Source organism: Lacerta agilis, chromosome 14 (assembly GCF_009819535.1).
Source record: "Lacerta agilis isolate rLacAgi1 chromosome 14, rLacAgi1.pri, whole genome shotgun sequence".
Taxonomy (NCBI): Eukaryota; Metazoa; Chordata; class Lepidosauria; order Squamata; family Lacertidae; genus Lacerta; species Lacerta agilis.
This window is the reverse complement of record NC_046325.1, coordinates 22,850,411-22,920,348: the sequence shown is the minus strand read 5'-3', so window position 1 is coordinate 22,920,348 and position 69,938 is coordinate 22,850,411. Positions and strand designations below refer to the sequence as shown.

The 69,938-nt window shown below is 40.0% G+C and overlaps 11 protein-coding genes across 11 annotated transcripts; 10 read left to right on the top strand and 1 right to left on the bottom strand.

Moving 5' to 3' along the window:
• Positions 1 to 994: 994 nt before the first annotated feature.
• Positions 995 to 1,945, bottom strand: LOC117057752 (olfactory receptor 4D9-like). The gene has a single exon (XM_033168592.1). The coding sequence runs from the start codon at positions 1,943 to 1,945 to the stop codon at positions 995 to 997; it is 951 nt and encodes a 316-aa protein (XP_033024483.1).
• A 5,130-nt stretch (positions 1,946 to 7,075) lies between these two features.
• Positions 7,076 to 8,014, top strand: LOC117058729 (olfactory receptor 6M1-like). The gene has a single exon (XM_033170075.1). It carries the CDS (start codon positions 7,076 to 7,078, stop codon positions 8,012 to 8,014), a length of 939 nt encoding a protein of 312 aa, XP_033025966.1.
• Positions 8,015 to 13,059: 5,045 nt separating this feature from the next.
• LOC117057751 (olfactory receptor 49-like) lies at positions 13,060 to 14,016 on the top strand. Its single transcript, XM_033168591.1, has one exon. It carries the CDS (start codon positions 13,060 to 13,062, stop codon positions 14,014 to 14,016), a length of 957 nt encoding a protein of 318 aa, XP_033024482.1.
• Positions 14,017 to 16,716: 2,700 nt separating this feature from the next.
• Positions 16,717 to 17,709, top strand: LOC117057750 (olfactory receptor 14I1-like). The gene has a single exon (XM_033168590.1). It carries the CDS (start codon positions 16,717 to 16,719, stop codon positions 17,707 to 17,709), a length of 993 nt encoding a protein of 330 aa, XP_033024481.1.
• Positions 17,710 to 20,825: 3,116 nt separating this feature from the next.
• Positions 20,826 to 21,761, top strand: LOC117057749 (olfactory receptor 14A16-like). Its single transcript, XM_033168589.1, has one exon. It carries the CDS (start codon positions 20,826 to 20,828, stop codon positions 21,759 to 21,761), a length of 936 nt encoding a protein of 311 aa, XP_033024480.1.
• Positions 21,762 to 27,481: 5,720 nt separating this feature from the next.
• On the top strand, positions 27,482 to 28,417 carry LOC117057748 (olfactory receptor 14A16-like). The gene has a single exon (XM_033168588.1). It carries the CDS (start codon positions 27,482 to 27,484, stop codon positions 28,415 to 28,417), a length of 936 nt encoding a protein of 311 aa, XP_033024479.1.
• Positions 28,418 to 33,203: 4,786 nt separating this feature from the next.
• LOC117057747 (olfactory receptor 14A16-like) lies at positions 33,204 to 37,085 on the top strand. Its single transcript, XM_033168587.1, has 2 exons — positions 33,204 to 33,214; positions 36,143 to 37,085. Exons 1-2 carry the CDS (start codon positions 33,204 to 33,206, stop codon positions 37,083 to 37,085), a joined length of 954 nt encoding a protein of 317 aa, XP_033024478.1.
• Positions 37,086 to 45,024: 7,939 nt separating this feature from the next.
• On the top strand, positions 45,025 to 45,960 carry LOC117057746 (olfactory receptor 14A16-like). The gene has a single exon (XM_033168586.1). The coding sequence runs from the start codon at positions 45,025 to 45,027 to the stop codon at positions 45,958 to 45,960; it is 936 nt and encodes a 311-aa protein (XP_033024477.1).
• Positions 45,961 to 54,533: 8,573 nt separating this feature from the next.
• Positions 54,534 to 55,469, top strand: LOC117057745 (olfactory receptor 14A16-like). The gene has a single exon (XM_033168584.1). It carries the CDS (start codon positions 54,534 to 54,536, stop codon positions 55,467 to 55,469), a length of 936 nt encoding a protein of 311 aa, XP_033024475.1.
• A 6,860-nt stretch (positions 55,470 to 62,329) lies between these two features.
• On the top strand, positions 62,330 to 63,277 carry LOC117057744 (olfactory receptor 14A16-like). The gene has a single exon (XM_033168583.1). It carries the CDS (start codon positions 62,342 to 62,344, stop codon positions 63,275 to 63,277), a length of 936 nt encoding a protein of 311 aa, XP_033024474.1. The 5' UTR covers positions 62,330 to 62,341.
• Positions 63,278 to 68,714: 5,437 nt separating this feature from the next.
• Positions 68,715 to 69,650, top strand: LOC117057743 (olfactory receptor 14A16-like). Its single transcript, XM_033168582.1, has one exon. The coding sequence runs from the start codon at positions 68,715 to 68,717 to the stop codon at positions 69,648 to 69,650; it is 936 nt and encodes a 311-aa protein (XP_033024473.1).
• Positions 69,651 to 69,938: the final 288 nt, after the last annotated feature.

Here is a 69,938-nt window from a genome sequence, read left to right as displayed (position 1 = left end):
TGAGGCTCTTCACACACAGGCTTACAGCTGAGTAGCCTTTTGAAGAAGGCCCACGTGACCAGGTGGCAAACTGCCTCTTTCATGGGGACAAATGTATGTACCACTTGGTTGTAAAAAGCAGTTTATGAAGACAATAAAACAAAACAAAAAAAATCAACACTAACACTGCTATAGTGACAGAGGGCAGATCAGTACTTTAGATGAGTACCTATGCATTAATTCTTGTATAGAACACAGTGAGTCTTTCGTGTTTTATTGCTCTCTACCCTGAAGCTGCACTTTCAAGCATTGCTAATTTCATTTTTGTTATTAGAACTACTCATTCAACTATTTTTAACTTCCTGAAATGGCCTACATTATGTTTTAATGTATTATATACTCTGATGTTAGCCACCCTGAGCCCGGTCCTAGCCAGGGAGGGTGGGACATAAAGAAACTATTATTATTATTACATAAGTCCAACTCATCATGTCCTTACCTGTAAATATAGTTTATAGCCTGACTATACACTGGCAGCCCATTTGTTTCCATGCCAAATTTGAGGTGTTTAGATATTAAAAGCCTTATGTGGCCCAGGACTCACTTTCCCTATATAAAACTACTGGGACTGTGACATCATCACAAGAAACATCTCTTTGTGCCACCGTTGAGGGAGCTCCAGAGGGTGGTGACAAGAGAACAGGCCCTTTTTGTAGTCTTATCTCATTTTTTTTTTAAATGCTTTCCCCAGAAAACCCCACTTCTTATCATTTCAGTGCCAGGTAAATGCAGTTCTCTTTTCCTGGGCATTTAGGCAGAGATAATATAATATAATATAATATAATATAATATAATATAATATAATATAATATAATATAATATAATATAATATAATATAATATAATATAATATAATATAATCTATTTCTTTATTTTTTGGTAATTTCATCACTAAATAAGTTTAAAGCAATATACAAGGATGTTTAAATAAGTACCAATATACGTATAAATGACATTTACAGTTTTGAATCATTCTGATAAAACCTCAGCACTTTCCCCATTAGCCTTCTTATAGCATTTTTCATCTCTGTATTTCTTAATGTGTAAATGATAGGATTCAGCACTGGGCTGATAACTGTGTAGAGGATGGAGACCACCTTATCTGCTGTAAATTTCTTGAAGGGCTGGTCATAAATATAGATACATGGGATGAAGTGTAAACTCACAACTGTGATCTGGGCTGCACATGTTGAAAGAGCTTTATGCTTCCCTTCTGAGACATGATTTCTTATCTTGAACAAGATGATGCTGTATGAAATGAGCAAAGCAATGAAGGTTCCTGTCACAACAAGTCCATTGTTGGAGACCATAAGTAGTTCAACAGTATAGATGTCTGTGCAGGCCAATTTGACCACCTGTGGAACATCACAGTAGAAATTATCCAATATGTTGGGACCACAGAATGGTAACTGCAGGATCAGTGCTACCTGGACCATGGAGTGAACGGAGCCACCTAGCCATGCACACAAAATTATCCCAAAACAAGTTTTCTTGTTCATGATGATCACGTATTGCAATGGCTTGTGGATAGCTAGATATCGATCAACTGCCATCATTGTAAGAGAGAAAACAACAGTACCTCCAATGAAGTGAAAAAAGAAAATCTGTGTCAAACATCCATGGAAGGAGATGGTTTTGTTCTGGGAAAAGAGCACTTGCAGCAATTTAGGTGCAGTTACTGTAGATTCACTAACATCCAGAAAAGCCAAGTTGGCCAGCAAAAAATATAAGGGCATGTGGAGATGGTGGTCTGATATTACAGTGATTATAATGGTGACATTCCCTAACCAAGTAGCTATATAAACTATCAGGAACAGAAAAAATAAAAACTGTTCAAATTCTGAATTTTGTGACATTCCTACAAATACAAATTCTGTAACTCTGCTTGTGAAGTTATCCACCGCCATTCTGTAGACTTGTGACAAATATCTGGAAGGAGGAAATAATATTTTTTTTTCATTTCATTTTCTCCACATTTTCATTTAGTTATCAGTTTATTTCTTTGCAATGTTCAAAGCGCATGGGTGATTCTATTTTTGGTCACTTTACTTCGTGAAAAATTTCAGGAATTTAAATTTGGTCTTAAAAAATCTTATCTATGTCCTGCTTTTGGACTTCCTATAGGAATCTGCTTGACTGCTGTGACTGGAAAGCAGAATACTGGGCTGGATTGTGTCCATTAAAATGTGACTATTTAGAACAACAACAAAGAATTCAACAAAGAAGCAATTATAAGTAGGCCAATGCCTTTTAAAGAAGGATATTTACCTTCTTTGGAAGGCAATTATGCAGCAGATAAGCCTAGTTTCCCCCAAAACAAAATAAAATATATTCAACACATATGAAAATTTGCTGTTCATCCTATATGTTATGTCCCCCAATGTATTTAGCAGTACAATGCATCTGTACATAGATGTTTCAATTGGTATGTTGACCTGTCCTCATTGTTTGTCCAATCATTTTTAATGAACTATTGAATCTAAAAGTCATTTCCAGATCTCATAGGACTTTCTGTAGCATTCACACTAAATGTGTTTAAGTAGACACAATAGATAGATAGATAGATAGATAGATGATAGATAGATGATGATGATAGATAGATGATGATGATAGATAGATGATAGATAGATAGATAGATAGATAGATAGATAGATAGATGATATATAGATATGGATAGATGATATATGATAGATAGATAGATAGATAGATAGATATAGATAATCTAGTCTGAAAGAAGCAAATTAAAGTCCCATAATGTCAATGGGAGAATCTGAAATAAAAATAAAATAAAAAGGGATGTAAGATGCTTCACTTTAGTTGTCATACCATTGTGTGAGAAGCAAGCCTGAAACTCTTGAATTGATACATGTTTAAAATAAAATAAAATAAGTGCACCATAAATACCTGATGTGTCCAAGAGCTGAGATTCTATTTCACCAAGACCTTAAAAAATCTAATGTACCTACAGCATTGATGTGATCCCTGGTACTGTAATAAGTAGGAGAGAAAATTAGCCTACCTCTGTGAGAAAATGCAGTCAACTCTGGCTTCCCCATGTGGTCTCTGAAGCTGTTGCTTAAATTTATTTTAGCAAGAGACTGTAACATCTCTTGGGTCTTCAACTGCTACTGCTTAAACTCTTTCTAGAAAGGCTTTGGAGGTATCATTATGTACGGAAAGCTACATCAATGGACCAGTTACATGATTGCTTCTCCAAATTTGATTCTCATTTCATTCTTTTCCTGCTGAAAGTGTAGCTAGGTGTGCATTGTGTTTGTGCTAGCTGGCCACATACAGTGTTAGGTAGCTTGCAACAAGGGTGTGTGGTGACCTTTGAGGAGTTTGATGCTGCTTCTCTGTTTAGAAATCTGCCAGCTCCTGCAAAAGTGATTTGAAGGAAAAAGAAGAAAGTAAATGTTTTGGCTGCCTGGAGGCCATCAGAAATCCACCTGCTTTATTATGCACTAGCTGCAGCTTCTAGACTATCAATGGTCTTCACTATCAGAGACTATATGCCTCTGGCTGGGAATCATAGACCAGGGAGTGCTCTGTGCTCAGTTTCTGCTTGCAAACTTCCCATGGGCATCTGCTTGGCCACTGGGAGAACAGAATGCTAGATTAGATCGGACTTTGGCCTTATCCAGCACATGCTTCATATACTCTTAAGTTTAAAGGCAGTTTTGTGTATAATGCAACTGCTGTAATCTAGCCTAGGGCTTATCAGAGCACAGAGCACTGAAGTCAGTCTATGTCCATCCAGAAAGCACTCCACAAAACAGGTGCCATTTGTGCATCTAAGGACAGTAATTGATCCAAGTGTACCTGTAAGGAGCACAACTACAACTTCAGGTGGACGGTGACCCCATACAGAAAAGGATGTACCCTACTAAAACAAACTGAGGAACCACCTCCCAACGGTGTCTCCTTCTTTGCCTTGAGCTTCAAATTCTTGGCCTTCATTAACTCAATATTATTATTATTATTTTGCCTTTCCCTCATTTTTTTTGGCCTTTCCCTAAGTTAAAAAAGGCTTAATATTGTTTCTGAAATTCTGTATAATTTGGAAGAAATGGCAGTGGGGCTGCATCAGCAAAGAATAAGAGCCCCCATAAAGGGCCCGAGCCATGTACTAAACTCAGGTTAAAGCCTCTGCCAGTCTGGAATCTCTTCCCCTAGTAGCCCAGTGATACCCTGGTAGCTTGGCTTGCACCATCCCAGTGGTCAACACAGGGCAATACCACAGAGGGGTGTTGGGTGCTTCCCCAACCCCAATGGAGTGTCATTGTACCAGTAGGGGGTGAGTGGAATAAAGAAACAAACCTTGTCTTTAAACTACACTATTCCACCACTACAGTGTAGGCTGTGTAATCTCTCTTCAGAAAACCACATTAGTTGTCAGAGGTTCCAGGTTGCCCGCAAGATTTAGGGGGCCTAGCATATACCACATGTATGGGACATCACACATGTTGTGCATCACATACGTGTGATGTCACACAAGCGGCGTGCAGGACATTGCAACAACTGGAGGAGGTTGAGTGTTCTGGAAACTGTGACACAATGTGCAACACATGTGACATCATGTATGTGCAATGTGTCTGTTCCCCTCAACATTGAGGGGGCCTAGCCCCTTTCCAATAAAGATTGAGGGAGCTGGAGACACACTGTCCCCCTAGAGTTGGCACATCTGTTAGTCGTAATGAAATACATTGAGCTTTTCTCAAAGTTCCTCAGATGTTTCACCTGAGGAGAAGAGACATCCAAATTCCACAAAAGGTGTCATGTTGGAGGTTACCCAGCAAATGGGCAGCACCCAATACTAGCCAGTAATGCATGCCACATGACAATAGGCTTGTGGACAGGTTGTCTCTACACCACATTGTGTTTAAGAGTGTGCCCTTGTTGATTTATATGGCTCAACAATTTTCTACACATAAGAACAGGCTCTACACTGAATAAACATTGCATGAGAATAACAGAACAAATGAACAACTCAAACTTATGTTCACCGGCACACAGATTCTACACACATTGAATGTAATGTGAGATCAGCCCTATTTTAAGTGATGGGAGGAACTTTATACTTCATGTTAGGACATTGAATCTCAGGACAGAGAACTCTGAGTTTTAAAGTTCTGATATATGTGCTTTGGAATTGACTCAGGAAAGTGATTTGAAAATAAAAATAAAAATAAAAATTCCTTCTTCCTTCCAGTAGCACCTTAGAGACCAACTAAGTTTGTTCTTGGTATGAGCTTTCATGTGCATGCACACTTTTTCAGATACACCGAAACAGAAGTCAGGAAAGTGTTGTCATAGTTTGATCCTTAGGGATACACACATACTGATTGATGAACATCCCCCCCCCCATATATTCTGTAGGGAACAGAGTTGTACTAGTTCAGTCTCTATCATTAAGAAAAGAAGAGTGGGGCATGACACAGGTTGGTGGCTGCTTAATTCTTATAATATTTAAACTGCAGCTTTTTGAAAATTAAAAGGGTATTAAGTATTATCCTCCTCCAACTGCTTCAGACATTATAATGATTCAATGGCCCACAAAACTAACAGTATGAAGTTATAAAAGAAACTTGAAAACAGCAATATGACCCTGAATGAACAAATTGCTTACTGCTGTCAAACTGGAAATATGAGTGTGAGGAGTGCGTCTCCAGTATGAATCTCTATAGCTTTCTGGATGAGGCAAGATATCTCAATGAGACCATCCATGGTAATGTGATTTAATTTTTACTTTAACAAACAAATCAAGGAAGATAAGAGGGAGCAAAGAATAAGGATGGGAAATTTAGGGTTCCATGAGACACTATGGGTGCAGATTATATTTGCAAAGAGAGAGGGTGGCAGAATGTTTCTCTTTTCTCTCCTACTTCTCTTGCTCGTTCTACTAATGTGCCATACACTTTCTGGTGCACATTTTATTTTTCAGTTTTGCTTAAAAGGTATTGCAGCAATACTACTACTGCCAAAAGAAGTTTTAAAAAAATCTCAAGCTGGGGAAGGGAGCCTGTTCCATAACAATATATATAAATATAGTGTTTTGAGTAATGCTTCATGTAGGGAGTTCCATTTGAACAACTGAACTTTTATTTCTGTCTTATCTTTGTACTCTTTAAATCTGCTACAACAGGTCTTCCTTCTCTCTGGAGCAGATATTGAGGATGCAGGAGAGACTACAGAGGAGAGGAGGAGAAGGTTCTGTGGCATTAGTGGAAGTCTGCAGTGCTGCCAAAGCAGCAGCATCATATATGGTTCATTATTTATTTAAATATTTCAACAGGAACAATTTCAAACAGTTAAATTAAACATTAAGCTTGAAGGTAAGAACTTGTTTGTACTACTTGTTTCAAACTTATTTAGGAGGTTGCTTATGCTTCCCCCTTTTGAAATTTGTAGGAGATAAACATTTTTATTGTCCAAAACGTTTTTTAAAAGTTTTTTAAATGAAACTTTTCTTTATTGCCTCATTTATTTAGTTTAGTACGAGAAAGGGCTTAGTTTTCTATTTATAAAAAATAGGATATCAGTCCTAATATCTTGTATTTTTTCCAGTTTCTCATGGTCTATTTCTTCCCTTGATTTAAAGAAAAAAACAGCTGATGTTTCTAATGCATAGCTCCATTCATTTTCTCACAGAAACAGGCATGTGGGATGTCGCTGGCTCATGAAGAGTTTGGATTTGATATCCCGCTTTTCACTACCCGAAGGAGTCTCAAAGCGGCTAACATTCTCCTTTCCCTTCCTCCCCCACAACAAACACTCTGTGAGGTGAGTGGGGCTGAGAGACTTCAGAGAAGTGTGACTAGCCCAAGGTCACCCAGCAGCTGCATGTGGAGGAGTGGAGACGCGAACCCGGTTCCCCAGATAACGAGTCCACTGCTCTTAACCACTACACCACACTGGCTCTCATGGTTTCTATACCATTCTTATATCATCCAGAATTATCAGAGCAGAAGAAGAATTGGTTTGACCAATACCTGTATGTCCATTATCCCAAGTGACTCTTTCAGCTGCACATTACAATGAGGAACCAGACAAGGAATGTGACTGAATTCATCCTATTAGGATTCATTGGAACTAAAAGGGTTGAACTTATACTCTTCACTTTATTCTTCATCAGCTATGTTCTTGCTTTGGTAGGCAACTTTATCATTATTGCCTTGGTGTGGTGTGAGAGGACTCTTCACAGTCCAATGTACATTTTTATTGCTAACCTGTCATTTTTAGAGACTCTGTACACCACCGCGGTTATCCCCAAAATGCTATTCAACTTCATGAGTCAGAGAAAATCTATCGCCTTCCATAGTTGCATCCTGCAGGGTTACATATATTTCTCAACAGGTTCCAGTGAGTTCTTCCTTCTGGCTGTCATGTCATTCGACCGCTATCTTGCCATTTGCAACCCTCTGAGATATACAGCGATCATGACCTTGAGACTTTGCCTCCTGCTTATAGCTGCCTCCTGGATGTGGGGCTTCTTTGCAGTACTACCACCTACAATCCTGGTAAGCCAGCTGCCATTTTGTGGACCAAATTCTATCAACCATTTCTTTTGTGATGTTGTCCCAATTCTCAAGCTGGCCTGCTCTGATGTAAGGAAAATTGAAATTATTAATTTTGTCAATTCAGCTTTGCTCCTCCTAGGCTCATTACTGGTGACAAGTGTGTCCTATATATCCATTATTGGAACAGTGCTTAGGATACCCTCAGCAAAAGGACGACAGAAAGCATTCTCTACGTGTGCCTCTCACCTAATTGTGGTGACACTGTTCTATGGGAGTTCTATTTTCATTTATGTTCAACCAGAAAAAAACCACTCATTGGATCTCAACAAGGTAGCCAGCATACTGAACACAGTGATAACTCCATTACTGAATCCTTTCATTTATAGTCTGAGAAACAAGAAAGTGAAAGAGGCCCTGGGACATTTAACTAGAAGAAAGATTTTTCTCTTTAATTAACTTCAGAGTCCTGGAAACAGTGAAAAGTTTCCCTACACTGTGTGGTATTAAATAACAATAGAAGTAAATGAGGACTATTGGTAAAAAATAAATCTTTATTACAACTTTAAAACTCTTAGTAGTGGGGTGGGATTGAGTCTGTAGTTTTTACTGAGAAGACCAGAGTTAACATTCTCACCCAGGGTCACACATTCTCACAATTTTGTGGTTTCTTGAGCTCCTTTGGAAAGCAGCAGAGAACCAATATCATTGTTATTAATGATATATATTACGACAAACCTGAAAAGGAACTGAAAATTATTCTGTGAGTGTCAGATGTGGAAAATTAATCCTTAAAGAAACTGTTTCACTTGGCTAATTACAATTATGTAGTTGCATTTCTGAGTTTAGTTTAATGTTTCAACTGGTACTTTATATTTGAATTTATAAATCTCCAGCAGCAATATATTCCACAAATATTTTCTGGGTGTTTTGCATAGTCAACTTGTACTCTGTTGTAGAGAGACAGCCATTAAATAGAATCTGCAGCGAAATATTTCGGTGTGGAATGTTCCTTTTTTAAAACTGATTTTTATTGCATAATTTTGATTTACAAAAGAAGAAGAAAAAATAAAAAATAAATGTCTTAATCCAACCATTAGCCAATACATTTACAAAGATATATAAAGTTACATACAATAATATTTTGGTTGTTTGTGTTTTGATTTCACAATTCTGCATAAATAACATTAACTAATACACAAACTAAATTAATAAATAAAAAGAAAAAAGGAAAGAAAGAAAGAAAGAATGTTCTGTTTATTCTTCATACACTTTACTTCTAATTCCTCCAATCTGACTTCCTGTCAAATCCCTTTGCTTCGACTAATATTAGTTTGAATGTTTACAACGCAGCAGACTCTCATATACAATGTACATACTCTCCAGTACATTCTTAAAAAAAATTATAACTCCACATTCTTTCCTCCATCTTATTTCCTTTCCCTTTATCCCTCAAATGCTGGCATGGAGACAAAACTTTTTATTGTATTTTAACATCCCATTTTCCAACGAATTTTTGCTTTGTATTTCCTCTTAAATTGTTTGTTAGTTAGTGTTCCTGTTTAAGGTGCCAGCCAGCCAGTCGGACATATCCCATTCCAGGGTACTCCATTACATCCCATCTAGTTTTGTGGTTTCCAACCTCAACTCCCACCCCAGGATTGACCCAACTTTTGAGCAGTCAATCTGGTGTTGATGTGCCATGCTTCACAATAAGCTTTCTTTTAGGAAAGTCTCACCCAGAACCTGAAATATTGCCCTTTCCCCTCCACAGCTATTGATCCTGGGGTGGGTGAGTGAGGAAAGCCAATTTCAGAGTGTCATCTGGATCCTGCAAGATTACAGCTATTACGCAGAGTGAGCAATCCTTGGCGGGGTGTGTGTGGGCTCCACAAGTGTCCTTCCTGTCCTAGATCCACCTATTGAGGGGAGGGGCAATTTGGGGAGTGAGGCTCCATAACCAGCTTTTCCAAAGGAGCACTCTGCAGGACTTCAGCTGGTACATAGCTCTGTACAAGCTTTCAGGCTTGCAAATGGATTCCAAACTTGGAAACATGTTCCCCCCCCCTTCTTCTTCCTTGAAGCAAATAATATGGAAAGAAGCACTGAAGTTGTTCTCTTTTCCACTAGATTTCTAGAAGTGGCTTTTACATCATGTGAAAGCTTGAATATAATGCACAAATTAACAGGGAAACATCCAGAAAATTAAATAAACTGCTGTGTGAACGCCGCCCAGGTGCCAGGTGTGCAGCAAAGGAGCAAAGGGTAAAACCTCCGTACTCAACATAGCAGTCTGAGCCAGATCAGAGAGCATCCCACTTAAAAAAAAAAGGACTCATGTAATTGCTAAGTGTGTGCCCAATGTTGTTTTTAGTTTGGCCAGATAAACCAATACTGTAAAACATGTGATGTACAGTGTATGTTTGTGATAGGAATCATTGATAACCCTTGATACTGGAAGTGGAGTCTTATCACTGCACATTATCACATTAAAAGTGATTATTCAATAAGTACACAGTCTTCATCCCATAAACAGGATAATCAGTACATAAACCGAGAGAATGCCCCCTAAAATGGCAGCAAGAAACAGCACTATGTCCATGTCAGCACCCAAAGGCCTCAGAGAACAAAAACGACTGCTTGGTGCTGATCAGATATCAGTGTTAGCACTAGGCAAGGTTGCCTGGGAAGAGCATTCTGTGGGGCGTTGTCCTGACGTCTGCGCCGTGCGTCGTGACGTCACAACGCACATGTCAGGACGAACGGCGCATGTGCTGCGGAGGCAAGGAGCGGGCCAGCAAGGAGGGGGGTCATGCCAGCCACAAGCGTGACGCCTCACTGGCCTGCCCCTTGCCTCCGCCCAGGGCCGAAAAAAACCATTAAAAAAAAACAACGAAAGGGAAGCAGCCGCTGGCCGAGCGAGCAAGCAGCTGCTTTCCTTTCCTTTTTTTTTTCTTTTTAAAGAGCTTTTTTTAAAGCGCTCGGCTGCCATGGCATGGAGCCAAGGAGCGGGCCAGCGAGGAGGGGCATTGCGTGACAACCCTCCTCGCTGGCCCACCCCTCAGCTCCGCACCGCGGTAGCTGAGCGCTAAAAAATGCCTTTTTAAAAAAGGGGGGAAGCAGGCACCGGTTGCCGGTCAAGCAAGCAAGCCAGCCACCGCCGCTTGCCAAGCAATGTTTAGGCTCAGTTCGGCTTTGCTTTGCGCCAATTTCAGGGGTGGGGCCGCACCACGAGTGTCTCTCCCCAGGGCGGTACCTGGGGCAGCCCGCTCCCTGCCCCCTTGCTCCGCCCCTGCAAATAGGTATGTATAACTGATATGGATTAGGCTTATTTTTCCACCCCTAGCACAAAATGCATGAAGAGTCAAGGCATGAGGAACGTATAATACAATATCCCTGAGATATTCTGCATCCATTGGTCACAACAGTTAACTTCTCAAATAAGTGTTGGGTGTGGTAGAATGGACTCTAAAATTTAGAATTGTGTGCTCTGTGCACAATTGCTTCCCAAGAAGTCTGTTAGTAACTTTTGCCATCACAGTTCGGCACGCCACATTTATTGGCCTGGAAAAAATAACTTAAGAGTTTTAAAACTTGTTAAATTTGTTAAATGCTTTTCCACACTAGAATATTGTAACTTCTACGTGCACTATCCTCAGAAAGGGGTGTAGCCTATTAAATTCTACTGAGAGTAGACCTATTGGAATTAATGAACATATGTTAGTCATGTTCATTGATTTTAATAGGTCATTAATTTTAATATTCTATGAATAACATTAGATCTGGAGGCTGCAGTTAGCGCAGAATGCTGCAGCACAATTGCTGACAGGAGTGAGGACCATGTGCTCAGAGATCTGCACTGGTTGACAATTTGCTATTGGTCCAAGTTCAAGCTGTTACTAGTTCACACATTACACTGAACCAAAGCACAAGTTGTCTCCCTACAGTGGTTTTTTTTTGTAAATATGTATATACACTCAACACTCATTAAACATTACATATGAATAATTGTACAGGTGTACAGCTCACCTGTTATATACACAGATTCTAAACTCATTGAATTCAGTGTGTGAATACACCTATTGTAGCAATGGAAAAATAAGTGATCAGAGAAACAAAATATTTCATTATTCATTCTGTATTTTAAATTTCTGCAAATAAGTGCTTTGGAACTGGTTCAAGGATATATTGGTAGGCCTGATATAATTTGTTCCTTAGGGATACATACTTACCCTTTGATGAATAACTTTTTCCACATAAACTGTAGTAAACAACACTGTGTTCATTTAGTCTCTATCATGAAGAAAGGGATAAAGGACCATAATGTTCTAGGCTGTTGCTTTCTTCATTCACCTAATATTTACACTGAAACTTTAAAAACAGTATTAAGTGCTCTCTCTCTCTCTGACACACACCTATGTTCAACCAGTTCCCTCCTGTGGAGGTGGGAATAATCCAAGACAATGAAAACCTGAAAGAAGCTTGAAAATGCATTAATACGGCCGAAGATGGATCCATTGCTCACTTTTGACAATTTGGAAATATATGTTTGTTTTGGGTTTTATCCCTGCAGCTTTCTGAAAGAGCCAAGGCAGGGAAAAAAATGTAGCTTGATTAGACTATCCTTTATGAATTACCTTTTATTTTGACAAACAGATCAATGAAAATAAGAAGGGGAAACCAATAATGAAGATTGGGGCTTCATTGGCACCCTATGGGTGCAAGTTACATCTGTAGAGAAAAAGAGATGAAGGCTTATTGCTGAAGATCTGAGAGAGGTGGGAATGGTTCTCTTTTCTCTTCTGCTTCTCTTGCCATCACTGCTCATGTGCCATCCACATTTTTTCTCTCCTTGCTCATTCTCTTTGTTCTGTCCTAAAATTAATGCCAGCAGTGTCACTACTGATAGAAGAAGTAAAACATACTGAGATAACAATATGCATATTTATTTTATTAAAATATTCAAACAGTAAGAATTTAAAACAGAAGCTGAGGGCATGTTGGATGAACTAAATAATAAGTGTCAGATTATCAATGAGTGCTTTTCAGTACCATTGATTTTAAACCGGAACATTTAGGAAATCACTCACATGTCTTGCATTTGAAATTAATGGGTGATAAACATGCTTAACCCTCTCTAAAGTGTTTTATTTTATTTATTTATGTTTAAAAATGAAATGTTGGCCTTATTGCACAATTCTCTTGTGAAATTTAACAAAGGGCAAATGTTTTGTATTCATGAAAAATACTGTAGTATTCCAGTCTTGGTTCTTGCAATACTTCTCTCTTCCCTTCTTTTCCTTGGTTTAAGCAAGCATAATTGATGTTTCTTCATGCATGGTCTGACAGGGAATGCCATATGGAATCTTCCATGCTTCTCTAACTTCTCTAACAGTTTTCATGCCTGTCTTATCTAAAAATTTCAGAGTGGAAAAAGAATTTGTCTGCCCACCTGCTACCCATCTCTCCATTTTCTCAAGTGAGTGCATCAGCAGCCCACCACAATGAGGAACCAGACAAGGATTGTAACCGAATTCATCCTCTTGGGTTTCTCTGAGACTAAGGGGGATGAACCAGTGCTCTTCACTTTATTCTTCATCACCTACACTGTTGCGATGGTAGGGAATTTTATCATTATTACCTTGGTGTGCTGTGAGAACAGCCTTCACAGCCCAATGTACATGTTTATTGCCAACTTGTCTATTTTGGAGGCTCTCTACACCACCACAGTTATCCCCAAAATGCTAGTCAACTTCATGAGTCAGAGAAAATCCATCTCCTTCCATAGTTGTATCTTGCAAGCCTACATTTTCTTCTCAGCAGGTTCCAGTGAGTTCTTCCTTCTGGCTGTCATGTCGTTTGACCGCTATCTGGCCATTTGCAACCCACTGAGATATGCAGCCATCATGACCATGCGCCTTTGCCTCCAGCTTATTGCTGCCTCCTGGATGTGGGGCTTCTTTGCTGTCCTACCACCTACAATCCTGGTAGGCCAGCTGCCATTTTGTGGACCCAATGTCATTAAACATTTCTTTTGTGATGTTGACCCCATACTCAAGCTGGCTTGCTTTGATGTAAGGAAAATTGAAATGATTAATTTTGTAAGTGCAGCTTTGCTCCTTCTGGGCTCATTACTGGTGACAAGTTTGTCCTATATCTTCATCATTGGAACAGTGATTAGGATCCCTGCAGCCAAAGGACGACAGAAAGCATTCTCTACGTGTACTTCTCATCTAATTGTGGTGACACTCTACTATGGGAGTTGCATTTTCATGTATGTTCAGCCACAAAAAAATCACTCTTTGGACCTGAACAAGGTAGTCAGCATACTGAACACAGTGATAACTCCATTGCTGAACCCTTTCATTTATAGTCTGAGAAACAAGAAAGTCAAGGAGGCCCTGAAACATCTTGCCAGGAGAAAGAATTTCCCCTTAATTAAGCTCAGATTTCTGAAATAGGAAAATGGGCCTATGCACTGTATAGTATTAAATAATGAAAGTTGATAAAGGTCGGGAGGTTGGTGGGAAGGTGTACACACATCTACAAGACTGAAAAAAATGGTTCGGCTGAATGTTCTAGATGTGTAGATCCTTTTCCTGGGGAACATCTAATCTTTGTTACTGTTCAAAATCTCTAACAAATGTGGTATAGTGGAGCTTCTGGCTTTCAGTGGGGTGATATTCATTAAAAAATTACTCAGTGATGCATCTCACAGGGCAGTCTTTGAACAGCTACTGTCTTACAGCTCAGCTACCTCAGAGAGTTGGTTTGAAAACAGTAACACTATAATCCACTTTTTGACTTTCTGAGTTTCTGTGAAAGGGGGCAGATAGCTGTTAGTAATAATTTTGATAATGATAAGGCTGAGAATGACCTGAAAACTCTATTGTGTGAGTCTCAGATGAAGAAAATGAAACCTCAGTATAAAATGTTTTACTTCGTTAATGACAATTATGCAATTGCATTTCTGAGAGACATCAATTTCAAGATTTAAATTTGTTTGTTAACTATAATTTTGCAACAAACATTTTTATCACACTGTATCCAGCTGTGAATTTCCTGAAACTATTTGTGATAAACTTTAATTGTTATGTTTGAAAACCTAAGCAACAATTCAGTTTTAGGTGGTTCCACAATTCTCTGTTGTAGAGAGATTACCACCAAATAAATGGGATTCACACGTGTGTGTGTGTGTGTGTGTGTGTGTGTGTGTGTAATGCTTCTACTTAGGGTTCCAGCAAGTCATACCCTTGCCCTATTCAAGGATATCCATTCCATCCCTTCCAGTGTTCTGGTTTTCCACTCTTCCTCCAACAGTCAGGCAGCATTTGATACCAATTTCTCTCCCTCCCTGTCTCTTTTACAAAATCACACTCACACACACACACTACAAACCCAAGGATGCAGATATCTCCCTACTGTGCCTGGTTGGTACTATTTGGGCTATGTAAGTTTTCACACAACTGGAGAATGTCACGTACAGTGGTACCTTGGGTTACAGACGCTTCAGGTTACAGACTCCGCTAACCCAAAAATAGTACCTCGGGTTAAGAACTTTGCTTCAGGATGAGAACAGAAATCGAGCGGTGGCACTGGCAGGAGGCCCCATTAGCTAAAGTGGTACCTCGGGTTAAGAACAGACCTCCAGAACGAATTAGGTTCTTAACCCGAGGTACCACTGTATCATTATGATATGGCTGTTTCATCGCACCTTTTTTTGAAGTAGAACTGGGGTCATATAGCGAGGGCATGCTGACATCCTGATGCTGGGGGTTGTGATGTTGTAGTATTTTGCACAGTATGCACATGTATTAATAGAAGTAAATATACAGGCAAGTAAATGAGACAAATTAATTTCCAAAATTCTGACTTCACAACCTGAATCTGCATTACCTATTACTTTCAAGTTTCTGATCCTTTTGAAACACACACAATATTTCACATATTCCCTCCTGATGAGCTTTAAAGACTACCTGAGAGCCTCCAGTTCTACTGAGAATCAGTTCGGTAGTCTCTTTCCCAATGTCTTGTGCACTCTTGGGACCACAGATACAATGTATGATGTCATGTGTAAACTGCAATGTATTTATGAAAAGGCTCTGTTGGAGGAGAAGTGAGCTTCTGAGTATTTCAGTAGGGCAAATTGAACACATGGCATTTCATTAGGGTTAACCTGAATGTTCAGTACCTATTCATATTTTGCAACTTCAAGTCATCCAACTGAAAGGTAAAAATTAAGCAGTTAATAATTCTTGCCTTCCTTGTTCCTGCCTGCACTTAACCAATGAGTGCCTTTCGCTCTCACAATCAAAATAGTTAATGTATTTTCCTTGACATTTATTTATTTCCACTTCTATTAAAATAGAGGGATGGGGGGGATGGAGTACATATTTTTTTTGCATGTGAGGACTGTGAGTACAGGATGAAGGTTGCCATTTGATTCAGACAGTTCCTAGACCCCTGCTTCCTACTCCAAATATGTGATCAGAATTGATAGCAAAGGTAAACGGCGTTTCTGTGCACTGCTCTGGTTCACCAGAAGTGGCTTAGTCATGCTGGCCACATGACCCAGAAGCTGTCTGCAGACAAATGACGGCTCCCTCGGCCAATAAAGCGAGATGAGCGTCGCAACCCCAGAGTCGTTTGCGACTGGACCTAATGGTCAGGGGTCCCTTTACCTTTACTTTTTTTATCTGCCTCTGAGGAAGGAAAAGTAGGACCTTCTAATCTAATGCGTCCATCCCCAATCCATACTACCACAGTGTGATAAACTGCTCTTCACTGAGCACTATGTATGTGCCATGAGATTCAAAGAATTTAAATTCTATTGTAGTTCTAACAATTTGAGAGATGGGCATATTAGATAAGTTTGGTATGGGGAGAGAGGGGCAGCACTATGCTGTTCTCTGGTGTTAAGAGATAGTGAACCTTTTCTCTCCCAACCCCCTTAAAACTTTAAATCCACACAGTTAACGTTAATGGGGAGGAAATAGGGGGTTATGGGGCAGTACCCATGCCAAAATTATGACATTTTATTTTCCCCATATCAAAAGTAGCCTTTTAAAGGGGGGCATATGAGAAAGAAAAAGATAATTCCGCCTTACTAACTTTGGTTATGCTGCCTGTTTTTCTGTAGGGCAAAATGTATTAAGGACAAAATGTCCAATGAAAGCACCATTACGGAATTCCTCCTCTTGGGTTTCTCTGAAGTTCGGGAGATACAGCTTGTATATTTTGTGATCTTTCTACTGATCTATATGGCAGCATTGCTGGGGAACATCCTCATCCTCGTGGCTGTGGTCACAGATCCCCATCTTCACAATCCCATGTACTTCTTCCTGGCAAATTTGTCTGTTATGGACCTTGGGTACATCTCAGTCACAATACTAAAAGCCATGGCTAACTGTCTCATGAACACCAGGTTGATATCGTATTCTGAGTGCATTGCTCAAGTCTTCTTTCTCTTTTTCTTCATGGCATCAGACTTTTTCCTACTCACAGTCATGGCGTATGACCGGTATGTTGCCATTTGTGACCCATTGCATTATGAGACAGTAGTCAATAAGGAAGCCTGCATCCAAATGGTGACTAGTACATGGATCAGTGGTCTCCTTTATGCAACACTACACACTGGCGCCACCTTCGCTGTTCCTTTCTGTTCCAACATCATCAATCAGTTCTTCTGTGAGATACCTCAACTACTCAAGCTCTCCTGTTCTGACTTGTACCTTATTGAAGCTGTGGCTCTCGGCTTAAGTGCATGTCTAGGACTCGGCTGCTTCAGTTTCATACTTGTGTCCTATGTGGAGATCTTCAAAACAGTGTTCAGAATTCCTTCTGCACAGAGTAGAGACAAAGCCTTCTCTACTTGCATTCCTCATCTCTGCGTTGTCTCCTTATTTCTTTTCACTGGCATCTTCGCCAACTTAAAACCAACTTCCAACTTTCTGGCAGGTCTGGACAGTTCAGTTGCCATGGCTTACTGTGTTCTTCCCCCACTCATGAATCCAATCATTTATAGCATGAGAAACAAGGAGATCAAAGCAGTGTTGTGGAAAATCTATGGTAGATCCTGGAAAAAGCATACCAAAAGAAAATGTGGCTGTATAGGTCTGTGGGATAACATGCAAACAGGAACGTCTACTCCCTGAGTCAGATATGGAAGTTTTTGACTGGCACATAATACACAATATGATTTGAAGCAGGGGCGCCAAATATAGGGAACAGAAGGGGCTTCGGCCCCCTCAATATTGGTGGGCAGGGGGCTGAGCCCTGCAATATTGAGGGGGCAACCATCCTCCGTCACCACCGGGTGCCCTCCGTGTGCCCCCGCCCTCACCCGGGAGCTAGACAGGGGCTGAGACGAACAAAGGGCAAAGATCACCCTCCATGCATCCTGCCTCTGCCCAGTGCCATCATGTGACACATCACATGAGCGGGCTCCCTCAATGTGGGGGGGGGAGCAAGTCGGCACCCCTGATTTGAAGTGTACCTGCCCATGTTCTTATGTCTTCATCTATGATCCTGTTCTGTGTCCCATTGCTATATTATTATTTTTTAAATAAAGTGGGCAGACACATACGATTGTGTAATGGTGACAAACCTAGACTAGATCATGGTGTTACTGGTAGGTTCTTTTGGCTTCATCTCTGCTTGTCTTTAGATGTAAGGCTAAGATAATGCCATTTAAGCATGCATATGAAATGGATACCACAGGGATGATCTGGGTTCTTTTTTATGCTTTTTCCTGGTTATTGCTGCTGAGGCTGTGTGTGGTGTATGAAAAGAGATAAAGAGATACAATTTCTATTGACTTGTTCCTAGTACAGATTTTTTTACCTTTCTTTCATTATATTTACTATAAATTCAGTTGTCTTGAAGGTTATGACTGTGGATAGAAAGTCAGAATTATTCTTATTTTATTAAAAAAATTGTAGTGCAAATAAAAGCTTTTGGTAACTAATTTTTGATGACTATTCTGATTCATTCATCAGAGTCATTGTTACTTGAATTCATTGACCATTACTATGTTGGGATAGTAACAGCAAGTGAATGGGTTGCACTTCCAATTCCAGCAACAAAAGTCAAAGTATAGTTTTCCACGCCAGACATTAATGCTTCAAATGTAAAAGAGACTCCTTAGTGGTTGGTGAATGAAATAAAAGCTGATGTGAAATGCTCTTTTCAAATCTCCTATGCTGTTTGTGGGTGCTTATTGGTAACATAAATAACCTGTGATGGGAGGGAGAGAAGGGGCTGAAATTATCCAACACGCTTCTCAGAAAAATAGCATATGTGAAATTTCTGCTCACTTAATGTTGAATAAAATTGCTGTGTTGGTAGTTCACATCCAAAGATCATGGAAGCAATCGACAAAGTAGTGAGGACTGGAAAAAGTAGGGACAAGCCCATTGATAACTTCAACAACATGACTCAATATCTAACACCGATCCACGATTGTGTCCAACACTGGCATTTGCAATGAGGTTTCCAAGTGCAAGAAGTGCTTGGAAAATGGACATACAAAATGGACATTTAATATGAAAATTAACTGTAAAGATCTGAAAATATAAAGAATCGTAAAGAATTGAAAATTTGTATTTTACAGGAGAATTGTGTTCAGAAAGTGTAAAAAATGAATGCAGTTTAAATGCAGAGATTGGTCATTGTGTGAAAATGAACAGGGCTTGAGTTTCCTTTGGAAGGAGGTACAGCAGAGGCTATTCCAGGAATGAAAATCATTGCTTAGATTTTAACACTTGCCAGATCCAGGGATTAGAAAGGGGGGGGGGGTCTAGGAATACAGATGAAGCCCATAGCAGTATTGTTTCTCAAACCAGCTTCACTCCAGCTAGAGTCCTTCAGGCTTTCCTAATTGATCTCCAGCCAAGGTGTGAACACCTAACACACCCACATCCTATTTCATATCATAACATTTTGCTTTGGATCCTTCCAAAGTTTCTTTAAGACTGAAGTTAAGGGCCGGTGGTTTAAAGATAGAGGGGAAATAACGGTAGGGAATATGGACAATTGCATCACTTGTTTTGTAAATTAGGATTTGCAAATCCTCATGGTGATGTTCTCCAAGGAGTGACTCTGTGAAATACTACAAAAAGCAGGGAGGCTAACTTGATTCCTCTCTGTCACAAACTATAAATCACCTACTAAATACCACACTTCAACATTTTGGCACTTTCTTCATCCAGACAAAGACAGAGGTGAGTAGAATCCTATTAGTTCATCCTCAGTGCAGACTAGGGCTTGAAAGGTGCTCATATTTCAATTATGAAAAGACCTCAAAATGTTTAATACAGCAGTAAGGTTAATGCAAACAAGATTTTTCTATGATAAAAATTGATTACATTTATAGGTAAGAGAAGATAGTAATGTGGTGTTTAAAAATTCTGGCAATTGGGCTAAAAAGCCTCATGATTTTTCATTAATGCTAGGAGGTGTGTGATTTGCATTTTTAAAAAGAAAGTCAAAGCATTATGGTTACCAAAAATACCAAAACATCATAGTAAAATTCCCTTATGCAACCATACTCCAAGGAGGATTTTTAAAATTTATTTACATCTAGTGCTCATATTTCAGTTCTGAAAAGACCTCAAAAGGTTTAATACAGCAGTAGGATTAATGAAGAAATGGCTATTCTATAAAAAATAGGTTTTATTTATAGGTAAGAGAAGATAGTACAGTGGTGTTTCAAAATTCTGGAGATTGGTCTTAAACTCTGAACGCTCATCAAAGCCAAATGAAATTTCATTAATGCTAGGTGGTGTGTGATTTGCTTTTTTAAAATAAAGTAGAAGCATTATGGTTCGCAAAACACACACAAAAACACCATAGTTAAGATACTTTTTGCAACCAAACCAATGAGAATTTGCTTTTTTACATTTAATAGCAAGGTTGTTCTTATGAGCTATATTTAGGATTTGATTCTGCTTTCTCATTCTTGATTCAACATGAAACCAAGATGGGTCTTTGCTGAGATGCTCCCCATGCTCACTTCGAACTGTAAAATTCTATGAGTACTGGGGAGAATCAATGGTGTCAGTTGAATGTCTACTGCTGGCACCACCCATTACATTATATTGACTGAGGGGGCAAACCCCACATACAATTGCCTGCATGTTTCCTCATCCAACAGACTTTCATTAAATCCTTTCTCATTTTAGGTGTTGCAAACCCCTCTGCTGGTGCTGCTAAAACACAGTAACAGAGGTATTCGTCAAGAAATTGTTTCATGAAATACTAAAGAATTAAGATGGCCAACCAGTCTACAGTGACAGAATTTCTTCTGATGGGGTTTTCCAGTGACCGAGAAGAACAATTGTTTTACTTTGTGATATTTCTTTCCATTTATTTAATAGCCTTAGCGGGGAATTTCCTCATCACCATTGCTGTTGCCCTGAACCACAAACTGCACACTCCTATGTACTTCTTTCTGGTCAACCTATCATTGTCAGACATTTGCTACATCTCAACCACTATCCCCAAATCCATAGCTGCTTCTTTGTCAGATGATAAAAGGATTTCTTTTGCTGGCTGTGTCACACAGGTTTTCTTAGTTTTGACTTTTGTAGGTTCTGAGCTTGCCTTGCTCACTATCATGGCTTATGATCGCTATGTTGCAATCTGCCATCCTCTGCAATATGAGCTAATCATGAACTGGGATGTCTGCATCCTAATGGCAGCTGCTTCCTGGATAATCAGCCCAATCCATTCATCATTACATACCATTATGACTTTCAGGCTAGATTTCTGTGGGTCCAATATTATTGGGCAGTATTTCTGTGATATCCCTCAGTTGCTAAAGATTTCTTGTACAGACACAAAGCTTAACCAAATTTTGATTTTTGCCATTGGGTTTATTGTGGATTCATTTTGTGGATGGTTCATCTTTGTTTCCTATGGCTGCATCTTCTCTGCTGTGCTGAGAATCCCTTCTGTTCAAGGCAGATATAAAGCTTTCTCTACCTGCACCCCCCACCTGACTGTCTTTTCTTTATTTATGAGCACAGCTGTGTTTTCATACATGAGACCTAAAGCGCTTTCTTCTACAACAATGGATTTGCTCTCTGCTGTATTGTATAATGTTTTGCCACCATTACTGAATCCTGTTATTTATAGTTTTAGGAACAAAGACATCCAAGAGGCTGTGTTGAAAATACCGAAAAGAATTAGAAGTCTCCTGGCATGATTGCTTGCATTGTGTCTCATACACAATTCCTGTGCATTACACAACAATGCAAATGTAATTGAAAATAGCGTAATAATTTATTATACTACGTAATAGTGCTTTGCAAATAGATGTGTTTTGGGCAAATTTGCACATAAAATGTGTGTATTAGGAAAGTTTCACACACAATGTCTGATGAGTTTTTATTAGGAGACGTGCAGACGTGGAAATGTGAGGAAATGGATCGAATGCTAACAAACTGAAAGAAAATGAAATTGACACATTCACCGTTTCTACACCCTGCTGCTAGGTTGGCCCCTCCTCCTTCACTGTTTAAGAGCTATTGTTATTCTAGCACCATACCGACTAGGTCATGCATGTAGGGGTGCATGCTGTATTTTATTGGTATTTCTTTTTTAAAAGAGCTATTTCAGTTCAGTTCAATGAGAATCAGAATACGAAATGTGTTTATTAACACACACACACACACACACACACACAGAGAGAGAGAGAGAGAGAGAGAGAGAGAGAGAGAGAGAGAAGTTCACATTGGTTGCTTCATGTTGGCTTGAGGTGCAAATTGTGATGGGGGTTTATCTAGGATTCATGGCGCAGTCTTCCTGTGTAGGTTCATTTTGTGGAGGGTTCATCTTTGTTTCCTATGGCTACATCTTCTCTGCTGTGCTGGGAATCCCTTCTGTTCAAGGTAGATATAAAGCTTTCTCTATCTGCATCCCCCACCTGACTGTCTTTTCTTTATTTATTAGCACAGCTGTGCTTTCATACATGAGAACTGAAGTTTCTTCCTCTACAATGATGGATTGGCTGTCTGCTTTATTGTATACTGTTTTGCCACTACTAATGAATCCCATTAGGTATAGCTTCAGAAACAAGGACATCCAAGGGGCAGTGTTGTAAATACTGAAAAAGGTAAAAGGTCTCCAATTATGTTTGCTTAAGCTGTGTCTCACACTCATCACAGGTTATTCCACAGGTTCCTTGTGCCCACTTTTGTGTGCTGTCCCTCAACTCAAGCCGATGTCCTGTTGCACAGCTTAAACTATGTTAAAATGTGCATAAAATGCATGTATTACTCAAGATAGCATAAAAAATTAATTATATTGGGGAATTGTGATTTAGCGGAATATGTATTTTATGCAAAATTCCATGCAACATATGTATTAGAAATTTGCACTGGGAATCTGACTTCACAAGTGTGTGCGTGTGTGAGTGTGTGTGTGTAAACTGACATGGAAATATGGAGAACTGAACATAAAATTTGGAAAATGCGAAACTGACAGAAAATCAAATTGACGGTTTCACCCATTTCCACTCCCAAACTACTCAATTGGCAGGATGGGATAAACGAAATCTTTGCAGAAGTGCTCTGCTTTCTGAGCAACAATTAGATTCAGTCTGCTTTCCTCAATTTCTCACATAAAATGTGCCACTCAGAGTGAGGAAGACCCCCTGATTATCTTAGCAAAGGACTCCAGGGTCCACCGACCAACAATCGATGCCCCAGAGGTAGTGGAAGAAATACATCTGGAACCTTCTGGGGCTTCAGGTGACAGCCATCCTTCCGACATGCACCTAGATTGACTCGATGCCATGGCTGGGAACCTGGTGCAAAATCCTTCTCTGCAGTTGGTATCATGGAACGTGGCAGGGTGGTTTTCTAAGCTGTGCCTCCCTGAGTTCACAAAGATAATAAGGGCACACGATATAGTTTGTTTACAAGAAACCTGGTCATTACATCATATTGAATTTCCAGGTTTTAATGTTTTTTCTGTTCCAGCAACTAAAAGCCACAAGAAAGGTAGGCCCTCAGGTGGATTGCTAACCCTAGTGGCTCTCTATATAAAATGTGAACATATCCTGTCGACAAATGCTAGCTGTAAATTACTAGTAACAAAGATAGTGCTGGAGAACCAGGAAATGCTTTTTTTTAATGTGTATAATCCTCCCACTCCCACCATCACAGCCAAGAACCTACAATGGGATCTTTTTATGCATGTGCTTGAGAATCTGGACTTCATCAGCCCTGACTTACCTATTATTTTGACTGGAGACTTTAATGCCCATTTAGGCCAAGGGTGGGAAGTGTATACAAAAGCATGGGGGATCCTGGACACTTCTGTTCTCCCAGACTTCTGTTTTTGGGAACGCAGATCCCAGGATACAGTAATTAATCTGGCGGGTCTGCGACTTATTAAGCTGACCACCACCAGGGCCCTGACATGGCTCAATGGGCTAACCGAATGGGAAGGCTCTGGGAGTTTTACCTATATCTCCCCTCAGGGAAACAGTGTGGTGGACTATATTCTGATACCCACTGGAATGATATCCAACGTGGCTGAGTTCTACATAGGTGATCCTATGTTTAGTGATCATCTCCCCCTACACCGTAGTTTGTCTTTCTACCGAGTAAGACCACACAGCCAATCAGTCCATCCTCCCAGGAACCGAGACCCAAGCTTCCAAGGATACAAGTTCAATGAGCACACTCTGGCTCTCTTCCAAAACCTGGTGAACTCTGACCGTGCGATCCATTTGTTCCCAGCAGAGGAAGGTGTTCTTTCCCCTGTTGTTGGAATCACTCGGTTTGAGGAATTTATTGACACTTTAATAACTGAACTGTCCTACCCGCACCCACATAGGCCTCCTGGGAACAGGGGGATTGGTGATCGGACTGACAAAAAGACTTTAGCTATTAAATCTGAAGTCAGGAAACTTTATAGAGAATTCAGAGAGTCGGGCAGCTCCCGTCTACCTGACATCTACTTCTCTAGAATCCAACAATTAAGGGAATCTATTAAGCTCAGCCGGTTAAGATATAATCAGACTTGCTGGGAAATATTATTCTCAGCCATACAATCTAGAGATCATAAGAAATTTTGGAAGGCCGTAGCAGATCCCCCACAGCCACAGAACGAGCAGTTGTCTTTGATCCCATTGGGTACATGGACAGATCATTTTAAGACAGTCTTCTTCGATAACTGTATCCCACCGGATAGGCTACATCAGGACACCCTTTCTCTCCTAGATGAGTGGCCTCCGGTATCCAATTCAGAAGTTATAAATTTAATTGGCCAGATGAAAGTAGGAAAGGCTGCAGGCCCTGACGCCATTCCACCTGAACTGATTAAAACTAAATTCGAGTGGTGGGCTCCAACTCTGGCAGAATTGTTTACGCTGGTCGATAGATCAGGAACTATGCCCAGCTCCTGGCAGCAATCCATAATTATCCCTATTTTTAAAAAAGGTGAACAAAGGCTGCCGGCTAACTATCGGCCTATAAGTCTCCTATCTAACATCGGGAAACTATACGCTAAGCATCTGTTAAACAGATTAACCACCTGGATTGATGACAATAACATCATAGGCCCTGAGCAGGCTGGGTTCAGGCCAGGGAAATCAACTATTCGCAATTTTATGGTGCTGTCTCACTTAGTCGCTAAGTCCACACGACTCTATAAAGAACATCTCTATGTGGCCTTCCTGGATATCCAGGCTGCTTTTGATACCATCGACAGGAGGTTGCTATGGACCAAATTGGAGACTATGGGCTTAGAACCCAGATTACTTTATCTGATCAAAAAGCTTTATACTAATACTACCTGCCGAATAAGAATTCATCCTGGGAACAAATTGACAGCACTAGTCATTATAAACAGAGGAGTAAAACAGGGCTGTGTACTTGCTCCTACGCTTTTCAATCTTTTTCTTAATGACCCTGCCCCCTTACTAAAGCAGGTGGACGCTCAGTCCAAAGCTCCAAGCCTTAAGTACACCCATTCTTCTCTATGTGGACCAGAATAGGTCTAAAGCGACTGGTAAATGTCTGTATTGAGTACATGTCCAAAATGAAATTATGCTTAAACTTTGAGAAAAGCAGAATCCTGGTGTTTGGTAACTCACGCAAGAATTACAGCTGGGTTTTTGGAAGTAAATACATTCAGCAGGTCTTTAAATTCAATTATCTAAGAATCACCTTCCACCATAGGCTCCTCTGGTCTCCACACCGAGACTCGGCGGTGAATGCCAGTAAGCTGGCTATGCAGGCTATAATGCGCTTTTTTACAACAAGGGGTAATTCGTATATCCCCTCTGCACTCAAGGTTTTTAATGCCAAAATTATCTCTCAACTGCTCTACGGCATTCCAGTCTGGATCCCAGGGTTCACTCAGACAGTAGAACGAGTGCAATCAGTCTTCCTCTACAAGATTTTTTCAGTCCCACGATGTGTACCATTTGCAGTTTTATGTTTAGAGGGAGCTCAGCATAAGGTGGAGTCTGTTGCCTGGGTAAGATTTCTTATATTCTGGCTTAACATCTGCCTCGACTCTGATAGAGACCCTCTCCTCCAGTTAATGTTACTGGACACCTTCCTCCCCATTGGGCTACAACACTTCAACAGGAAGGTTCAACAACTGGGGCAATCAGTGGAATTCCTGCGCACAATGTCCTTACTATCTGCCAAGGCCACAATAAAAACTAGGTTGTGGGACATTGAGCGCCAAGAACTCATAGAGGCAGCAGGCAAAACATGTTCCCCTCTTTATTTTCATCTTCCGTGGGCACACAAAACAAATTGTAATTATCTTGATTTTCTACTGAACCCCCCCGAAAGAAGGGCTTTTTCGTTGGCCAGGTTCAATGCAAATCCATCGAACCTCCTATGGGGAAGGTTCTCAGGCAGGGTGGAGGGTGAGAGGATTTGTCGATGCGATGACCACCAGGTGGAAAGCCTTGTTCATATGGTTTTTCACTGCAAACTTTACGACGATCTCCGCCAGCAATTCCTGGACCAGCTCTGTATTCCTAGAAGGAGACCAGAGCGGGAAGCCCCCTACTAATGGGGACTGACCAGGAGCTTACCAAATTGGTAGTTCAATACCTACATTTGCTCTTTTCTCGTCGTAATATTCTGCAGTTGTCTGAGTTATCAGGAGTCCCAGAGATGTGAGCGTGGTCAGCGGAGTCTTGTCTCTTTTCTCTTCTAACATAGTCTGTGCCACTGTGAAAGTATTAATCCGAATCTTTGGAATGAAGTATAGCAGAGGGTATTCCAGGAATGAAAATCATTGCTTAGATTTTAACACTTGCCAGATCCAGGGATTAGAAGGGGGTGGTTTAAAGATAGAGGGGAAATAACGGTAGGAAATATGACAATTGCATCACTTGTTTTGCAAATTAGGATTTCAAATCCTCATGGTGATGTTCTCCAAGGAGTGACTCTCTGAAATACTACAGAAAGCAGGGAGGCTCACTTGATTCCTCTTTGTCACAAACTATAAATCATCTACTAAAAACCACAGTTCAACATTTTGGCACTTTCTTCATCCAGACAAAGACAGAGGTGAGTAGAATCCTATTAGTTCATCCTCAGTGCAGACTAGGGCTTGAAAGGTGCTCATATTTCAGTTATGAAAAGACCTGAAATGTTTAATACAGCAGTAAGGTTAATGCAAACATGATTTTTCTATGCTCCTCATGCTCCCTTCCAACTCTAAAATTCTATGAGTAATGGGAGAATCAATGGTGTCAGTTGAATGTTACAGTATATTGAGAAAGGGGGCAAAGACCACATACCATCGCCTGCATGTTTCCTCATCCAACAGACTTTCATTAAATCCTTTCTAATTTTAGGTGTTGCAAAAACCTCTCATGCTGCTGCTAAAACACAGTAACAGAGCTACTTGTCAAGAAATTGTTTTATGAAATACTAAAGAATTAAGATGGCCAACCAGTCTACAGTGACAGAATTTCTTCTGATGGGGTTTTCCAGTCACCGAGAAGAACAATTGTTTTACTTTGTGATATTTCTTTCCATTTATTTAATAGCCTTAGTGGGGAACTTCCTCATCACCACTGTTGTTGCTCTGAACCACAAACTGCACACTCCTATGTACTTCTTTCTGGTCAACCTATCATTATCAGACATTTGCTACATTTCAACCACTATCCCCAAATCCATAGCTGCTTCATTGTCAGATGACAAAAGGATTTCTTTTGCTGGCTGTGTCACACAGGTTTTCTTAGTTTTGACTTTTGCAGGTTCTGAACTTGCCTTGCTCACTATCATGGCTTATGATCGTTATGCTGCAATCTGCCATCCTCTACAGTATGAGCTTATCATGAACAGGGATGCCTGCATCCAAATGGCAGCTGCTTCCTGGATAAGTAGCCTAATTAATTCATCATTACATACCATGATCACTTTCAGACTACTTTTCTGTGGGTCCAATATTATTGGGCAGTATTTCTGTGATATCCCTCAGTTGCTAAAGATTTCTTGTACTGACACAAAGGTTAACCAAATTTTGATTTTTGCCATTGGGTTTATTGTGGATTCATTTTGTGGAGGGTTCATCTTTGTTTCCTATGGTTGCATCCTCTCTGCTGTGCTGAGAATCCCTTCTGTTCAAGGCAGATATAAAGCTTTCTCTACCTGCATCCCCCACCTGACTGTCTTTTCTTTATTTATGAGCACAGCTGTGTTTTCATACATGAGACCTAAAGCGCTTTCTTCTACAATGATGGATTTGCTCTCTGCTGTATTGTATACTGTTTTGCCACCATTACTGAATCCTGTTATTTATAGTTTTAGGAACAAAGACATCCAAGAGGCCGTGTTGAAAATACTGAAAAGACTTAGAAGTCTCCTAGCATGAGTCCTCAAGTTGTGTCTTGCACATATCACATTTCATTTTTTTGTGAAAATTTCTAGTGACCACTTTTTAGTGATGCTCCCTATTCCAGCCCATCTCCTTTTGTTCAGAATGTTCTCAGGTAAATAGTGAATAATAATGCATTTAATATTAAAAATAGTAATAGTCTTCATAAAAATATATGTATTGGACCTATGGCAAAGCATAGAGATTCTGCTGGCATGATTGCTTGCATTGTGTCACATTTCCTGTGCAATTCATAACAATGCAAATGTCATTGAAAAAAGCATAATAATGTATTATACTACATAATAGTGCTTTGCAAATAGATGTGTATTGGGCAAATTAGCACATAAAATATGTATATTAGGAAAGTTTCACACACAATGTCTGATGAGTTTTCATTAGGAGACTTGCAGACATGAAAATGTGAGGAACTGGATCGATTGCTAAGAAACTGAAAGAAAATGAAATTTACACATTCACCTTGCTACTCCCAAACTGCTGGATTGGGTCATTTTTGAGTGGGGGTGTTAGGTGGGAGGAAAGGTAGAATAAGTCTCTGCAGAACTGATGAGGTCTCTGAACCACGTTTTGATCCAATACTCTGTTCTCAGTTTCTCACATAAATGTGGCCCCTCCTCCTTCACTGTTTCAGAGCTGTGTTATTCTAGCACCATACTTACTAGGTCATGGATGTAGGGGTGCATGATGTATTTTATTGGTATTTCTTTTTTAAAAGAGCTATTTCAGTTCAGTTCAATGAGAATCAGAATACAAAATGTGTTTATTAAAACACACACACACACACACACACACAGAGGGAGAGAGAAGTTCACATCGGTTGCTTTATGTTGGCTTGAGGATTAGGTGCAAATTGTGATGGGTGTTTATCTAGGATTCTTGGCGCAGCCTTCCTGTGTAGGTTCATTTTGTGGAGGGTTCAACTTTGTTTCCTATGGCTACATCTTCTCTGCTGTACTGTGAATCTCTTCTGTTCAAAGTAGATATAAAGCTTTCTCTACCTGCATCCCCCACCTGACTGTCTTTTCTTTATCAGCACAGCTGTGCTTTCATATTTGAGAACTAAAATGCTTTCTTCTACAATGATGGATTTGCTGTCTGCTTTACTGTATACTGTTTTGCCACTACTACTGAATCCCATTAGCTATAGCTTCAGAAACAAGGACATCCAAGGGGCAGTGTTGTAAATACTGAAAAAGGTAAAAGGTCTCCAATCATGTTTGCTTAAGCTGTGTCTCACACTCATCACAGGTTATTGCAGAGGTTCCTTGTGCCCACTTTTGTTTGCTGTCCCTCAACTCAAGCCTATGTCCTGTTTCACAGCTTAAACTATGTTAAAACGTGCATAAAATGCATGTACTACTCAAGATAGCATAATTTTTTAAATTACATTCGGGAATTGTGATTTAGCAGAATATGTATTTTATGCAAAATTCCATGCAACATATGTATTAGAAATTTGCACTGGGAATCTGACTTCACAAGTGTGTGTGTGTGTGTGTGTGTGCAAACCGACATGGAAATATGGAGAACTGAACATAAAATTTGGACATGTGAAACCGGCAGAAAATCAAATTGATGAAGAAATTGGAAATTGGAAGAAAGGGATAGATATCAAAACAGTGTGGGATGCTGGGAAAGCAGTCGTCAGAGGGTATTTCATACAACAAAACTCAATAATATATAAGAATAAAGAGAATAAAAAAAGGAATTTTTAGAAGAAATTAGGGGGGGAATTAGCATATGTGAGTAAAAATAAGGAGAGATTAAATGAGGAAATTAAAAGATTGAGAACAGAATAGAATAGAATTGTAGAACAAGAGGTAGAACAACAAATAAAATTCTGGAAATATAGAAATTTCGAATGGGCAAATAAATAAATAAACTTGCCTGGCAACTAAAAAAACGAAGAAGTGAAAAATTAATAAGTAAAATAAAAATAGGAGAAAGAGTGATAAAGGATATAGCAGAAATCAAAAAAGAATTTGGAGAATATTATAAAAAAAACTATATCAGAAAGATGAAGTCTTAAAAGAGGATATAGAGGAATATATAAAGAAAAACAAATTAACAGAAATAGCAGAAGAAGATTATAAATTACTTAATGAACCAATATCAACTGCAGAAATCAAGACCAAAATAGGAAAGTCCCCAGGCCCAGATGGCATACCATCAGAATACTATAAAGAACTGGTAGAGGAACTAATTGAACCATTAAAAGAAGTAATAGAGGAAGCATTGGAGAAGGGGAACATTCCGGACTCTTGGACCCAGGCGTATATAACACTTTTACCGAAACAAGGCACAGATTTGGAATCTATCTCAAATTATAGACCAATTTCGTTATTAAATTCAGATTATAAAATATATGCAGGATTATTAGCTAATAGGTTAAAGAAAATAAAAGGGAAAATAGTACACAAAAATCAGGCTGGATTCGTGGAGGGAAGGCAAATAAAAGATAACATTAGGAACATAATAGATATAATAGAATATTTACAAATTAGAACTGACAAGCAAGCAGCCCTGATTTCAATCGATGCGGAAAAAGCATTTGATAAAATTCCATGTGAATTTATGGGGAAATTAATAGAAGAATTGAATTTAGGCAAAAAATTCCAAAAAGGTATAAATGCAATATATAATAAACAAAAGGCAAAAATAATAATTAATGGAGAGATGGGTGAAGAGATTAACATATCAAAAGGTACAAGACAAGGATGCCCCCTATCTCCAATGCTATTTATAATGGTATTAGAGACTCTGCTAAAGAAAATAAGATTAGATAATCAAATAAGAGGCATAGCAGTTGGTATTAAAAGATATAAATTGAGAGCTTACGCAGATGACATCATGATTACAACAGAAAATCCTCTACAACGGGTACCCAGAATACTAGAGTGTATGAATGAATATGGTAGACTAGCGGATTTCAAATTAAATTATGGGAAAACAAAAATATTAGTGAAAAATATGGAAGAAAAAGATAAAGTGGAATTACAAGAAATCACAGGATTGGGAATAAAAAAAAGGTATTTGGGAATTAATATAACAACAAATACTATGGATTTAATTGAAGAGAATTAAGGGAAAATATGGAAAGAAATTAAAAAAGATCTATTAGTATGGGACAAACTAAATTTATCTCTATTAGGGAGAATATCAGTAATAAAGATGAATATTTTACCAAAGATGATGTTCTTATTCCAATGCATTCCAATATTAGAAGGAGAAAAATGTTTCAAAAATTGGAAAAAAGGATTTGGCAAAATTTATTTGGTCAGGGAAAAACCCGAGAATAAAGTATAAAATTATGATTGATAAGAAGGAAAGAGGTGGATTCAGCCTCCCCGATTTGGAATTATATCATGATGCGGTGGGTCTGACCTGGCTAAAGGAATGGATCAAATTAGAGGATTCGGATGTATTGGATTTAGAAGGAGTGGAGACGAGATTTGGATGGCATGCCTATTTAGTGGATGAAAAAGTTAAAGTACACAAAGGCTTCCTAGGGCATATAATTAGAAAATCTATATACAAAATCTGGGAAAAACATAAAAGAATCCTAGAGCCCAAAACACCATGGTGGGCGTCGCCGGCAGAGATTGTTACGGTGAAAAAATGGAACATGAAAGAGAATTGGGTTACCTATAAAGATGTATTAGAGGAAGAAAATGGTGTATTAAAATTAAAAGACTATGCAGAAATCAAAGCGTACATTACAGATTGGTTTCAATATACTCAAATTAAATATAGATTACAAAAAGACAAGAAAGTAGGATTTGAAAAAGAAAGTTCTAAATTTAGTAAATATTTAATACAAGAAACATCAAAAATATATCTAATTTATATAATCTGTTCTTAGAGTGGGAAACAAAATATGAATTAGTCAAAGCATCTATGATAAAATGGGCACAAGACATTGTGAAAAATATTATGTTTGAACAATGGGAAAAATTATGGAAAGAAGATATGAATTTCACCAGATGCAATATATTGAAATAAAATTACTGTATATACTTGAGTATAAGCCTAGTTTTTCAGCACATTTTTTGTGCTGAAAAAGCTGCCCTCGGCTTATACTTGAGTGAGGCGGGCGGTGGGGTTGGCGAGAAAGAAGCCCTTTCTCTCCATTCGTGCCACCGTCGCCCGCTCACCCCAGTCAACCATTCCTTAAGAAGCGTACAAGAACGGCAGTTTTTTACGCTCCCCAGGCAGCTTGTTCCATTCCTGAACTGCTCACATAAATGCAAACTTTAGACCCCAGAAGGCAGAAAGCCTGTCAGTTAAGGAAGTATTAAAACCCCACAGGTGCGCACTTTCCCTGGCTCCTGCTTAAACAGGACAGGATCCCAGCCTTCTCTGTATAACACAAGGGAACATTGCGCTGTGGGTTAACAGAGCCCTAGAGCTTGCCGATCAGAAGAATGGCGGTTCGAATCCCCGCAACGGGGTGAGCTCCACAGCGTCAAAGGAAGAAGAGGAAGGAGCAACCCGAAGGGCTGCTTTCGGGCTGCTCGTTCCTCCTCCCCCTCCACAGCGGCAAAGGTGAACCGGCTTATACTCAAGTCAATAAGCTTTCCCAGGTTCTTGTAGGAAAATTAGGTTCCTCGGCTTGTATTCGGGTCGGCTTATACTCGAGTATATAGTACCTAAAAATGCAACATAGGTGGTATTTAACACCGGAAAACATAGCCAAAATGAATAAAAACTGCGGAGATGTCTGCTGGCGATGCAACACTGGGAAAGGCACTATGATGCACATATGGTGGAATTGCTCGAATATAGCTTGATTCTGGGATATGGTATACAATGAGATAAAAAAATGTTTAGACACTCATTTAAAAAAACAGCAGAAGATTTTCTACAGGGAATAGTCCCAGGAAGCTTAAAGGAAGAAAATAAAACATTATATTTATACGCAACAGTAGCCGCAAGGTTACTGATAGCGAAAAATTGGAAAAGCGGGTTAATTCCAACAAAAATAGAATGGCTTGCCAAACTTCTAGAATATTACAATATGTCCAAAACAATGGAAGAAATTGGAAGGACCACAAGAGAAAGGACAGAAAAAACTGGAAAGCGTTCCAAGGGTACTTACAAAATTATGTTGAAAAGTCAGATCTCCTATTATAACAAACAGGTTCCGTTATAAATATTGGACATTAAACAAGTTGGATAACAAAGGAGAATTGTGAAGAAATAAGAAATGGGAATAATAGTGTGTTAAAAGAAAGAAAAAGGATAAGTGGAAAGGAATTGCAGCTGAGTTGATTGGAAGTCAAGCACAAGGTGGGGGGGGTGTTGAAAGGTGGTGGGAAAAACAGATGTAAGGATGCAAGGAAAGACCGGTTGAGTTTTTTGTTTTTGTTCTTTATTTGTTGTCATTGTTGTTTTTCTTTAAGATGTGTAGAATGAATGTTAGTTTATTTTGTTTGTAAGATGCGAATGTTTTAATAGGTGCATTGATGAATAATAAAATGAAGCTTTTTATTTAAAAAAAACCCCCCAAAAAACACAAAACTGTGCACTCACTGTCTTGCCAGTGCTGGTTTGTAATTCAGGTTCTTGCAATGTTATCCAAAATGCATATGTATTCTGTACTTTGAAATAAAACATGACTGCTTGATGCATTGCTGCATGCCACTCAATTCTCTGAGTGGTAAAAGATCCCCAGGGTTCAAGGCGCTAACCCAGGGTTTGTGCTTCCTTTGGAATGAAGTATAGCAGAGGCTATTCCAGGAATGAAAATCCTTGCTTAGGTTTTAACACTTGCCAGATCCAGGGATTAGAAAGGGGGGGGGGGTCTAGGAATACAGATGAAGCCCATAGCAGTATTGTTTCTCAAACCAGCTTCACTCCAGCTAGAGTCCTTCAGCCTTTCCTAATTGATCTCCAGCCAAGGTGTGAACACCTAACACACCCAGATCCTATTTCATAGCATAACATTTTGCTTTGGATCCTTCCAAAGTTTCTTTTACCAAATCTATAGCTCCAGTTTATAATCATAGACCTGTTTCAGATGGTTTGTTCCCAATATTTACTTGTCATTACATCCCAAATTTACTTCACGGAGCTGAAGGTCATCCTTCTGAAGTCTAACCTCCAGGCAGCTCGGTAAGGTAGCTTAGCCTGAGAAAATTGGTGCAAGGTCACCCAGTTATCTTAATGGCTGAACAGAGATTTGAACCTGGCTACCCTAGTCGTAGTCCAACACTCTAAGGGCTACACTATACTGTTTCAGAATACTCAGAATAATTTACTTATGTTAATCAGATTCAGTACTGAGTTTGAGTTGCAGCTTGACATCTTGGTCAATAAAAAAGACATAACAACCATGTAGGTTTTGGAATCAGTTTCCCATTCAGTCTCCATTCACCAGCAAGTCTCTCTTAAGCAACCCTTACATAAGACTGAAGTTAAGGGTCAGTCGTTTAAAGATAGAGGGGAAATAATAGTAGGAAACATAGACAATTGTATCACTTGTTTTGTAAATCAGGATTTGCAAATCCTCATGGGGATGTTCTCCAAGGAGTGACTCTCTGAAACACTACCAGGAAACCAGGGAGGCTCACCTGATTCCTCTTTGTCACAAACTATAAATCAACCTACTAAAGACCACACTTCAACATTTTGGCACTTTCTTCTTCCAGACAAAGACAGAGGTGAGTAGAATCCTATTAGTTCATCCTCAGTGCAGACTAGGGCTTGAAAGGTGCTCATATTTCAGTTATGAAAAGACCTCAAATGTTTAATACAGCAGTAAGGTTAATGCAAACATGATTTTTCTATGATAAAAATTGATTACATTTATAGGTAAGAGAAGATAGTAATGTGGTGTTTAAAAATTCTGGCAATTTGGCTTAAAAGCCTCATGATTTTTCATTAATGCTAGGAGGTGTGTGATTTGGATTATTAAAAAGAAAGTCAAAGCATTATGGTTACCAAAAATACCAAAACATCATAGTAAAATTCCCTTATGCAACCATACTCCAAGGAGGATTTTTAAAATTTATTTACATCTAGTGCTCATATTTCAGTTCTGAAAATACCTCAAAAGGTTTAATACAGCAGTGGGATTAATGAAGAAATGGCTATTCTATGAAAAAAATTAGGTTTCATTTATGGGTAAGAGAAGATAATACAGTGGTGTTTCAAAATTCTGGAGATTGGTCTTAAACTCTGAACGCTCATCAAAGCCAAATGAAATTTCATTAATGCTAGGTGGTGTGTGATTTGTTTTAAAAAATAAAGCAGAAGCATTGTGGTTCGCAAAAAAAGCCATCAAAACACCATAGTTAAGGTCCATTATGCAACCAAACCAATGAGATTTTGCTTATTTACATTTAATAGCAAGATTGCTCTGATAAGCTGTATTTTGTATTTGATTCTACTATCTCAATCTTGATTCAACATGAAAACAAGGTGGGTCTTTGCTGAAATTCTCCCCATGCTCTAACTCTGAAATTCTATGAGTAATGGGAGAATCAATGGTGTCAGTTGAATGTCTACTGCTGGTATCACCCGTTACATTATATTGAGAAAGGGGGCAAACCCCACATACAATTGCCTGCATGTTTCCTCATCCAACAGACTTTCATTAAATCCTTTCTAATTTTAGGTGTTTGCAAAAACCTCTGCTGGTGCTGCTAAAACACAGTAACAGAGCTACTTGTCAAGAAATTGTTTCATGAAATACTAAAGAATTAAGATGGCAAACCAGTCTACAGTGACAGAATTTCTTCTGATGGGGTTTTCCAGTGACCGAGAAGAACAATTGTTTTACTTTGTGATATTTCTTTCCATTTATTTAATAGCCTTAGCGGGGAATTTCCTAATCACCATTGCTGTTACCCTGAACCACAAACTGCACACTCCTATGTACTTCTTTCTGGTCAACCTATCATTATCAGACATTTGCTACATCTCAGCCACTATCCCCAAACCCATAGCTGCTTCTTTGTCCGATGACAAAAGGATTTCTTTTGCTGGCTGTGTCACACAGGTTTTCTTAGTTGTGACTTTTGTAGGTTCTGAGCTTGCCTTGCTCACTATCATGGCTTATGATCGCTATGTTGCAATTTGCTATCCTCTGCAGTATGAGCTAATCATGAACTGGGATGCCTGCATCCAAATGGCAGCTGCTTCCTGGATAAGCAACCTGATTCATTCATCATTACATACCATTATCACTTTCAGGCTAGATTTCTGTGGGTCCAATATTATTGGGCAGTATTTCTGTGATATCCCTCAGTTGCTCAAGATTTCTTGTACTGACACAAACGTTAACCAAATTTTGATTTTTGCCATTGGGTTTATTGTGAATTCATTTTGTGCAGGGTTAATTTTTGTTTCCTATGGCTACATCTTCTCTGCTGTGCTGAGAATCCCTTCTGTTCAAGGCAGAGATAAAGCTTTCTCTACGTGCACCCCCCACCTGACTGTTTTTTCTTTATTTATGTGCACAGTTGTGTTTTCATACATGAGACCTAAAGCGCTTTCTTCTACAACGATGGATTTGCTCTCTGCTGTATTGTATAATGTTTTGCCACCATTACTGAATCCTGTTATTTATAGTTTTAGGAACAAAGACATCCAAGAGGCTGTGTTTAAAATACCGACAAGAATTCGAAATCTCCTGGCATGATTGCTTGCATTGTGTCTCATACACATCACATTTCCTGTGCATTTCACAACAATGCAAATGTCATTGAAAATAGCATAATAATGTATTATACTACGTAATAGTGCTTTGCAAATAGATGTGTATTGGGCAAATTTGCACATAAAATGTGTATATTAGGAAAGTTTCACACACAATGTCTGATGAGTTTTCATTAGGAGACGTGCAGACGTGGAAATGTGAGGAAATTGATCGAATGCTAAGAAACTGAAAGAAAATGAAATTGACACATTCACCGTTTCTACACCCAGCTGCTAGGTTGGGTTGTTTTCGAGTGGGGGTGTTAGGTGGGGGGAAGTGTAGAATCAGTCTTTGCAGTCTCTGAACCACATTTGGATCCAATACTCTGTCGTGTCCTCAGTTTCTCACATAAATGTGGCCCCTCCTCCTTCACTGTTTAAGAGCTATTGTTATTCTAGCACCATACTGACTAGGTCATGCATGTAGTGGTGCATGTTGTATTTTATTGGTATTTCATTTTTAAAAGAGCTATTTCAGTTCAGTTCAATGAGAATCAGAATACGAAATGTGTTTATTAACACACACACACACACACAGAGAGAGAGAGAGAGAGAGAGAGAGAGAGAGAGAGAGAGAGAAGTTCACATCGGTTGCTTCATGTTGGCTTGAGGTGCAAATTGTGATGGGTGTTTATCTAGGATTCTTGGAGCAGCCTTCCTGTGTAGGTTAATTTTGTGGAGGGTTCATCTTTGTTTCCTATGGCTACATCTTCTCTGCTGTGCTGAGAATCCCTTCTGTTCAAGGCAGATATAAAGCTTTCTCTACCTGCATCCCCCACCTGACTGTCTTTGCTTTATTTATGAGCACAGCTGTGCTTTCATATTTGAGAACTAAAATGCTTTCCTCTACAATGATGGATTTGCTGTCTGCTTTATTGTAAACTGTTTTGCCACTACTAATGAATCCCATTAGCTATAGCTTCAGAAACAAGGACATCCAAGGGGCAATGTTGTAAATACTGAAAAAGGTAAAAGGTCTCCAATCATGTTTGCTTAAGCTGTGTCTCACACTCATCACAGGTTATTCCACAGGTTCCTTGTGCCCACTTTTGTGCGCTGTCCCTCAACTACAGCCTATGTCCTCTTTCACAGCTGAAACTATGTTAAAATCTGCATAAAATGCATGTATTACTCAAGATAGCATAAAAAATTAATTGTATTGGGGAATTGTGATTTAGCGGAATATGTATTTTATGCAAAATTCCATGCAACATATGTATTAGAAATTTGCACTGGGAATCTGACTTCACAAGTGTGTGTGTGTGTGTGTGTGTGTGTGCGTGTGCGTGTGTGTGTGTGTGCAAACTGACATGGAAATATGGAGAACTGAACATAAAATTTGGAAAATGCAAGACTGACAGAAAATCAAATTGACGGTTTCACCCATTTCCACTCCCAAACTACTCAAACGGCAGGATGGGATAAACGAAATCTTTGCAGAAGTGCTCTGCTTCCTGAGCAACAATTAGATTCAGTCTGCTTTCCTCAGTTTCTCACATAAAATGTTCCCCTTCGACGTTCACTGTTTTGCAAACATGATATTTACCAATCACATTAAATGATTTATGTATATACCTGTGAGTGGTGCATTTTTAGTTCTTATTTTAAAAATGTGGTGTCCATCCTAGAAGACTTTTAATCTAAGTCTCTTTATTTTTTAATATCTATATACCGTATATACCTGAGAATCCCTTCTGTTCAAGGCAGATATACAGCTTTCTCTACCTGCATCCCCCACCTGACTGTCTTTTCTTTGTTTATGAGCACAGCTGTGTTTTCATACATGAGACCTAAAGCACTTTCTTCTACAACTATTGATTTGCTCTCTGCTGTATTGTATAATTTTTTGCCACCATTACTGAATCCTGTTATTTATAGTTTTAGGAACAAAGACATCCAAGAGGCTGTGTTGAAAATACCGACAAGAATTAGATATCTCCTGGCATGATTGCTTGCATTGTGTCTCATACACATCACATTTCCTGTGCATTGCATAACAATGCAAATATCAGTGGAAATAGCATAAACATGCATTTTGTAATTAATAGTGCTTTGCACATGGAATTATTTTGGGCAGATTTGCATATAAAATGTTTATTTTAGGAATGTTTTACACAAAATGCCTGATGAATTTTCATTAGGACTTTACACACACAAACACACAAAAAGTATGTCAATGTGGAAATGTGAGGAACTAGATTGAATGCTAAAAAACTGAAATGAAATGAAATTGACACATTCACCTTTGCTACTCCCAGTCTTCTGGATTGGGTCCTTTTCAAGTGGGGGTGTTAGGTAGGTGGGAGGGTAGAATAAGTCTTTGCACATGTTATGAGGTCTCTGAACCACATTTGCATCCAATACTCTGTCCTCAGTTTCTCACATAACTGTGGCCCCTCCTCTTTCATTTTTTCAGAGCTGTGTTATTCTAGCACCATACTGACTAGGTTATGCATGTAGGAGGGGTGCATGATGCATTTTATTGTTATTTCTTTTTTAAAAAAAGAGCTATTTCAGTTCTGTTCAATGGGAATCAGAATTCCAAATGTGTTTATTAGTAGTATTGTCGATTGTTGTTTTGAGTCTGTATAACACACAAACATACAGATACAAGTTCACTTTGGTTGCTTTATGATGGCTTGAAGATTAGGTGCAAATTGTGATGGGGTTTTTTACCTAGGATTCTTGGTGCAGTATTCCTGAATAGACTCATTTTGTGGAGGGTTCTTCTTTGTTTGCTATGACTGCATCTTCTCTGCTGTGCTGGGAATCCCTTCTGTTCAAGGTAGATATAAAGCTTTCTCTACCTGCATCCCCCACCTGACTGTCTTTTCTTTCTTTATTAGCACAGTTGTGCTTTCTTATTTGAGAACTAAAATGCTTTCCTCTACAATAATGGATTTCCTGTCTGCTTTACTGTATACTGTTTTGCCACTACTACAGAATCCCATTAGCTATAGCTTCAGAAAGAAGGACATCCAAGGGGCAGTGTTGTAAATACTGAAAAAGGCAAAAAGGTCTCCAATCATGTTTGCTTAAGCCAGGCATAGGCAACCTTCGGCTCTCCAGATGTTTCGGACTACAATTCCCATCATCCCTGACCACTGGTCCTGTTAGCTAGGGATCATGGGAGTTGTAGGCCAAAACATCTGGAGAGCCGAAGGTTCCCTATGCCTGGCTTAAGCTGTGTCTCGCACTCATCACAGGTTATTCCACAGGTTCCTTGTGCCCACTTTTGTGTGCTGTCCCTCAACTCAAGCCGATGTCCTGTTGCACAGCTTAGACTATGTTAAAATGTGCATAAAATGCATGCATTACTCAAGATAGCATAAAAAATTACTTATATTGGGGAATTGTGATTTAGCAGAATATGTATTTTATGCAAAATTCCATGCAACATATGTATTAGAAATTTGCACTGGGAATCAGAGGGACTTCCGATTTAAAGAGGGACTTCCGATTTTGCCGCCACCGTGAACGGACGTGCTCCGCAAGAGCTCCAAGGTGGAGCGTTTGCTTGGGAGGCTTTAGGGGGTAAGCGAGGGCTGCGCAACCCCCAAAAAAGGCTTAAGGGGGTGACCCTAAGCCGAAGAATCCAGCGGCGCCAGAAGGCCCACCATCTCCGCCGGCCCACGCTCTGCCCGGCAGCCGGAGGTCGCAGTGCGGCGTGGCCAGCTTGTGTTCCGCCAAGGAGCCGGAGGGCGTGGCCGGCCAACTTGTGCTTCCGCGCTCCGCCGGGCAGCCAGAGAGCGCGGTGCAGCCGGCCAACTTACGCTGCCGCGCTCCGCCCGGCAGCTGGCGGGTGCTGCTGGCGGGTGCTTTCGGCAGGGCTGGAGGGCGGAGGCGCCCTCCACGTGCCCCCTCCATTTTGGCACTCTGGGCAACTGCCTAGTTTGCCTAAATGGATGCGCCGGCCCTGGGCAACAAAGTGCTTTAATTTGCTTGAACTGGAACCATTTGATTGTGGTTCAGGTCTATGTCATGGCACAAAAACTGCCTTGATCACCCTAGTTGATGGTATTTATCTGCAGAGAAAGGGGGGAATGTAATTTTTATTCCCCCCCCCCCCGGCCAATCCCCCTGGCAACACCTCCCCAGCCGGGATTGGGTGGCTGCTAGAGTAGGTGGAGTCCACAGGTATCCCAACCTGGGGAAGGCAATGCCAAGACCAACTACCAAGATCTGCACCTGTGATCCAATGGGTCTACTCACGACTGCGCAAAAAGGCGCTCCCCATTTGATGTGGGTTAATGCTCATTCTGTGCACTCCTCTGGTTAGCCAGAAATGGCTTAGTCATGCTGGCCACATGACCCGGAAGCTGTACGTTGGCTCCCTCGGCCAATAAAACGAGATGAGCGCCGCAACCCCAGAGTCGTCTGTGACTGGACCTAACTCTCATGGGTCCTTTTACCCTTTGCCTTTTTACACTTGAGGCACCTGGGCAACAAAGTGCTTTAATTTGCTTGAACTGGAACCATTTGAGTGTGGTTCAGGTCTGGTCATGGCACTGAAACTGCCTTGATCACCCTAGTTGATGGTATTTATCTGCGGAGAAAGGGGGGAATGTAATTTTCATTTTTCCCTCTGCTTCAACACTGTCATTCGGCTCAGGTGGCCTTAATGGCTAATAATACCTTTGTTCAGCTCTGGTAAATCACATACATTGCATGGAAGAAGTCCGAAGTTCAGTTTCTGTACTGTACAAGTAAGCTGAACAAGTACTTCTTTCTAAATCTGTGAAGATCCACTGCGGGCAAGTATGGCCAACACTGAGCTGCTGTGTGTTCATTTTTCTATGTTTTGTGGAATGTATTGTAGAGGAAATAATAAGCTTTAAATGTTAGCCAATGCCAGTGATTTCCTAAGATGTCGGAACACACAAATTTATCAATAGTCACTTATTGTTCTGTAGGCTGAAGGATTGCTCTTCATTGCTTCCACACACAACATGAATTATATTTTATCATATTTAAAGCTATGGCTCGATATACTGCTCATTTCCAAGCAAATTGCTTATAAAATTCAATGGCTTCTTGTTTTAGAGTCACTGCCATTAGCTTCTTCCAGTTTCTTAATTTTAGTTTATGTTTCTAATTATAATTCTGCTGGGAATATGCTATAGCGTGGACTAAAAAATCATCTAATATAGATAGATAGATGACTGATAGATTAGAAAGATAGATTATAGATAGATGATAGATATAAATGGATTGGAATGAAGTTCTTGTTCAGATTATGTACTGTATGGGCCAAAATACAAGCTGCACTAACAAATATGCTGCACTTTTAAAATTCAAAGGGGGGGGGGAGAGAGAGAGAAAATGACAATACCCGACTATGGGTACCATTCCCCTGCACTCCTGGACTGCTCCCTGGGAGGGAGATGCACTGCTTTGCTGGCATAAGGTCATGAATATAATCCACACTTTAACTTTTCCCAGTTGGAATTTGGGGGGAAAGTGAGGCTTATTTTTGGGCCAATACATGGTTTCTGCAATGAAGTTTCCGAATGCAAGAAATACTCACAAAACATTTATATGTACAAAACTAAGATTTTGGGTGAAAATTCATGGCAAAGATTTGAAAAATGTGTATTTTACAGGAGCAGTGTGTACAGATAGTGTACAAAATGGATGCAGTTTAAATGCAGAGGTTTTGTTCACTGTCTTTTTTTACAAAAAAAAATCAGCACAAAAAGAAGATGGACTTGACCTATCACTGGGTCTGTGTTTTTATTTCAAATAATGAAAAATGAAATGACTGCACCTTCACTCATTTAAAGGTAAAATTAATAATACTCTACCACAAGTACAGATTTTTCACAAGTTTCATATTTGCTTTCATTTTCCATTCCATTTTTATGCATTTTTTCCAGAATTTTGCAAGTATAAATGCCCTGAAGGAGGATACCTGAAATGGCCATTTGGATGGAAAATACTTACCGGTAAGTTGAAGGTAGCAGAAAACACAATGGCTCTCCACAAATACCAAACAATGGGCAAATACAATTTACAAAATCACTTAAGCTGTTTTTGAAGACTGGGAAAGTAGATATTTCCTAATGGCTGCCATAGTCCATTTTATGACATGTCACTAACTTTTTCAAACACAAAATCTGACAAAACTGGAGTGAACAGTTACTAGAGATGTAATTCTAGTCCCTGTTAAAAAATGAAATCTTAATATAAAATGTTCTAAGGAAAACAGAAGAGCTTTCAACCAGTACTTAAATCACCAGGTTTTCCCCTATTCTGAAAAAAGAATTCAATATGCTTGGATTCTCCTGGTAGAATAAGACTTGGACCATTTTTGCATTCACATTTACTGTGCACTCACTGTGTTGCCAGTGTTGGTTTGTAATTCAGGTTCTTGCAATGTTATCCAAAATGCATATTTATTCTGTACTTTGAAATAAAACATGACTGTTTGATGCATTGCTGCATGCCACCCCATTCTCTGAGTGGTAAAAGATCCCCAGGGTTCAAGGCACTAACCCAGGGTTTGTGCTTCCTTTGGAATGAAGTATAGCAGAGGGTATTACAGGAATGAAAATCATTGCTTAGATTTTAACACTTGCCAGATCCAGGGATTAGAAGGGGGGTGGTTTAAAGATAGAGGGGAAATAACGGTAGGAAATATGGACAATTGCATCACTTGTTTTGTAAATTAGGATTTCAAATCCTCATGGTGATGTTCTCCAAGGAGTGACTCTCTGAAATACTACAGAAAGCAGGGAGGCTCACTTGATTCCTCTTTGTCACAAACTATAAATCAACCTACTAAAGACCACACTTCAACATTTTGGCACTTTCTTCATCCAGACAAAGACAGAGGTGAGTAGAATTCTATTACTTCATCCTCAGTGCAGACTAGGGCTTGAAAGGTGCTCATATTTCAGTTATGAAAAGACCTCAAATGTTTAATACAGCAGTAAGGTTAATGCATACATGATTTTTCTATGATAAAAATTGATTAAATTTATAGGTAAGAGAAGATAATAATGTGGTGTTTAAAAATTATGGCGATTGGGCTTAAAAGCCTCATGATTTTTCATTAATGCTAGGAGGTGTGTGATTTGCATTTGTAAAAAGAAAGTCAAAGCATTATGGTTACCAAAAATACCAAAACATCATAGTAAAATTCCCTTATGCAACCATACTCCAAGGAGGATTTTTAAAATTTATTTACATCTAGTGCCCATATTTTAGTTCTGAAAAGACCTCAAAAGGTTTAATACAGCAGTAGGATTAATGAAGACATGGTTATTCTATGAAAAACATAGGTAGTATTTATAGGTAAGAGAAGATAATACAGTGGTGTTTCAAAATTCTGGTGATTGGTCTTAAACTCTGAACGCTCATCAAAGCCAAATGAAATTTCATTAATGCTAGGTGGTGTGTGATTTGTTTTAAAAAATAAAGCAGAAGCATTGTGGTTCGCAAAAAAAGCCATCAAAACACCATAGTTAAGGTACTTTATGCAACCAAACCAATGAGAATTTGCTTTTTTACATTTAATAGCAAGGTTGCTCTTATGAGCTATATTTAGGATTTGATTCTGCTTTCTCATTCTTGATTCAACATGAAACCAAGATGGGTCTTTGCTGAGATGCTCCCCATGCTCACTTCGAACTATAAATTCTATGAGTACTGGGTAGAATCAATGGTGTCAGTTGAATGTCTACTGCTGGTATCACCCATTACACTATATTGAGAAAGGGGACCAACCCCACATACAATTGCTTGCATGTTTCCTCATCCAACAGACTTTCATTAAATGCTTTCTAATTTTAGGTGTTGCAAAAACCTCTGCTGGTGCTGCTAAAACACAGTAACAGAGGTATTCGTCAAGAAATTGTTTCATGAAATACTAAAGAATTAAGATGGCAAACCAGTCTACAGTGACAGAATTTCTTCTGATGGGGTTTTCCAGTGACCGAGAAGAACAATTGTTTTACTTTGTGATATTTCTTTCCATTTATTTAATAGCCTTAGCGGGGAATTTCCTCATCACCATTGCTGTTACCCTGAACCGCAAACTGCATACTCCTATGTACTTCTTTCTGGTCAACCTATCATTGTCAGACATTTGCTACATCTCAACCACTATCCCCAAATCCATAGCTGCTTCTTTGTCCGATGACAAAAGGATTTCTTTTGCTGGCTGTGTCACACAGGTTTTCTTAGTTGTGACTTTTGTAGGTTCTGAGCTTGCCTTGCTCACTATCATGGCTTATGATCGCTATGTTGCAATCTGCCATCCTCTGCAGTATGAGCTAATCATGAACTGGGATGCCTGCATCCAAATGGCAGCTGCTTCCTGGATAATCAGCCCAATCCATTCATCGTTACATACCATGATCACTTTCAGGCTACATTTCTGTGGGTCCAATATTATTGGGCAGTATTTCTGTGATATCCCTCAGTTGCTCAAGATTTCTTGTACTGACACAAAGGTTAACCAAATTTTGATTTTTGCCATTGGGTTTATTGTACATTCATTTTGTGGAGGGTTCATTTTTGTTTCCTATGGCTACATCTTCTCTGCAGTGCTGAGAATCCCTTCTGTTCAAGGTAGATATAAAGCTTTCTCTACCTGCATCCCCCACCTGACTGTTTTTTCTTTATTTATGAGCACAATTGTGTTTTCATACATGAGACCTAAAGCGCTTTCTTCTACAACAATTGATTTGCTCTCTGCTGTATTGTATACTGTTTTGCCACCATTACTGAATCCTGTTATTTATAGTTTTAGGAACAAAGACATCCAAGAGGCTGTGTTGAAAATACCGACAAGAATTAGAAATCTCCTGGCATGATTGCTTGCATTGTGTCTCATACACATCACATTTCCTGTGCATTGCATAACAATGCAAATGTCAGTGAAAATAGCATAAACATTAATTTTGTATTTAATAGTGCTTTGCAAATAGAAGTCTTTTGGGCAGATTTACATATAAAATATTTATTTTAGGAAAGTTTCACACAAAATGCCTGATGAGTTTTCATTAGGACTTCACACACAAAAACACACAAAAAAGTATGTCAATGTGGAAATGTGAGGAACTAGATCGAATGCTAAAGAAGTGAAATGAAATGAAATTGACACATTTACCTTTGCTATTCCCAGCCTTCTGGATTGGGTCTTTTTCAAGTGGGTTTGTTAGGTAGGTGGGAGGGTGGAATAAGTCTTTGCACAAGTGATGAGGTCTCTGAACCACATTTGGATCCAATACTCTGTTCTCATTTTCTCACATAACTGTGGCCCCTCCTCCTTCACAGTTTTAGAGCTGTGTTATTCTAGCACCGTACTTACTAGGTCATGGATGTAGGAGGGGTGCATGATGCATTTTATTGTTGTTTCTTTTTTTTTTTTTAAGAGCTATTTCATTTCTGTTCAATGGGAATCAGAATTCCAAATGTGTTTATTAGTAGTATTGTCGATTGTTGTTTTGAGTCTGTATAACACACAAACATACAGATACAAGTTCACTTGGGTTGCTTTATGTTGGCTTGAGGATTAGGTGCAAATTGTGATGGGTTTTTTACCTAGGATCCTTGGTGCAGTATTCCTGAATAGACTCATTTTGTGGAGGGTTCTTCTTTGTTTGCTATGACTGCATCTTCTCTGCTGTGCTGAGAATCCCATCTGTTCAAGCATTCTCTACCTGTACCCCACCCAACTATTTTCTTTATTTATTAGCAGAGCTGTGTTTTCATACATGAGAACTAAAGTCTTTTCCTCTACAATGATGGATTTGCTCCCTTCTGTATTGTATACTGTTTTGCCGCCACTTCTGAATCCCATTAGCTATAGCTTCAGAAACAAGGACATCCAAGGGGCAGTGTTGTAAATGCTGAAAAAGGTAAAAGGTCTCCAATCATGTTTGCTTAAACTGTGTCTCACACTCATCACAGGTTATTGCAGAGGTTCCTTGTGCCCACTTTTGTGTGCTGTCCCTCAACTCCAGCCTATGTCCTCTTTCACAGCTTAAACTATGTTAAAATGTGAATAAAATGCATGTATTACTCAAGATAGCATAAAAAAATAATTATATTGGGGAAATGTGATTTAGCAGAATATGTATTTTATGCTAAATTCCATGCAACATATGTATTAGAAATTTGCACTGGGAATCTGACTTCACAAGTGTGTGTGTGTGTGTATGAGTGTGTGTGTGTAAACTGACATGGAAGTATGGAGAACTGAACATACAATTTGGAAAATGCAAAACTGACAGAAAATCAAATTGACGGTTTCACCCATTTCCACTCCCAAACTATTCAATTGGCAGGATGGGATAAACGATATCTTTGCAGAAGTTCTCTGCTTTCTGAGCAACAATTAGATTCAATCTGCTTTCCTCAGTTTCTCACATAAAATTTGCCACTTCCTCCTTCACTGTTTTGCAAACATGATATTTACCAATCACATTAAATGATTTATGTATATACCTCTGAGTGGTGCATTTTTAGTTCTTATTTTAAAAATGTGGTGTCCATCCTAGAAGACTTTTAATCTAAGTCTCTTTATTTTTTTAATATCTATATACTGTATATACCTGAGAATAAACCGAGTTTTTTTAGCACATTTTTGGTGCTGAAAAAGCCGTCCTCGGTTTATACTCACGGCCAGCGGCGGGTAAGGGATGAGCAAGGAGAAAGGAACAATCGCTCCTTCCTCCTTGAAGCAATGGCAGTGGAGGAGTCCCCGCCCCTCCCTCCCTCCCCAGCTGACTCTCCGGGAAGGCAGTGGCTTGAGTTGTGCCCCTCTCCCTTCTGTTCTTTCCCGCGTCAGGCAGCCTCTCTCTCTCTCTCTCTCAAACACACACACACACACACAACTGCGGCTCCAGTCCTGAGCAGCAGCCTCGGCAAATCCTTTCCAAATCCTTTCCCTTTCGTTCCTTCCGTCTCAGCAGGCAACGTCTCTCTGCCTCTCTCTGTCTCTCTCTCACACACACCCACCCACCCACCCACACAGACACACCCACACCCACACACCCACACACACCCACACCACCTCCCGCAGTGGCTGACCAGCCATGCTCCTGCATCTGGATCACTTTCCCCCATTTAAGAGGCTACACTAGTAAACCCCCCTCCCAGAGAGTAAAAAAGGTGGGCGATCCTTGATGTTGCCCCGTTAAGGCGAAGGATCCATAGGACTGTGGGGGGGGGGGGAGAGATCTGCCAGGCTATTCCTGCAAGCTCTTCCTTCTTCAACCCTCCACCCGATACTGTATATTCTCCCCACAGAGCTTGCCTTTCTCTCTCTCTCTCTCTCTCTCTCTCCCCCTCCCTCCCCCCTCTCTTCCTCTTGTGATACTCCTTAGTTCACTTATGCCTGGCAAGTTGTGAAAATTATTGCGATAAATGGCCTCAGAAGTTTTGCTTTTTAATAAATCTTTTTAGCTGCACCTCCTCCTGTGCCCATTGTTGTTCTATGAGCTCTCCTTGGCTCAGTAAGAATCCCCACCAGTTGGACAACAGCCACATAAAAGGAGCTGTGAGCTCAAATCAAATTCACACCCCAAGTAGATTTGCCTGGGGGCAGGGATTCTATTTGCACCTTGCAAATCCAGTGACATTCTTTGGTTTCAAAGGAAGAGCCTGTGTATTTCAGTTCTTCACCTCAATGGCAAAGGGAACAGGAATACTGTAAACAAAAGGTGCCTTTTGCAAGCTGCTCTCTTGAGCTGGTTTAGGTACCCAAAGCCTGTGGGAATGTTGAGGGATGTGGGAGAGGATATATTGTTTTAGATATCCTATCCCAACTTGCGTTTACAAGCGCGATAATATCAGCAGAGCTAACATTCCCTTTTTACTTCATATGCGCAGCAGATAGTTTGCATAGACTCGCTAGAGTCATTAAAAATATTGCCCTGGTGTCTTCCCCTTTTTATCCCTCTTTCTATAAGACACTTCACAGTGTTTGGTAAAGTGTATAACGTTTACTTACAAGTAATCATCTAGTCACACAAAGATCCTAGAGGCAGGCTTAAAAGTTACTAAATAATATACATATGGTGACTTTCTCCTTTTGAGAGAAAGTCCCTCTTTATACTTTTGGCCTAGTGCCAACGGTGCATTTTAATAATGCTGCTTTTAAACTGTCTTAGAGATCAACACGACAACTGACCAGCGACATGGAGACTCGGCATAAACTACAGTTGGAAGCTCCCAACTGTAGAGTTCACTCCCAACTGTAGAGTTCCATATAAGGAAGTTGGGTTTGACTGCCCCTGTCCTTTTACATCCCACAAAGCCTGCCAAATTATAGCAAACTGTTATTGTCCTTTCTTACTGTAATTGCTCCTCTGGTTCCTGATTTATGCTTTCTGGGCTGTAGCTCAGTATAGATCACCTGCCTTGCATTGCCCCAGGTTCAGTTGCAGGCATGTCCAGGTAGAGTCAGAAGCTCTGGAAAGCTGCTGCCAGTCAGTGTAGACAATACTAAACAAGATTGACCAATGGACTTAGTATAAGCACAAACATCTCTCACAAAACAAGTTTGCTCCATCTTCCCTGTGCACAGCCCTTCAGATACAACAGAATAACAGAAGCATTCACAGAGTTGGAAGGGAACTGCCAGAGTCATCTAGTCCAACCCCCTGCAATGCAGAAATCTTTTGTCCAACATGGGGCTTGAAACCACAACCCTGAGATTAAGAGTCTCATGCTTTACTGACTGAGGTTTGTTTATGTTTCCTGCTTTCTTTTCCCAAGCAGAGATAATGTGTAAATGTGGTGTCAGCTCCCTTAAAAAAGGTCAGGAATTCTGGGGAACCTTTCCTTAAAAAGGTCAACAACTTTGGGGTTCCCAACTCTGGGAAAGGAGGGCACGCCAGATATGCTTAAGAAGGCCCTGGCAGAGGAGGAGGGCTGCTTTCAAGCTGCTGCTCCTTCCTCCTCTGCTGCCTTTGCCTCTGTCAGTTTATATTCAAGTCAATAAGTTTCCCCAGTTTTTTGTGGTAGAATTAGCTGCCTCGGCTTGTGTTCGGGTCGGCTTATACTCGCGTATATACGGTAAGTTGTATGTTTTTTTATATGTACATATACAATTGTAATGTGGGTGGCGCTGTGGTCTAAACCACAGAGCCTAGGGCAGTGATGGCGAACCTTTTTGAGCCTGAGTGCCCAAACTGCAGCGGAAAAAAAACTTTTTTATTTCAAAGTGCCAACACTGCAATTAAACCTGAATATCGAGGTTTTTAGTTAGAAAAAACTCCTACAGTTGTCCAAACATTTGCAGTCTTAAAAGTAAACGTAAAACACAATAACAAAGTTTTCAATGTTACAGTTTTTTATTGAAAAAAAACCATAAACTCTACATGTGCATGTATTTTAGACAAAGGGATACTCAACTTGTAATAATGATTATATGCCAGACTGACATTGTATGGAACAAGCCTTGTTGTTGTTGTTCAGCCGTTCAGTCGTGTCTGACTCTTCGTGACCCCATGGACCAGAGCACGCCAGGCACGCCTATCCTTCACTGCCTCTCGTAGTTTGGCCAAACTCATGTTAGTAGCTTCGAGAACACTGTCCAACCATCTCATCTTCTGTCGTCCCCTTCTCCTTGTGCCCTCCATCTTTCCCAACATCAGGGTCTTTTCCAGGGAGTCTTCTCTTCTCATGAGGTGGCCAAAGTACTGGAGCCTCAACATCAGGATCTGTCCTTCTAGTGAGCACTCAGGGCTGATTTCTTTGAGAATGGATAGGTTTGATCTTCTTGCAGTCCATGGGACTCTCAAGAGTCTCCTCCAGCACCATAATTCAAAAGCATCAATTCTTCGGCGATCAGCCTTCTTTATGGTCCAGCTCCCCCTTCCATACATCACTACTTGGAAAACCATAGCTTTAAGTATACGGACCTTTGTCAGCAAGGTGATGTCTCTGCTTTTTAAGATGCTATCTAGGTTTGTCATTGCTTTTCTCCCAAGAAGCAGGCGTCTTTTAATTTCGTGACTGCTGTCACCATCTGCAGTGATCATGGAGCCCAAGAAAGTAAAATATCTCATTGCCTCCATTTCTTCCCCTTCTATTTGCCAGGAGGTGATATTTAGATAGTTTGTTACTATTTCAACTTTGATTCAGACTGAAACAATATGCATACGATCAGGATGTCAAGTACTGATAGAGCCCAGTTCTGAACACTGCATCTGAAATTGTGTCCAAATGGTATTTGTGGATCTTCGTGATGGAGACACAGGCAGAAGTAGAACATTGACAGAATTTTTATATCGAATAAATAAATGGATCACTTTAACAGAATATGTGCTAAAATTAAGCTGCTGGTCAGGCAGATATATGTGTTAGGATAGTGGAAATAACTCATCTTATGCACAGTCTCTGAATAGCAGTAACAGATAGAGATTATAGTGCTGCTCCAAAAGGTTTTCTTTTTCTTTTTCCTTACAAGCATTTCTAGGGGCAAGCAAGATGTGATGTTAAATGTGTCTTTGCATCCAGTGTGCTGGCTTGCTGTTATTGTTTTAAATGCAAATAGCATCAATTGGGGCAGTTGATAATAATCAGGGCCACAGCAGATGGAGAGTTCAACCCTTTCCACACCTATTGTGGTCCTTATGAAAACCACCCCTTTGAAATTGCTATTTGCATTGGTAGGAAATGCAAATGTTAACACGGGAGGCTCTCTCCAAAGCAAATTAGGAATTGACCTCAGAAGAGCAACAGTCCTTAGGGCTGCAGCATGGGAGGAAATGGTTAAATTGCCTCTCCATGCCTGCTGTGTCCTTCATAAATATCCCTTTTGCCCCCAGCAAGAAGAGATGTTTTTACAATGCAAACCCACATCCCATCAGGAGAATATGCAATGCGGAGGGGAGAAAAGAAAAGAAAAGTGGAGTGGAGAAGGCTGAAGGAAATATATCTGGGGCTGGGGTGGAAGAAATGGAAAGGACGCAAAGAGGAGCAGGAAAGGAGGAAGGGAAAGGGACAGAAAGCGAACGAGAATCAGGAGGAGGCTGAAGGAGACCAGCAGCGCAAAAGGAAGGGAATATGAGGAGCGAGGGGAGAGAAAAAGGGCGAGAAGGGGCGAAGGTGCCCGAGGGAGGGGCAACAGAGAGAGAGAGAGAGAGACGGCCGGGTGCAGATGGAGGGAGGGAGGCAGGGAGGCGCGAGAGGGAAGAGCGAAGCCTGACAGGCAGCAGCACAGTGAGCAGCGCCGTCTCCACTCCCCCCCCCCCCGCTCGCAGTGCTCAAAAGGAGGGCTTCCCCCTCACCCGCCGCCCGCCGCCCCTGGCCCAGCCCCCGCTGCTGTTACCTCGTCGTCGTCGCCGCCTCGCGTCGAATCCTCCGCAGCAGCCAGCAGCAGCCAAACACCACTGGGGCAGGCGCCAAGGAGGGAAATTGCTGCTGTCTGCTGCTGCGCCTGCGCTGGCAGGACGCATGAGCAGAGCAGCGCGGCGGCGCCATTTCCCCGCCCCTGGCGTGCCAGCAGAGAGAGCTCTGCGTGCCAGCTGTGGCACGCGTGCCACGGGTTCGCCATCACTGGCCTAGGGCTTGCCGATCAGAAGGTCGGTAGTTTGAATCCCCGCGAAGGGGTGAGCTCCCGTTGCTTGGTCCCTGCTCCTGCCAACCTAGCAGTTTGAAAGCACATCAAAGTGCAAGTAGATAAATAGGTACCACTTCGGCGGGAAGGTAGATGGCATTTCCGCGCACAGCTCTGGTTCGCCAGAAGCGGCTTAGTAATGCTGGCCGCATGACCCGGAAGCTGTACTCCGGCTCCTTCGACCAATAAAGCGAGATGAGCGCCGCAACTCCAGGGGAAATAACGGTAGGGAATATGGATAATTGTATCACTTGTTTTGTAAATCAGGATTTGCAAATCCTCATGGTGATGTTCTCCAAGGAGTGACTCTCTGAAATACTACAGAAAGCAGGGAGGCTCACCTGATTCCTCTTTGTCACAAACTATAAATCACCTACTAAAGACCACACTTCAACATTTTGGCACTTTCTTCGTCCAGACAAAGACAGAGGTGAGTAGAATCCTATTACTTCATCCTCAGTGCAGACTAGGGCTTGAAAGGTGCTCATATTTCAGTTATGAAAATATTGTAAAAGGTTTAATACAACAGTAGGATTAATGAAGACATGCTTATTCTATGAAAAAATAGGTAGTATTGATTGATAAGAGATAATAAAGTGGTGTTTCAAAATTCTGGGAATCTCATCAAAAATTCTGAGCTCTCACCAAAGCCAAATGATTCTTTATTGATGCTAGGTGGTGTGTGATTTACTTTTTGAAAACAAAGTAGAAGCATTATACTTCGCAAATATAAAACATCATAGATGAGGTACTTTATGTAACCACTTTATGCAATTTACATCTAATAGCAAGGTTTCTCTGATAAGCTGCAGTTAGTATTTGATTCTGCTGTCTCAGTCTTGATTCAACATGACCAGTATACAGTAAGCAGCACATAAACTGCGCACAGAAATCTATAAACCATTCCACGTTCCAAATCCTATATTAGTAATTCAAGAATAGAGAGGACAATGTGAAAAATCTAATAAAGAAGCCACAAACAGAAAACTCATTCAAGTTAATGCAACAGGAAAATTTCAGTCTTTAAAGTTCCTTTTGCCAGGCTCCTGTAGATATTGACGAAGGTAAGTCCAGTCAGATGAAATATCTAAGATGTTACGCCCAAATGTTACACAGGGTGCTGGCATTTGTCCCCTATTTCGCCCATGGACAGTTTCGGGCTTCTTCAGTAAATTCTTTCCCAGGGTTTACTGTATTTTCATACTTGCTTAAGCAAAGAAAGAACTTAGCATATGAACTTTAAAGTATGTAAATATACCAAAACTTTGAGGAAGAATATTCTGAAGAAGAATATTAAATGTTGAAGCTAAGATGAGATGTAACATGTAAATTTGAATGTATTTTCCTCTTGCATTAACTTGAAAGAGTTTCCTGTTTGTGGCTTCTTTATTATATTTTACACATTGTCCTCTCTATTCTTCGATTACTAATATAGGATTCGGAACGTGGAAGGGTTTATAGATTTCTGTGTGCTGTTTATGTACTGTTTATTTTTTCAGCTCTTGATTCAACATGAAGAAAAGATGGGTCTTTGCTGAGATTATCCCCATGCTAACTTCCAACTCTAAAATTCTACAAGTACAGGGTGAATTAATGGTGTCAGTTGAGTGTCTACTGCTGGCATCACTCATTATCTCGTATTAAAAAAGGGGGCAAACCCCACATTCCATTGCTTGCATATTCCCTCAACCAACAGACTTTCATTAAATCCTTTCTAATTTTAGGTGCCACAAACCCCTCTGCTGGTGTTGCTAAAAGACAAGAACAGACCTACTCTTCTGGTACTTGTTTTATGAAACACTTCAAAGAATTAAGATGGCCAACCAGTCTACAGTGACAGAATTTCTTCTGATGGGGTTTTCCAGTGACCGAGAAGAACAATTGTTTTACTTTGTGATATTTCTCTCCATTTATTTAATAGCCTTAGCGGGGAATTTCCTCATCATCATTGCTGTTGCCATGAACTACAGACTGCACACTCCTATGTACTTCTTTCTGGTCAATCTATCATTATCAGACATTTGCTACATCTCAACCACAATCCCCAAATCCATAACTGTTTCCTTGTGGGATGACAAAAAGATTTCTTTTGCTGGCTGTGTCGCGCAGGTATTCTTACTTTTCACATTTGCAGGTTCTGAGCTTGCCTTGCTCACGATCATGGCTTATGATCGCTATGTTGCAATCTGCCATCCTCTACAGTATGAGCTAATCATGAACTGGGATGCCTGCATCCAAATGGCAGCTGCTTCCTGGATAAGCAACCTGATTCATTCATCATTACATACTACTATCACTTTCAGGCTAGATTTCTGTGGGTCCAATATTATTGGACAGTATTTCTGTGATGTCCCTCAGTTGCTAAAGATTTCTTGTGCAGACACAAAGCTTAACCAGATTTTGATTTTTGCCATTGGGATTACAGTAGATTCATTTTGTGGAGGGTTCATCTTTGTTTCCTATGGCTACATCTTCTCTGCTGTGCTGGGAATCCCTTCTGTTCAAGGTAGATATAAAGCTTTCTCTACCTGCATCCCCCACCTGACTGTTTTTTCTTTATTTATGAGCACAGCTGTGTTTTCATACATAAGACCTAAAGCCCTTTCTTCTACAACGATTGATTTGCTCTCTGCTGTATTGTATAATGTTTTGCCACCATTACTGAATCCTGTTATTTATAGTTTCAGGAACAAAGACATCCAAGAGGCTGTGTTTAAAATACCGACAAGAATTAGAAATCTCCTGGCATGATTGCTGGCATTGTGTCTCATACACATCACATTTCCTATGCATTGCATAACAATACAAATGTCAGTGAAAATAGCATAATAATTCATTTTTTATTTAATTATGCTTTGCAAATAGAAGTATTTTGGGCAGATTTATATGAAATGTTTATTTTAGGAAAGTTTCACACAAAATGCCTGATGAGTTTTAATTAGGACTTTACACACACAAACACACAAAAAAAGTATGCCGATGTGGAAATGTGAGGAACTGGATTGAATGCTAAGAAACTGAAATAAAATGAAATTGACACATTCACCCTTGCTATTCCTAGCCTGCTTGATTGGGTCATTTTTGAGTGGGGTGTTAGGTGGGAGGAAGGGTAGAATAAGTCTCTGCACAAGGGATGAGGTCTCTGAACCACGTTTGGATCCAATACTCTGTCCTCAATTTCTCACATAACTGTGGCCCCTCCTCCTTTATTGTTTCAGAGCTGTGTTATTCTAGCACCATACTGACTAGGTCATGCATGTAGGAGGGGTGCATGATGCATTTTATTGGTATTTCTTTTTTGAAAGAGCTATTTCAGTTCTGTTCAATGAGACTCAGAATGTGTTTATTAGAAGTAGTATCAATTGTTGGTTTGAGTCCGTATAACACACAAACATACAGATACAATTTCACATTGGTTGCTTTATGATGGCTTGAGGATTAGGTGCAAATCGTGATGGGTTTTTTTTACCTAGGATTCTTGGTGTGATATCCCTCAGTTGTTAAAGATTTCTTGTACAGAGACAAATGTTAACCAAATTTTGATTTTTGCCATTGGGAGTATAGTAGATTCATTTTGTGGAGGGTTCATCTTTGTTTGCTATGACTGCATCTTCTCTGCTGTGCTGAGAATCCCATCTGTTCAAGGTAGATGTAAAGCTTTCTCTAACTGCACCCCCCACCTGACTTTATTTATTTATGAGCACAGCGGCTCTTTATTTATGAGCACAGCGGTGTTTTCATACATGAGAACTAAAGTTTTTTCCTCTACAATGATGGATTTGCTCCCTTCTGTATTGTATACTGTTTTGTCACCACTACTGAATCCCATTACCTATAGCTTCAGAAACAAGGACATCAAAGGGGCAGTGTTGTAAATACTGAAAAAGGCAAGAGGTCTCCAAACAAGTTTGCTTAAGCTGTTTATCACACTCATCACAGGTTATTCCACAGGTTCCTTGTGCCCACTTTTGTGTGCTGTCCCTCAACTCAAGCCGATGTCCTGTTGCACAGCTTAGACTATGTTAAAATGTGCATAAAATGCATGTATTACTCAAGATAGCATAAAAAATTTAATTATATTGGGGAATTGTGATTTAGCAGAATATGTATTTTATGCAAAATTCCATGCAACATATGTATTAGAAATTTGCACTGGGAATGTGACTTCACAAATGTGTGTGTGTGTGTGTGCGCGCGCGCAAACCGACATGGAAATAGGGAGAACTGAACATAAAATTTGGAAAATGTGAAACTGACAGAAAATTAAATTGAGGATTTCACCCATTTCCACTCCCAAACTATTCAATTGGCAGGACGGGATAAACGAAATCTTTGCAGAAGTGCTCTGCTTTCTGAGCAACAATTAGATTCAGTCTGCTTCCCTCAATTTCTCGCATAAAATGTGCCCCCTCGTCCTTCACTGTTTTGCAAACATGATACTTACCAATCACATTAAATAAATTATGTATATACCTGTGAGTGGTGCATTTTTAGTTCTTTTTTTAAAACATGCGTGTTCATCCTAGAAGACTTCTAATCTAAGTCTCTTTATTTTTTTATATCTATAGAAGTTGTATTTTTATATGTACATATACAATTAGGATGCAGGTGGCACTGTGGTCTAAACCACAGAGCCTAGGGCTTGCCGATCAGAAGGTCGGTGGTTCGAATCCCCGTTACAGGGTGAGCTCCCGTTGCTCGGTCCCTGCTCCTGCCAACCTAGCAGTTCGAAAGCACGTCAAAGTGCAAGTAGATAAATAGGTACCGCTCCGGCAGGAAGGTAGATGGCATTTGCGCGGCCAGGCGGAGTCCCCCGTACCCCGGGGCCAGCCCCTGAGGGAAATAACGACATGTGACAACATTCTATGGGATTAAATTGGCCACAACTTTATTAATATTCAGATGTAGGAAGACCTTGGCTCAGGAATTGGGCGTTTATCCTTCCCAGCCCCCCCCCCCCCAGCTGGGGTTCTGGGTAACTTCAGGGTTATCCAGAATGAGTGGGGAGTGGGCTAGTCTGGAGAACATATGTTCAAGCATTTAGCCCGCCCCCTTATGTTTGCCGCCGCTGGAAGGGGAGGGCAGTGACGACCCTGGGCATTTGGTCAATGCCTCCCCCTGAGACCCCTTTAATGGGAACCCTGTTATCGCCACCGCAATGGGGGTAGGAGTCACCGCTCCACGCCCCCCATATCTTGTAGATGACTAAAGGATTCCGCCCAAGGCCTGCAACCACCAAAGTTGTGATGAATTGCTACGGGAAAGGAGAAACCTGCCAATGCAGGGAAAGTCCTTTCTGGCCCTTTAACAGCGACCTTGTCATAGTAGTGCCTGTGTGGCTGTGGAAAAAAGGTGTTTAAACCTGCAAAGTAAGTGTCAGTTGAGGGAGTGGGGGGTGGGGAAGCTCTGAATCCAACGGCCGCTTCCATGTTATGACTCAAGTTCTATTGTGTGTACTGTATAATCCCTCCTGCTACCTGGCCAATCCCCCTGGCAACACCTCCCCAGCCGGGATTGGGTGGCTGCTAGAGTAGGTGGAGTCCACAGGTATCCCAACCTGGGGAAGGCAATGCCAAGACCAACTACCAAGATCTGCACCTGTGATCCAATGGGTCTACTCGTGACCGCGCAAAAAGGCACTCCCCATTTGATGTGGGTTAATGCTCATTCTGTGCACTCCTCTGGTTAGCCAGAAATGGCTTAGTCATGCTGGCCACATGACCCGGAAGCTGTACGCTGGCTCCCTCGGCCAATAAAACGAGATGAGCGCCGCAACCCCAGAGTTGTCTGTGACTGGACCTAACTCTCATGGGTCCTTTTACCCTTTGCCTTTTTACACTTGAGGCACCTGGGCAACAAAGTGCTTTAATTTGCTGGAACCATTTGAGTGTGGTTCAGGTCTGGTCATGGCACTGTAACTGCCTTGATCACCCTAGTTGATGGTATTTATCTGCGGAGAAAGGGGGGAATGTAATTTTCATTTTTTCCCTGCTTCAACACTGTCATTCGGCTCAGGTGGCCTTAATGGCTAATAATACCTTTGTTCAGCTCTGGTAAATCACATACATTGCATGGAAGAAGTCCGAAGTTCAGTTTCTGTACTGTACAAGTAAGCTGAACAAGTACTTCTTTCTAAATCTGTGAAGATCCACTGCAGGCAAGTATGGCCAACACTGAGCTGCTGTGTGTTCATTTTTCTTTGTTTTGTGATATGTATTGTAGAGGAAGAAATAAGCTTTAAATGTTAGCCAATGTCAGTGATTTCCTAAGATGTCAGAACACACAAATTTAGCAATAGTCACTTATTGTTGTGTAGGTTGAAGGATTGCTGTTTATTGCTTCCACACACAAAATGAATTATATTTTATCATATTTAAAGCTATGGCTAGATATACTGCTCATTTCCAAGCAAATTGCTTATAAAATTCAATGGCTTCTTGTTTTAGAGTCACTGCCATTAGCATCTTCCAGTTTCTTTCTTTTAGTTTATGTTTTTAATTATAATTCTGCTGGGAATATGCTATAGCGTGGACTAAAAAATCATCTAATATAGATAGATAGATGACTGATAGATTAGATAGATAGATTATAGATAGATGATAAATATAAATGGATTGGAATGAAGTTCTTGCTCAGATTATGTACCGTATACCGTGTACATAATCAAGATGCTATACCGTGTACAAATACAAGCTGCACTCACAAATAAGCTGCACTCTTAAAATTCAGGGGGGGGGGGAGAGAGAGAGAGAGAAAATGGCAATACCTGACTATGGGTACCATTCCCCTGCACTCCTGGACTGCTCCCTGGGAGAGAGACGCACTGCTTGGCTGGCATAAGGTCACGAATATAATCCACACTTTAATTTTTCCCAGTCAGAATTTGGGGGGAAAGTGAGCCTTATATTCGGGCTAATACATGGTTTCTGCAATGAAGTTTCCGAAAGCAAGAAATGCTCACAAAATATTTATATGTACAAAACTAACGTTTTGGGAGAAAATTCATGGCAAAGATTTGAAAAATGTGTATTTTACAGGAGCAGTGTGTACTGATAGTGTACAAAATGGATGCAGTTTAAATGCAGAGATTTTGTTCACTGTCTTTTAAAAAAAAAATCAGCACAAAAAGATGATGGACTTGACCTATCACTGGGTCTGTGCATTTATTTCAAATAATGAAAAATGAAATGACTGCACCTTCACTCATTTAAAGGTAAAAGTAATAATACTCAACCAAAAGTACAGATTTTTCACAAGTTTCATATTTGCTTTCATTTTTCATTCAATTTTTTATGCATTTTTTTCCAGAATTTTGCAAGTATAACGCCCTGAAGGAGGATACCTGAAATGGCCATTTGGATGGAAAATACTTAAGTTGCAGGTAGCAGAAAAAACAATGGCTCTCCACAAATACCAAACAAAGGGCTAATACAATTTACAAAATCACTTAAGCTGTTTTTGAAGACAGGGAAAGTAGATATTTCCTAATGGCTGCCATAGTCCATTTTATGACATGTAACGAAATTTTTCAAACACAGAATCTGACAAAACTGGAGTGAACAGTTACTAGATATGAAATTCTAGTCCCTGTTATCAAATGAAACCTTAATATAAAATGTTGTAAGGAAAACAGAAGAGCTTTCAACCAGAACATACCGGTAAATTACCAGGTTTTCCCCTATTCTGAAAAAAGAATTCAATATGCATGGATTCTATTCTACCAGGGGAATAAGACTTGGACCGTTTTTGCACTCCCATTAACTGTGCACTCACTGTGTTGCCAGTGCTGGTTTGTAATTCAGGTTCTTGCAATGTGATCCAAAATGCATATGTATTCTGTACAGTACTTTGAGAAAAAAAACATGACTGTTTGATGCATTGCTGCATGCCACCCCATTCTCTGGGTGGTAAAAGATCCCCAGGGTTAAAGGCACTAACCCAGGGTTTGTGCTTCCTTTGGAATGAAGTATAGCAGAGGCTATTCCAGGAATGAAAATCCTTGCTTAGATTTTAACACTTGCCAGATCCAGGGATTAGAAGGGGGGAGTCTAGGAATACAGATGAAGCCCATAGCAGTATTGTTTCTCAAACCAGCTTCACTCCAGCTAGAGTCCTTCAGCCTTTCCTAATTGATCTCCAGCCAAGGTGTGAACACCTAACACACCCACATCCTATTTCATAGCATAACATTTTGCTTTGGATCTTTCCAAAGTTTCTTTAACCAAATCTATTGCTCCAGTTTATAATCATAGACCTGTTTCAAATCCTTTGCTCCCAATATTTACTTATTGTCATTACATCCCACATTTACTTCACGGAGCTGAAGGTCACTCTTCCCAAGTCTAACCTCCAGGCAACTCGGTAAGGTAGCTTAGCCTGAGAAAATTGGTGCAAGGTCACCCAGTTGTCTTAATGGCTGAACAGAGATTTGAACCTGGGTACCCTAGTCGTACTCCAACACTCTAAGGGCTGCACTATACTGTCTCAGAATACTCAGAATAATTTACTTATGTTAATCAGATTCAGTACTGAGTTTGAGTTGCATCTAGACATCTTGGTCAATAAAAAAGATATAACAACCATGTAGGTTTTGGAATCAGTTTCCCATTCAGTCTCCATTTATCGGCAAGTCTCTCTTAAGCATCCCTTACATAAGACTGAAGTTAAGGGTCAGTGGTTTAAAGATAAAGGGGAAATAATAGTAGGAAACATAGACAATTGTATCACTTGTTTTGTAAATAAGGATTTGCAAATCCTCATGGTGATGTTCTCCAAGGAGTGACTCTCTGAAACACTACCAGGAAACCAGGGAGGCTCACCTGATTCCTTTTTTCACAAACTATAAATCACCCACTAAAGACCACACTTCAACATTTTGGCACTTTCTTCATCCAGACAAAGACAGAGGTGAGTAGAATCCTATTAGTTCATCCTCAGTGCAGACTAGGGCTTGAAAGGTGCTCATATTTCAGTTATGAAAAGATTGTAAAAGGTTTAATACAGCAGTAGGATTAATGAACACATGATTATTCTATGAAAAAATAGGTAGTATTTATTGATAAGAGATAATGAAGTGGTGTTTCAAAATTCTGGGAATCTCTTCAAAAATTCTGAGCTCTCACCAAAGCCAAATGATTTTTTTATTGATGCTAGGTGTTGTGTGATTTACTTTTTGAAAACTAATTAGAAGCATTATACTTCGCAAGAATAAAACATCGTAGATGAGATACTTTATGTAACCACTTTATGCAATTTACATCTAATAGCAAGGTTTCTCTGATAAGCTGCAGTTAGTATTTGATTCTGCTGTCTCAGTCTTGTTTCAACATGAAGCCAAGATTGGTATATACTGAGGTGATCCCTATTCTCCCTTCCAACTCTAAAATTCTATGAGTACTGGGTGAATTAATGGTGTCAGTTGAATGTCTACAGCTGGCATCACTCATTACCTCATATTGAGAAAGGGGGCAAACCCCACATACCATTGCCTACCTATTCCCTCAACCAACTGACATTCATTAAATCCTTTCTAATTTTAGGTGCCACAAACCCCCCTGCTTGTGTTGCTAAAACACAATAACAGAACTACTCTTCTGGTAATTGTTTTATGAAACACTTCAAAGATGGCCAACCAGTCTACAGTGACAGAATTTCTTCTGATGGGGTTTTCCAGTCACCGAGAAGAACAATTGTTTTACTTTGTGATATTTCTTTCCATTTACTTAGTCGCCTTAGCGGGGAACTTCCTCATCACCATTGCTGTTGCTCTGAACCACAAATTGCACACTCCTATGTACTTCTTTCTGGTCAATCTATCATTATCAGACATTTGCTACATCTCAACCACTATCCCCAAATCCATAGCTGCTTCCTTGTGGGATAACAAAAAGATTTCTTTTGCTGGCTGTGTCGCGCAGGTATTCTTACTTTTCACATTTGCAGGTTCTGAGCTTGCCTTGCTCACTATCATGGCTTATGATCGCTATGTTGCAATCTGCCATCCTCTGCAGTATGAGCTAATCATGAACTGGGATGCCTGCATCCAAATGGCAACAGCTTCCTGGATAAGCAACCTAATTCATTCATCATTACATACTACTATCACTTTCAGGCTAGATTTCTGTGGGTCCAATATTATTGGGCAGTATTTTTGTGATATCCCTCAGTTGCTAAAGATTTCTTGTACAGACATAAAGGTTAACCAAATTTTGATTTTTGCCATTGGGATTATAGTAGATTCATTTTGTGGAGGGTTCATCTTTGTTTCCTATGGCTACATCTTTTCTGCTGTGCTGAGAATCCCTTCTGTTCAAGGCAGATATAAAGCTTTCTCTACCTGCATCCCCCACCTGACTGTCTTTTCTTTGTTTATGAGCACAGCTGTGTTTTCATACATGAGACCTAAAGCACTTTCTTCTACAACAATTGATTTGCTCTCTGCTGTATTGTATAATGTTTTGCCACCATTACTGAATCCTGTTATTTATAGTTTTAGGAACAAAGACATCCAAGAGGCTGTGTTAAAAATACCGAAAAGAATTAGATATCTCCTGGCATGATTGCTTGCATTGTGTCTCATATAACAATGCAAATATCAGTGAAAATAGCATAAACATGCATTTTGTATTTAATAGTGCTTTGCAAATAGAAGTATTTTGGGCAGATTTGCATATAAAATGTTTATTTTAGGAAAGTTTCACACAAAATGCCTGGTGAGTTTTCATTAGGACTTTACACACACAAACACACAAAAAAGTATGCCGATGTGAAATATGAGGAAATAGATCGAATGCTAAGAAACTGAAATGAAATGAAATTGACACATTCACCTTTGCTACTCCCAGCCTGCTGGATTGGGTGTTTTACAAGTGGTGGTGTTAGGTAGGTGGAAGGGTAGAATAAGTGTTTGCACATGTTATGAGGTCTCTAAACCACGTTTGGATCCATTACTCTGTCCTCAGTTTCTCACATAACTGTGGCCCCTCCTCCTTCATTTTTTCAGAGCTGTGTTATTCTAGCACCATACTGACTAGGTCATCCATGTAGGAATGGTGCATGATGCATTTTATTGTTATTTCTTTTTTTAAAAAAAAAAAGAGCTACCGTATTTCAGTTCTGTTCAATGGGAATCAGAATTCCAAATGTGTTTATTAGTACTAGTGTCGATTGTTGTTTTGAGTCTGTATAACACACAAACATACAGATACAAGTTCACTTTGGTTGCTTTATGTTGGCTTGAGGATTAGGTGCAAATTGTGATGGGGTTTTTTACGTAGGATTCTTGGTGCAGTATTCCTGAGTAGATTCATTTTGTGGAGGGTTCATCTTTGTTTCCTATGACTGCATCTTCTCTGCTGTGCTGAGAATCCCATCTGTTCAAGGTAGATATAAAGCTTTCTCTACCTGCATCCCCCAACTGACTGTCTTTGCTTTATTTATGAGCACAGCGGTGTTTTCATACATGAGAACTAAAGTTTTTTCCTCTACAATGATGGATTTGCTGCCTTCTGTATTGTATACTGTTTTGCTGCTACTAATGAATCCCATTAGCTATAGCTTCAGAAACAAGGACATCCAAGGGACAGTGTTGTAAATACTGAAAAAGGCAAAAGGTCTCCAATCATGTTTGCTTAAGCTGTGTCTCACACCCATCACAGGTTATTCCACAGGTTCCTTGTGCCCACTTTTGTGTGTTGTCCTTCAACTCAAGCCGATGTCCTGTTGCACAGCTTAGACTATGTTAAAATGTGCATAAAATGCATGTATTACTCAAGATAGCATAAAAAATAATAATTACACTGGGGAATTGTGATTTAGCAGAATATGTATTTTATGCAAAATTCCATGCAACATATGTATTAGAAATTTTCACTGGGAATCTGACTTCACAAATGTGTGTGTGTTTGTGTGTGTGTGTGTGTGTGTGCAAACCGACATGGAAATATGGAGAACTGAACATAAAATTTGGAAAATGTGAAACTAACAGAAAATTAAATTGAGGATTTCACCCATTTCCACTCCCAAACTATTCAATTGGCAGGGCGGGATAAACGAAATCTTTGCAGAAGTGCTCTGCTTTCTGAGCAACAAGTAGATTCAGTCTGCTTTCCTCAGTTTCTCACATAAAATTTGCCACTTCCTCCTTCACTGTTTTGCAAACATGATATTTACCAATCACATTAAATAAATTATGTATATACTTGTGAGTGGTGCATTTTTAGTTCTTTTTTAAAAAATGTGGTGTCCATCCTAGAACACTTCCAATCTAAGTCTCTTTATTTTCTTATATCTAAATAAGTTGTATTTTTTTATACGCACATATACAATTAGGAAGCGGGTGGCGCTGTGGTCGAAACCACAGAGCCTAGGGCTTGCCGATCAGAAGGTCGGTGGTTCGAATCCTCGTGACAGGGTGAGCTGCCGTTGCTCAGTCCCTGCTCCTACCAACCTAGCAGTTCGAAAGCACGTCAAAGTGCAAGTAGATAAATAGGTACCATTCCGGGAGGAAGACACGTGGCATTTGCGTGGCCAGGCGGAATCCCCCGGACTCTGGGGCAGCCCCTGAGGGAAATAACGGCGCGTGACAATGTTCTATGGGATTAAATTGGCCACAACTTTATTAATATTCAGATGTAGGAAGACCTTGGCTCAGGCATTGGGCGTTTATCCTTCCCAGCCCCCCAACCGGGGTTCTGGGTGACTTCAGGGTTATCCAGCATGAGTGGGCAGTGGGCTAGTCTGGAGAACATATGTTCAAGCATTTAGCCCGCTCCCCTATGTTTGCCGCCGATGGAAGGGGAGGGCAATGATGACCCTGGGCGTATGGTCAATGCCTCCCCCCGAAACCACTTCAATGTGAACCCTGTTATCGTCACCGCAATGGGGGTGGGGGTCATCCCCCCACACCCCTAATCTTGTAGATGACTAAAGGATTCCGTCCAAGGCCTCCAACCGCCAAAGTTGTGATGAATTGCTACGGGAAAGGCGTAACCTGCCAATGCAGGGAAAGTCCTTTCTGGCCCTTTAACAGTGACTTTGTCATAGCAGCTCCTGCGTGCCTGTGTGGGTGTGGAAAAAGGTGGTTAAACCTGCAAAGTAAACGTCAATTGAGGGAGTGGAGGGTGGGGAAGCTCTGAATCCAACGGCCGCTTCCCAGGTATGACTCAAGTTCTATTGTGTGTACTGTATAATCCCTCCTGCTACCTGGCCAATCCCCCTGGCAACACCTCCCCCAGCTGGGATTGGGCGGCTGCTAGAGTAGGTGGAGTCCACAGGTATCCCAACCTGGGGAAGGCAATGCCAAGACCAACTACCAAGAGCTGCACCTGTGATCCAATGGGTCTACTCGGGACCGCGCAAAAATTGATAGATGATTGATAGATAGATGATAGATAGATAGATAGATAGATAGATTGGAATGAAGTTCTTGCTCAGATTATGTACCGTATGGGCCCAAATACAAGCTGCACTCACAAATAAGCTGCACTTTTAAAATTCGGAGTGGGGGGAGAGAAAATGACAATACCCGACTATGGGTACCATTCCCCTGCACTCTTGGACTGCTCCCTGGGAGGGAGACGCACTGCTTTGCCGGCATAAGCTCACAAATATAATCCACACATTAATTTTTCCCGGTCAGAATTTGGGGGGAAAGTGAGCCTTATATTCCAGCTAATACATGGTTTCTGCAATGAAGCTTCCGAATGCAAGAAATGCTCACAAAACATTTATATGTACAAAAATAACGTTTTGGGAGAAAATTCATGGCAAAGATTTGAAAAATGTGTATTTTACAGGAGCAGTGTGTACTGATAGTGTACAAAATGGATGCAGTTTAAATGCAGAGATTTTGTTCACTGTCTTTTTTTACAAAAAAAAGTTTCATATTTGCTTTCATTTTTCATTCCATTTTTATGCATTTTTTCCAGAATTTTGCAAGTATAATGCCCTGAAATGGCCATTTGGATGGAAAATACTTAAGTTGCAGGTAGCAGAAAACACAATGGCTCTCCACAAATACCAAACAAAGGGCTAATACAATTTACAAAATCACTTAAGCTGTTTTTGAAGACTGGGAAAGTAGATATTTCCTAATGGCTGCCATAGTCCATTTTATGACATGTAACGAAATTTTTCAAACACAGAATCTGACAAAACTGGAGTGAACAGTTACTAGATATGAAATTCTAGTCCCTGTTATCAAATGAAATCTTAATATAAAATGTTGTAAGGAAAACAGAAGAGCTTTCAACCAGAACATACCGGTAAACTACCAGGTTTTCCCCTATTCTGAAAAAGAATTCAATATGCATGGATTCTATTCTACTAGGGGAATAAGACTTGGACCGTTTTTGCGCTCCAATTAACTGTGCACTCACTGTGTTGCCAGTGCTGGTTTGTAATTCAGGTTCTTGCAATGTGATCCAAAATGCATATGTATTCTGTACAGTACTTTGAGAAAAAAAAACATGACTGTTTGATGCATTGCTGCATGCCACCCCATTCTCTGGGTGGTAAAAGATCCCCAGGGTTAAAGGCGCTAACCCAGGGTTTGTGCTTCCTTTGGAATGAAGTATAGCAGAGGCTATTCCAGGAATTAAAATCCTTGCTTAGATTTTAACACTTGCCAGATCCAGGGATTAGAAGGGGGGAGTCTAGGAATACAGATGAAGCCCATAGCAGTATTGTTTCTCAAACCAGCTTCACTCAAGCTAGAGTCCTTCAGCCTTTCCTAATTGATCTCCCGCCAAGGTGTCAACACCTAACACACCCACATCCTATTTCATAGCATAACATTTTGCTTTGGATCCTTCCAAAGTTTCTTTTACCAAATCTATAGCTCCAGTTTATAATCATAGACCTGTTTCAGATGGTTTGTTCCCAATATTTACTTATTCTCATTACATCCCACATTTACTTCACGGAGCTGAAGGTCATACTTCCCAAGTCTAACCTCCAGGCAGCTCGGTTTCCCATTCAGTCTCCATTCATCAGCAAGTCTCTCTTAAGCATCCCTTACATAAGACTGAAGTTAAGGGTCAGTGGTTTAAAGATAAAGGGGAAATAATAGTAGGAAACATAGACAATTGTATCACTTGTTTTGTAAATCAGGATTTGCAAATCCTCATGGTGATGTTCTCCAAGGAGTGACTCTTTGATACACTACCAGGAAACCAGGGAGGCTCACCTGATTCCTGTTTTTCACAAACTATAAATCACCTACTAAAGACCACACTTCAACATTTTGGCACTTTCTTCATCCAGACAAAGACAGAGGTGAGTAGAATCCTATTAGTTCATCCTCAGTGCAGACTAGGGCTTGAAAGGTGCTCATATTTCAGTTATGAAAATAATGTAAAAGGTTTAATACAGCAGTAGGATTAATGAAGACATGATTATTCTATGAAAAAATAGGTAGTATTGATTGATAAGAGATAATAAAGGGTGTTTCAAAATTCTGGGAATCTCATCAAAAATTCTGAGCCCTCACCAAAGCCAAATGATTTTTTATTGATGCTAGGTGGTGTGTGATTTACTATTTGAAAACAAAGTAGAAGCATTATACTTCGCAAGAATAAAACATCGTAGATGAGGTACTTTATGTAACCACTTTATGCAATTTACATCTAATAGCAAGGTTTCTCTGATAAGCTGCAGTTAGTATTTGATTCTGCTGTCTCAGTCTTGATTCAACATGAAGCCAAGATTGGTATATACTGATATGATCCCTATTCTCCCTTCCAACTCTAAAATTCTATGAGTACTGGGTGAATTAATGGTGTCAGATGAATGTCTACTGCTGGCATCACTCATTACCTCATATTGAAAAGGGGGCAAACCCCACATACCATTTTCTACATATTCCCTCAACCAACAGACATTCATTAAATCCTTTCTAATTTTAGGTGCCACAAATCCCCCTGCTTGTGTTGCTAAAACACAATAACAGAACTACTCTTCTGGTAATTGTTTTATGAAACACTTCAAAGAATTAAGATGGCCAACCAGTCTACAGTGACAGAATTTCTTCTGATGGGGTTTTCCAGTCACCGAGAAGAACAATTGTTTTACTTTGTGATATTTCTTTCCATTTATTTAATAGCCTTGTTGGGGAATTTCCTCATCACCATTGCTGTTGCCCTGAACCACAAATTGCACACTCCTATGTACTTCTTTCTGGTCAACCTATCCTTATCAGACATTTGCTACATCTCAACCACTATCCCCAAATCCATAGCTGCTTCCTTGTTGGATTACAAAAAGATTTCTTTTGCTGGCTGTGTTGCACAGGTTTTCTTACTTTTCACCTTTGCAGGTTCTGAGCTTGCCTTGCTCACTATCATGGCTTATGATCGCTATGTTGCAATCTGCCATCCTCTACAGTATGAGCTAATCATGAACTGGGATGCCTGCATCCAAATGGCAACAGCTTCCTGGATAAGCAACCTGATGCATTCATTGTTACATACCATTATCACTTTCAGGCTAGATTTCTGTAGGTCCAATATTATTGGGCAGTATTTTTGTGATATCCCCCAGTTGCTAAAGATTTCTTGTACAGACACAAAGGTTAACCAAATTTTGATTTTTGCCATTGGGATTATAGCAAATTCAGTTTGTGGAGGGTTCATCTTTGTTTCCTATGGCTACATCTTCTCTGCTGTGCTGAGAATCTCTTCTGTTCAAGGCAGATATAAAGCTTTCTCTACCTGCATCCCCCACCTGACTGTCTTTTCTTTATTTATGAGCACAGCTGTGTTTTCATACATGAGACCTAAAGCACTTTCTTCTACAACAATTGATTTGCTCTCTGCTGTATTGTATAATGTTTTGCCACCATTACTGAATCCTGTTATTTATAGTTTTAGGAACAAAGACATCCAAGAGGCTGTGTTGAAAATACCGAAAAGAATTAGATATCTCCTGGCATGATTGATTGCATTGTGTCTCATACACATCACATTTCCAGTGCATTGCATAACAATGCAAATGTCAGTGAAAATAGCATAAACATGCATTTTGTATTTAATAGTGCTCTGCAAATATAAGTATTTTGGGCAGATTTACATATAAAATGTTTATTTTAGGAAAGTTTCACACAAAATGCCTGATGAGTTTTCATTAGTACTTTACACACACAAACACACACAAAAAGTATGTCAATGTGCAAATGTGAGGAACTAGATCGAATGCTAAAAAACTGAAATGAAATGAAATTGA

Excerpts from the sequence above, each read along its gene's own strand:
- LOC117057752 (XM_033168592.1), bottom strand. The coding sequence starts at position 1,945 with ATGGCGGTGGATAACTTCACAAGCAGAGTTACAGAATTTGTATTTGTA.
- LOC117058729 (XM_033170075.1), top strand. The coding sequence starts at position 7,076 with ATGAGGAACCAGACAAGGAATGTGACTGAATTCATCCTATTAGGATTC.
- LOC117057751 (XM_033168591.1), top strand. The coding sequence starts at position 13,060 with ATGAGGAACCAGACAAGGATTGTAACCGAATTCATCCTCTTGGGTTTC.
- LOC117057750 (XM_033168590.1), top strand. The coding sequence starts at position 16,717 with ATGTCCAATGAAAGCACCATTACGGAATTCCTCCTCTTGGGTTTCTCT.
- LOC117057749 (XM_033168589.1), top strand. The coding sequence starts at position 20,826 with ATGGCCAACCAGTCTACAGTGACAGAATTTCTTCTGATGGGGTTTTCC.
- LOC117057748 (XM_033168588.1), top strand. The coding sequence starts at position 27,482 with ATGGCCAACCAGTCTACAGTGACAGAATTTCTTCTGATGGGGTTTTCC.
- LOC117057746 (XM_033168586.1), top strand. The coding sequence starts at position 45,025 with ATGGCAAACCAGTCTACAGTGACAGAATTTCTTCTGATGGGGTTTTCC.
- LOC117057745 (XM_033168584.1), top strand. The coding sequence starts at position 54,534 with ATGGCCAACCAGTCTACAGTGACAGAATTTCTTCTGATGGGGTTTTCC.
- LOC117057744 (XM_033168583.1), top strand. The coding sequence starts at position 62,342 with ATGGCCAACCAGTCTACAGTGACAGAATTTCTTCTGATGGGGTTTTCC.
- LOC117057743 (XM_033168582.1), top strand. The coding sequence starts at position 68,715 with ATGGCCAACCAGTCTACAGTGACAGAATTTCTTCTGATGGGGTTTTCC.